The sequence below is a fragment of the Hordeum vulgare genome, chromosome 5H (assembly GCF_904849725.1).
Source record: "Hordeum vulgare subsp. vulgare chromosome 5H, MorexV3_pseudomolecules_assembly, whole genome shotgun sequence".
In the NCBI taxonomy this organism is placed as follows: domain Eukaryota; kingdom Viridiplantae; phylum Streptophyta; class Magnoliopsida; order Poales; family Poaceae; genus Hordeum; species Hordeum vulgare.
The window spans coordinates 290,059,942-290,132,030 of record NC_058522.1 but is presented as its reverse complement, the minus strand read 5'-3'; the positions used below and the strand labels follow the sequence as shown (position 1 = coordinate 290,132,030).

The 72,089-nt window shown below is 45.6% G+C and overlaps 2 protein-coding genes across 2 annotated transcripts; both read left to right on the top strand.

Moving 5' to 3' along the window:
* Positions 1-19,978: 19,978 nt before the first annotated feature.
* Positions 19,979-24,218, top strand: LOC123397617 (rho GTPase-activating protein 4-like). Its single transcript, XM_045092154.1, has 5 exons — positions 19,979-20,952; positions 22,301-22,421; positions 22,521-22,640; positions 23,064-23,294; positions 23,397-24,218. Exons 1-5 carry the CDS (start codon positions 20,537-20,539, stop codon positions 23,976-23,978), a joined length of 1,470 nt encoding a protein of 489 aa, XP_044948089.1. The 5' UTR covers positions 19,979-20,536; the 3' UTR covers positions 23,979-24,218.
* Positions 24,219-27,905: 3,687 nt separating this feature from the next.
* LOC123395704 (protein FAF-like, chloroplastic) lies at positions 27,906-29,070 on the top strand. Its single transcript, XM_045090736.1, has 2 exons — positions 27,906-28,010; positions 28,150-29,070. The coding sequence occupies exon 2, from the start codon at positions 28,201-28,203 to the stop codon at positions 28,951-28,953; it is 753 nt and encodes a 250-aa protein (XP_044946671.1). The 5' UTR covers positions 27,906-28,010; positions 28,150-28,200; the 3' UTR covers positions 28,954-29,070.
* Positions 29,071-72,089: the final 43,019 nt, after the last annotated feature.

Below are 72,089 nucleotides of genomic sequence, written 5' to 3'. Positions count from 1 at the left end.
GTGAGAAACGATATGTTGATGGCAGACTATTCCTAACGATTGTATCAATGGCGCCAAGTTGCCTCGTTGACGGAAATTGTCAGTTCCCGTCAACGACTAGCGAACCAAAATTGTAGCAGGTAGCAGCAGTGTAACGAGTAATAGCAGCGGCAAGGAACAGCAGTAGTGACAGCAGTAGCAAGTAGCAACAAAGCAAGCGATAGTAGTAGCAACAGTAGCAGCAGAGCAAGACAAGTAACAGCAGCAGTAGGACAAACTCGTAGGCAATGGGTCAGTGATTTGTTTGGATGATATTCATCATGCAACAGTTATAACATGGAGAGATATGTGGCTAGCTCTCGTTCGTCAATGTGATGTAGGCATGCATTCCGTGTGTCGTCATACGTGCTTAGGGAAAAGAACTTGCATGACATCTATTGTCCATCCCTCCCGTGGCAGTGGGGTCCAAAAAGAAACTACGGGATATTAAGGTCCTCCTTTTATTAAAGAACCGGACCAACGCATTAGCACTTGGTGAACACATGAACTCCTCAAACTATGGTCATCATCGAGAGTGATTCCGGTTATTGTCACTCCGGGGTTGCCGGATCATAACACATAGTAGGTAACTACAACTTGCAAGATCGGATCTAAAACACACATATATTGGTGACAACATAATAATTTCAGATCTGAAATCATGGCACTCGGGCCCTAGTGACAAGCATTAAGCATGGCAAAGTAGTAGCAACATCAATCTCAGAACATACTGGATACTAGGGATCAATCCCCATCAAAACTAACTCGATTACATGATAGATCTTATCCTACTCATCACCGCCCAGCGAGCCTATGAATAGATTACTCACGAACGACGAAGAGCTTCTTGGAATTGGAGAGGGAAGAAGGTTGATGATAACAATGGCGACGATTTCCCCTCTCCGGAGCCCAAGACGGACTCCAGATCTACCCTCCAGATGAAGAACGGGTTGTGGCGGCGCCTCAGTATCGCAAACGCGACGGAATCTTCTCTTTTTATTTTTTCTGGGACGAAAGGGAACTTATAGAGCTGAGATTGGGGGCGGAAGAGCCGTGTGGGCCCCACAAGCTTGCCCACCGCCACCAAGGGGTGGCGGAGGCAGGGCTTGTGGCCCACTGGCTCACCCCCTCAGGTGGAACTTGGCGCAGGTATTTTTCATATTTTCCAAAAATGCTCCCCGTAAATTTTCAGGACGTTTGGAGAACTTTGATTTCTGCATAAAAATAACACCAAGGCAATTCTGCTGAAAACAACGTCAGTCCAGGTTAGTTCCATTCAAATCATGCAAATTAGAGTCCAAAACAAGGGCAAAAGAGTTTGGAAAAGTAGATACGATGGAGACGTATCAGCGACACGTTGATGGAGATCATGGTGTGTCGCCGGTGTCAAGAAGATCATGGTGGTGCTTTGGTGATGGAGATCAAGAAGCACAAGATGATGGCCATATCATGTCACTTATGAATTGCATGTGATGTTAATCCTTTTATGCACCTTATTTTGCTTAGAACGACGGTAGCATTATGAGGTGATCTCTCACTAAAATTTCAAGACGAAATTGTGTTCTCCCCGACTGTGCACCGTTGCTACAGTTCGTCGTTTCGAGACACCACGTGATGATCGGGTGTGATAGACTCAATGTTCACATACAACGGGTGCAAAATAGTTGCACACACGGAATCAGGTTAAGCTTGTCGAGCCTAGCATGTGCAGACATGGCCTCGGAACACATGAGACTGAAAGGTCGATCATGAATCGTATAGTTGATATGATTAGCATAGAGACGCTTACCACTGAAGTTACTCTCAACTCACGTGATGATCGGACTTGAATTAGTGAATTTGGATCATGTACCACTCAAATGACTAGAGAGATGTACTTTTTGAGTGGGAGTTTAGCAAGTAATTTGATCAGTTAAACTCTAATTATGTTGAACATAGTCTAAGTCCAGTTTGCTAAGGCACATCAGACACATCAAACTTTGACGATGCTTGGTCTTCTTGTGAAACCTTGGTTCCTTTGCTAAGGCAATGGCACCAGTGTTGTCACATAACAGAGTCAATGGATCTAGTGCGCTCGGCACAACTTCAAGATTTGTCATGAACTGCTTCATCCAGACACCCTCCTTTGCGGCCTCCGAGGCAGCCATGTACTCCGCTTCACATGTAGAATCTGCTACGACGCTCTGCTTGGAACTGCACCAGCTTACCACACCCCCATTAAGAATAAATACGTATCCGGTTTGTGACTTAGAGTCATCCGGATCGGTGTCAAAACATGCATCGACGTAACCTTTTACGGCGACCTCTTTGTTACCTCCATACACGAGAAACATTTCCTTAGTCCTTTTCAGGTACTTCAGAATATTCTTGACCGCCGTCTAGTGATCCACTCCTGGATTACTCTGAAACCTGCCTGCCATACTTATGGCCAAGCTGACGTCTGGTCTAGTGCACAGCATGGCATACATGATAGAACCTACAGCTGAAGCGTAGGGGATGGAACTCATTTGTTCTACATCTGCCGAAGTTGCTGGGCACTGAGTCTTACTCAATTTTATACCTTGTAATACTGGCAAGAACCCTTTCTTGGACTGATCCATTTTGAACTTCTTCAAAACTTTATCAATGTATGTGTTTTGTGGAAGTCCTATCAGGCGTTTCGATCTATCCCTATAGATCTTAATGCCTAGAATGCAAGCAGCTTCTCCTAGGTCCTTCATAGAGAAACTTTTATTCAAGTAATCTTTTATGCTCTCCAAAAGCTCCACGTTGTTTCCAATCAGCAATATGTCGTCCACATATAATATTAGAAATGCCATAGAGCTCCCACTCAGTTTCTTGTAAATACAAGATTCTCCAACCACTTGTATAAGCCCAAATGCTTGGATCACCTCATCGAAGCGCTTATTCCAACTCCGAGATGCTTGCACCAGTCCACAAATGGATTGTTGGAGCTTGCATACTTTGTTAGCATTCTTTGGATCGACAAAACCTTTGGGTTGCATCATATACAACTCTTCCTTAATAAAACCGTTAAGGAACGCCGTTTTGACATCCATCTGCCAGATTTAATAATCTTAAAAGGCAGTTATTGCTAACATGATTCGGACAGACTTAAGCATCACTACCGGTGAGAAAGTCTCGTCATAGTCAATTCTTTGAACTTGTGAAAAACCCTTCGCCACAAGTCGAGCTTTATAAACGGTCACATTACCGTCTGCGTCTGTCTTCTTCTTATAGACCCATTTGTTCTGAATAGCCTTGTGACCTTCAGGTAGTACTTCTAAAGTCCATACTTTGTTCTCGTACATGGATCATATCTCGGACTTCATGGCCTCCATCCATTTGTTGGAATACGGGCCCACCATTGCTTCTTCATAATTCGTAGGTTCATTGTTGTCCAACAACATAATCTTTAATACAGGATTATCGTACCACTCAGGAGTAGTACATGATCTTGTCAACCTGCGAGGTCCGATAGTGACTTGATCCGAAGTTTCATGATCATCATCATCAACTTTCTCCTCAACCGGCGTCGCAGCAACAGGGGTTTCCCCTTGCCCTGCGCGACCATCAAGAGGAATTAGAGGTTCGACAACCTCATCAAGTTCTATCTTCCTCCCACTCAATTCTTTCGAGAGAAGCTCCTTCTCAAGAAAAGCTCCATTTTTAGCAACAAATACTTTGCCCTCGGATTTGAGATAGAAGGTATACCCAACTGTCTCTTTTGGGTAACCTATTAAGACGCACTTTTCCGCTTTGGGTTCCAGCTTTTCAGGATGAAGATTTTTGACATAAGCATCACATCCCCAAACTTTAAGAAACGACAACTTTGGTCTTTTGCCATACCACAGTTCGTATGGTGTCGTCTCAACGGATTTTGATGGTGCCCTATTTAAAGTGAATGCAGTTGTCTCTAATGCATAACCCCACAACGATAACGGCAAATCGATAAGAGACATCATAGATCACACCATCTCTAATAAAGTACGATTACGACATTCGGACACACCATTACGTTGTGGTGTTCCAGGTAGTGTCAACTGTGAAACAATTCCACATTGTCTTAAGTGAGCACCAAACTCAAAACTCAGATATTCACCCCCACGATCATACCGTAGGAACTTGATCTTCTTGTTACGATGATTTTCGACTTCACTCTGAAATTCTTGAACTTTTCAAACGTTTCAGACTTGTGCTTCATCAAGTAGACATAACCATATCTACTCAAATCGTCAGTGAAGGTGAGAAAATAACGATATCTGCCGCGCGCCTCCACATTCATCGGACCACATACATCGGTATGTATGATTTCCAACAAATCACTTGCACGCTCCATTGTTCCGGAGAACGGACTCTTAGTCATCTTGCCCATGAGGCATGGTTCGCACGTGTCAAGTGAATTAAAGTCAAGTGACTCCAAAAGTCCATCGGTATGGAGTTTCTTCATGCGCTTTACACCAATATGACCTAAGCGGCAGTGCCATAAAAACATGGCGCTATCATTGTTAACTCTAACTCTTTTGGTCTCAATGTTATGTATATGTGTATTATCGCTGTCAAGATTCAATATGAACAATCCTCTCACATTGGGTGCATGACCATAAAATATATTACTCATAGAAATAGAACAACCATTATTCTCTGACTTAAACGAGTAACCGTCTCGCAATAAACAAGATCCAAATATAATGTTCATGCTTAACGCATGCACTAAATAACATTTATTTAGGTTCATAACTAATCCTGATGGTAAGTGAAGTGATACTGTGTCGACGGCGATTGCATCAACCTTGGAACCATTTCCCACGCGCATCGTCACTTCATCCTTCGCCAGCCTTCGCTTATTCCATAGTTCCTGTTTCGAGTTGCAAACATGAGCAACAGAACCGGTATCGAATACCCAGGCACTACTACGAGAGTTGGTTAAGTACACATCAATAACATGTATATCGAATATACCTGATTTTTCCTTGGCCGCCTTCTTATCAGCCAGATACTTGGCGCAGTTGCGCTTCTAGTGACCCATACCCTAGCAATAATAGCACTCCGTTTCAGGCTTAGGTCCAGCTTTGGGTTTCTTCATCGGATTGGCAACAGGCTTGCCGCTCTTCTTTGAATTACCCTTCTTTCCTTTGTCGTTTCTCTTGGAACTAGTGGTCTTATTCACCATCAACACTTGATGCTCCTTACGGAGTTCTGACTCTGCGACTTTCAGCATCGCGAATAACTCATCGGGTGACTTGTTCATCCCTTGCATGTTATAGTTCAACACAAAGCTCTTGTAGCTTGGTGACAGTGGTTGAAGAATTTTGTCAGTGATAGCCTCTTGCGGGAGTTCAATCCCCAGCTCAGCTAGACGGTTTGAGTACCCAGACATTTTGAGCACATGTTCACTAACAGACGAATTATCCTCCATCTTGCAAGCATAGAATTTATCGGAGGTCTCATACCTCTCGATCTGGGCGTTCTTCTGAAAGATAAACTTCAACTCCTGGAACATATCATATGCTCCATGACGCTCAAAGCGGCGTTGAAGTCCCGGCTCTAAGCCATACAAGACTGCACATTGAACTACTGAGTAGTCATCCTTGCATGCTAACCAAGCGTTCTTAGCATCTTGGTCAGCCGCGGCAGGTGGTTCATATCCTAGCGCAACATTAAGGACATAATCCTTCTTTCCAGCTTGCAGGAGCAACTTAAGATTACGAGCCTAGTCTACAAAGTTGCTTCCATCATCTTTCAACTTAGTTTCTCTAGGAACGTATTAAAATCCAGGGTTACTATCGCGTGAACCATTGATCTACAACACAAATATTTTCAAAGTGGACTTAAACTATGTTCAAGATAATTAGAGTTTAACTAATCAAATAACTTGCTAAAATCCCACTCAAAAAGTACATCTCTCTAGTCATTTGAGTGGTACATGCTCCAATTTCACTAGCTCAAGTCCGATCATCACGTGAGTTAAGGATAGTTTCAGTGGTAAGCATCTCTATGCTAATCATATCAACTATATGATTCATGCTTGACCTTTCGGTCTCATGTGTTCCGAGGCCATGTCTCACATGCTACGCTCATCAAGCTTAACCCGAGTTTTCCGCGTGTGCAACTGTTTTGCACCCGTTGTATGTGAACGTTGAGTCTATCACACCCGATCATCACATGGTGTCTCGAAATGACGAACTGTAGCAACAGTGCACAGTCGGGGAGAACACAATTTCGTCTTGAAATTTTAGTGAGAGATAACCTCACAATGCTACCGTCGTTCTAAGCAAAATAAAGTGCATAAAAGGATTAACATCACATGCAATTCATAAGTGACATGATATGGCCATCATCATGTGCTTCTTGATCGCCATCACCAAAGCATCGGCATGATCTTCTTGTCACCGGCGCCACACCATGATCTCCATCAATGTGTCGCCATCAGGGTTGTCGTGCTACTTATGCTATTACTACTAAAGCTATGTCCTAGCAATATAGTAAACGCATCTACAAACACAAACGTTAGTTTAAAGACAACCCTATGGCTCGTGCCGGTTGCCGTACCATCGATGTGCAAGTCGATATTAACTATTACAACATGATAATCTCATACATCCAATATATCACATCACGTCATTGGCCATATTATATCACAAGCAAACCCTGCAAAAACAAGTTAGACGTCCTCTAATTGTTGTTGCATGTTTTACGTGGCTGGTATGGGTATCTAGTAGATCGCATCTTACTTACGCAAAAACCACAACGGAGATGTGCAAATTGCTATTTAACCTCTCCAAGGACCGCCTCGGTCAAAAGCAATTCAACTAAAGTTGAAGAAGCCAACACCCGCCAGTCATCTTTATGCAACGAGGTTGCATGTCAAGCGATGAAACCAGTCTTTCGTAACCGTACGAATAATGTCGGTCTGGGCCGCTTCAATCCAACAATACCGCCGAATAGAGAAAAGACTAAGGAGGGCAGCAAATCGAACATCGCCGTCCACAAAACCCTTTGTGTTCTACTCGAGATTACATCTATACATGAACCTAGCTCATGATGCCACTGTTGGGGAACGTCACATGGGAAACAAAAAAATTCCTACGTGCACGAAGACCTATCATGGTGATGTCCATCTACGAGATGAGATTTGGATATACGTACCCTTGTAGATCGCATAGCAGGAAGTGTTAAGAAACATAGTTGATGTAGTGGAACGTCCTCATGTCCCTCGATCTGCCCCGCAAACCATCCCACGAACGGTCCCGCGATCCGTCCCACGATCCGCTCCGACATAGTGCCGAACGGATGGCACCTGCGCGTTCAGCACACGTACAGCTCGACGATGATCTCGGCCTTCTTGATCCAGCAAGCAATATGGAGAAGTAGATGAGTTCTCCAGCAGCGTGACGGTGCTTAGGTGGTGGTGAAGGATCAACTCCGGCAGGGCTCCGCCCCAAGCTCTGCAGAAATACGATCTAGAGGTAAAACTATGGTGTCTAGATCTGAGTTGCACGTGGCAAAAGTTGTCTCAAATCAGCCCTAAATCACCACTATATATAGGAGGGAGGGGGAGGAGACTTGCCTTGAGGACCAAGTCCTCAAGGTGCGCCAGCCAAGAGGGAGAGGAGGAGTCCTGCTCCAATCCTAGTCCAACTAGGATTGGAAAGTGGAGTCCTTCTCTTCCTTCCCACCTTTTTTTTCTTTGGTTTTTTCTCTATGGCGCATAGGCCTTCTTGGGCTGTCCCACCAGCCCACTAAGGGCTGGTGCGCCACCCATAAGTCCTTTGGGCTTCCCCCAGGAGGGTTGCCCCCCTCCTGGTGAACTTCCAGAACCCATTCGTCACTCCCGGTACATTACCGGTAATGCCCAAAAACTTTCCGGTAACCAAATGAAGTCATCCTATATATCAATCTTCGTCTCTGGACCATTCTGCAAACCCTCGTGACGTTCGTGATCTCATCCGGTGCTCCGAACAACATTCAATGACCACACATATAACTCAACTATACTAAAACATCGCCGAACCATAAGTGTGCAGACCCTGCGGGTTCGAGAACTATGTAGACATGCCTCAAGGTACTCCTCGGTCAATATCCAATAGTGGGACCTGGATGCCCATATTGGATCCTACATATTCTTCGAAGATCTTATCGGTTGAACCTCAGTGTCAAGGATTCATATAATCTCGTATGTCATTCCCTTTGTCCTTTGGTATCTTACTTGCCCGAGATTCGATCGTAGGTATCCGCATACCTATTTCAATCTCGTTACCAGCAAGTCTCTTTATCATTCTGTAATACAAGATCCCGTGACTTACACTTAGTCACATTGCTTGCAAGGCTTGTGTGTGATGTTGTATTATCGAGTGGGCCCCGAGATACCTCTCCGTCACACGGAGTGACAAATCCCAGTCTTGATCCATACTAACTCAACGGACACCTTCAGAGATGCCTGTAGAGTACCTTTATAGTCACCCAGTTACGTTGTGACATTTGATACACACAAGGCATTCCTCCGATGCTAGTGAGTTATATGATCTCATGGTCATAGGAACAAATACTTGACACGCAGAAAACAATAGCAATAAAACGACACGATCAATATGCTACGTTCATAGTTTGGGTCTAGTCCATCACATGATTCTCCTAATGATGTGATCCAGTTATCATGCAACAACACCTTGCACATAGCTAGAAAACTTTGGCTATCCTTGATCAACTAGCTAGCCAACGAGAGGCTTGCTAGGGACATTGTTGTGTCTATGTATCCACACATGTATCTATGTTTTCATTCAATACAATTATAGCATGGATAATAAACGATTATCTTTAAACAGGAGATATAATAATAACTATTTATCATTGCCTCTATTGCATATTTCCAACACAACTCAGATCTAGACACCATAGTTTTACCTCTAGATCGTATTTCTGCGGAGCTCGGGTGGAGCCCTGCAGGAGTAGATCCTCACCACCACCGGAGCGTCGTCACGCTGCCGGAGAACTCATCTACTTCTCCGTCTTGCTTGCTGGATCAAGAAGGCCAAGATCATCGTCGAGCTGTACGTGTGTTGAACGCGGAGGTGTCGTCCGATCGTGGGACGGATCGCGGGACGGTTCGTGGGACGGTCCGCGGGGCGGATCGAGGGACGTGAGGACGTTACACTACATCAACCACGTTTCTTAACGCTTCCTGCTGTGCGATCTACGAGGGTACATAGATCCAAATCTCCTCTCGTAGATGGACATCACCATGATAGGTATTTGTGTGCATAGGAATTTTTTTGTTTCCCATGCAACGTTCACCAACAATAGACTACTCACACATCATCATGGGAGCAGCAAGGTTGATGTAGAGGCCCTCCACGATCGATCCCCCCTCCAACAGGGCACCGGAATAGGGCTCTAGATGGGAACACCGCAAAACAGAGACTTGCGATGGTGAAAAAAGTGTTTGCGGAACTCCTCTAGGGTTTTCAAAATATATGAGATTTATAAGCGATAGAACGAGGTCGAGAGACGAGGGGGTGTCCCACAAGCTAAAAGAGCACAGTCACCCCCTGGGCACACCCTATTGGCTTGTGGGATCCTCGTGTGGCCCCGGCCTTCTCCCGAAGCTTCCATGTCTTCTTTAGGTCTAGGAAAAATCATCAAAAAGTTTCATGGTATTTGGACTCCGTGTGGTAGTGTAAACGTGAAAAGCCAAAATCACGCAGAAAATAACAACTGACACTTGGAACCAGGTTAATAGGTTAGTACTAGAAAATAATATGAATCCGCAAATAAATGCCCAAAAAGTATCTTAGAATGATAATATTATGCATGGAACAATAACAAATTATAGATATGTTGGGAAACATATCAGCGCCAACCAAGAAGGAGCTAACATCACAACTTTGGGACGTGTAGTCAGCCAAGAGGAAGGAACGGAGGCATGAGTAGGCTGACAAGCTTGAAGCCGCGTCCGCCGCCGTCCTCACGACCGTTGCACAATAAGAGGAAAACAAGGCCCTCCTTGCTGCGGCAATGAGGGAGGCCCTCCCCTATCTTGGATTAACCCCGGGCCAGAACGAGATCATCGTTGTTGTTGTGGCCCTCGCTAGCACGAGCTCTTCCGCCACTGCCAAAGTCACCGTGCTCGCCCACCACGCCACAGATGCCCGACTTCCATGCTACCCGCATGCGTCCTGCTTCTTTGGGGACTGCTCGCTGGAGGTGAGCGTGGTCGCTCCGTCCACCCCCGCGTCCATGGCCAACGACGTCAAGGCCACACTTTTGGAAGGTGGATCATCCTTAGGGGGTGCTACTTCTCAAACAACAGCGCCAGAAATTGACACGTTGATGGAGACTTGCTTGCGTTGGTTTTTCCCTTGAAGAGGAAAGGGTGATGCATCACAGGAGCAGTAAGTATTTCCCTCAGTTTGAGACCCAATGTATCAATCCAGTAGGAGAATCTCGTCAAGTCCAGAGTACCTGCGCAAACACAAACGAGCTTGCACCCAATGCTATAAAGGGGTTGTCAATCCCTTCAAGATTGATTGCAAAGTAAGATCTGAAGGCGGAAAGTGCAACAAAGTAAAAGAGTAAGGCTGAAAATATGGTGTGAAGTAGACCTGGGGGTCATAGTATTCACTAGAGGCTTCTCTCAAAACAGCAAATATTACGTTGGGTGAACAAATTACTGTCGAGCAATTGAGAGAATCGCGCAAAGTCATGACGATATCTAAGGCAATGATCATACATATAGGCATCACGTCCGAGACACGTAGACCGATACTTTCTGTATCTACTACTATTACTCCACACATCGACCGCTATCCAGCATGCATCTAGTGTATTGAGTTCATGACAAACAGAGTAACGCCTTAAGCAAGATGACATGATGTAGAGGGATAAACTCAAACCAATGGTGAAAACCCCATCTTTTTACCCTTGATGGCAACAACATGATGCGTGCCTCGCTACCCCTTCTGTCACTGGGTGAGGTCACCGCACGCTATGAACCCAAAACCAAGCACTTCTCCCATTGCAAGAATCATAGATCAAGTTGGCCGAAAAAAACCACAACTCAAAGAGAATTACAAGGATATTAAATCATGCATATAAGAGATCAGAAGAAACTCAAATAAGATTCATAGATAATCTGATCATAAATCCACAATTCATTGGATCTCGACAAACACACCGCAAAAGAAGATTACAACGGATAGATCTCCATGAAGATCATGGAGAACTTTGTATTGAAGATCCAAGAGAGAGAAGAAGCCATCTAGCTACTAGCTATGGACTCGTAGGTCTATGGTGAAATACTCACGCATCAGCGGAGAGGTCATGGTGTTGATGAAGAAGCCCGCCGTATTCGAATCCCCCTCCGACAGGGCACCAGAACGTGCCCCAGATGGGATCTTGCGGAGACACAAGCTTGTGGCGGCGGAAAAGTACTTTCGATGATCTCCTGATTTTTGCTAGGATTTTAGGGAATATATAGGCGAAAGACCTAGGGCAGAGGAGGCCCAGGGATCCCACAAGCCTGGGAGGCGCGATCCCCCTGGTCGCGCCATGAGGGCTTGTGGGGTCCCTGGTGACCCTCTACCTTGGTTCTCAAGTCTCCCGATCATCTTCTGTTTCGGAAAAATCTTTTTGGAAGTTTTATTCCGTTTGGACTCCGTTCAAAATCCTCCTATGAAAAGGGTCAAAAACACGGAAAAACATTAACTGGCACTTGGCACTGAGTTAATAAGTTAGTCCCAAAAAAGATATAAAAGGCATACAAAACATCCAAAGTTTGACAAGATAATAGCATGAAACCATCAAAAATTATAGATACGTTGGAGATGTATCAAGCATCCCCAAGCTTAACTCGTGCTCGTCCTCGAGCAGGGAAGTGATAAAGACTGGATTTTTGATGTGGAATGCTACCTATCATAGTTGTCCTTTGTAACTTCTTTCATGTGACATGAATGTTCAGATCCGTAAGATTCAAAACAATAGTTTGCTATTGACATGAAAACAATAATACTTCAAGCAAACTAGCAAGGTAATCATGAACTTTCGAAATAACAAGGCCAAAGAAAGTTATCCCTACAAAATCATATAGTCTAGCTATGCTCCATCATCCTCACACAACTAATTTAAATCATGCACAACCCCGGTATTGGCCAAGTAATTGTTTTCGCACTCTTACTTTCTCAAACCTTTTTCAACTATCACGCAATACATGAGCGTGAGCCATGGATATAGCCCTATAGGTGGAACAGAGTGTGGTGGTGGTTGTGAGACAAAAAGGAGAAGATGGTCACATTGACTCGGCGTATCAAAGAGCTATGGAGATGCCCATTAATAGATATCAATGTGAATGAGTAGGCATTGCCATACAAAGGATGCACTAGAGCTATAAGTATGTGAAAGCTCAAAGAGGAAAACTAGTGGGTGTGCATCCAACTTGCTTGCTCACGAAGACCTAGGGCAATTTGAGGAAGCCCATCATTGGAATATACAATCCAAGTTATATAATAAAGATTCCCACTAGTATTTGGTGGTGATGAAACGAGAGGCTCTGAATCATGAAGAACATGGTGCTATTATGAAGCACAAGTGTGGAAAAAGATAGTAGCATTGTCCCTTCTCTCTTTTTCTCTCTTTTATTATTATTATTTTGGGCTCTTTGGCCTCTCTTTTTTATTGTGGGCAACTTTGGCCTCTTTTTTTTATTTCCTCACATGGGACAATGCTCTAATAATGATGATCATCACACTTTTATTTACTCACAGCTCAAAGCTCAGAACGATGATGACTCTATAGGAAATGCCTCCGGCAGTGTACCGGGATGTGCAACGATCTAGCTTGGCGTATGACGTTGAAACATCTCGCTAGATATCTTACGATCATGCAATGGCAATATGAGAGTGACGGCACAAGTCATGAGACGGAAAGGTGGGAGTTGCATGGCAATATATCTCGGAATGGCTATGAAAATGCCATAGTAGGTAGGTATGGTGGCTGTTTTGAGGAAGGCATATGGTGGGTTTGTGTACCAGCGAGAATTGCGCGGTACTAGACAGGATAGCAATGGTGGAAGGTGAAAGTGCATCTATACCATGGACTCACATTAGTCATGAAGAACTCACATACTTGTTGCGAAATTTTTTATTAGTAATTGAAACAAAGTGCTAAACGCATACTCCTAGGGGAAGGGTTGGTAGGTGTTAACCATCGCGCGATCCCGACCGCAACACAAAGGATGACAATCAATAGATCAATTATGCTCCGACTTCCTAACATAGAGGTTCACCATACGTGCATGTTACGGGAATCACTAACTTCAACACAAGTATTTCTAGATTCACAACACCCTACTAACATAACTCTTAATATTACCAAATCCACGTCTCAAAACTAATTGAGAGGAATCAGACTTCTCTTTCTACTCAATGCACATGAAGATGGAAATTTTTGTATCCTCTTTGGGTAACTATAACCTTTGGGACTACTTTCATAGCACAAGCCAACTACCAAGTCACGCACCGCCGTGCTCTAAAAGATCTAAGTGAAGCACATAGAGCAAAATTATCTAGCTCAAAAGATATAAGTGAAGCACGATGAGCATTCTAGCAAAATCACGATGAGTGCATGTCTCTCTCAAAAGGTGTGCAGCAAGGATGATTGTGACACAACAAAAAGAAAAGACTCCTACGATACAAGACGCTCCAAGCAAAACACATATCATGTGGTGAATAAAAATATAGCTCCAAGTAATGTTACCGATGGATTGAAGACGAAAGAGGGGATGCCTTTCCGGGGCATCCCCAAGCTTAGGCTTTTTGGTGTCCTTGAATTTGGCTTGGGATGCCTTGGGAATCCCCAAGCTTGAGCTATTTCCACTCTTTATCCCTTTGTCCATGAGAACATGACCCAAAACTTGAAAACTTCACAACACAAAACTTAAACAGAAACTTGTGATATCATTAGCACAAGAAAACAAACTACCACCCTTTTAGGTACCGTAGCAAACTTGATTTCTATTTATATTGGTGTTAGATTACTATATTCTCACTTTTCCATGGCTAGTACCCCCCGATACTATCCATAGTTTCATCAAAACAAGCAACCAACTCAACAAAAACAGAATCTGTCAAAAACACACCAGTATGTAGCAATCTGTATACATCGTATACTTCTGGTACCTCAAAAATTCTGAAAAATTACGAATGCTTGGGAAAAAGGCATATCAACCAGAAGCAAACAATATCAACTCAAAAGCTCTTTCTTAATAAAAATGAAAAATAATCTCGTGAGCGAAAAGTTTCTGTCTTTTTCCAGCAGGATCAAACAACCATCACCAAGACTAGTCATAAAGGTTTTGCTTGGCTCAAACACAAAAAGAAACACAAAAGACACTATCATAACAGAATTATGATGGTGTGGACGCAACAAAACAGAAAGAAAAAAGATAATTTCATTGGGTTGCCTCCCAACAAGCGTTATTGTTTAACGCCCTTAGCTAGGCATAAAGCGATGGAATCACGTATCGTCGTCTTTGGTGCTCAAACCATAAGTAGCCCTCATCAAGGATTCATAAGTCAATCTTATATTCTTTCTAGGAAATTGCTCCATGCCCTTCTTTAAAGGAAATTTAAATCTAATATTCCCTTCCTTCATAGCGATGATAGCACCGATAGTCCTTAGGAAAGGTCTACCAAGAATAATAGGCCATGTAGGATTGCAATCAATGTCAAGCACAATGAAATCCATGGGTACATAGTTACTATTTGCAATAATAAGAACATCATTGATCCTTCCCATGGGTTTCTTGACAGTAGAATCCGCAAGATGCAAATTAAGAGAAGTCTCCTCAATCTCATTAAAGTCCAGAACATCACATAAAGACTTTGGAATCGCGGAAACACTAGCACCCAAATCACACAAAGCATTGCATTCATAGTTTTTGATTTTGATTTTGATAGTAGGTTCCAACTCATCATGAAGCTTTATAGGGATAGAGACTTCGAATTCAAGTTTCTCTTCAAGAGATTTTATCATAGCTTCGACGATATGATCGGTAAAGGCTTTGTTTTGGCTATAAGCATGTGGAGAGTTTAGCATGGATTGCATCAAGGAAATGCATTCAATCAAGGAGCAACTATCATAATTGAATTCCTTGAAATCCAAAGTAGTAAATTCATAACTACTCAAGGTTTTAATATCTTCTACTCCACTTTCAATGCTTTTAGCATCAAGATAGATGGACTTTGAATCATTGGGGCGTTTTTCAACCAAAGTGGATTCATATCCAGCCCCATCATCATTAGGTTTGACACAAGAAAACAAAGATTCAATGGCAGTCACACCAAGCACTTTAAGATCTTCGTGATTATTATCAGGAGAACACGCCTTTTTAAGCCATTCATGTCTAGCACGAATTTGGGCGGTTCTTTCTTTGCTCTCACTCATGGAAACACGCGTAGCTTTCAAAGTTTCATCCATATTGCTCTTGGGAGGAGCACATCTAACTTTCAAAGCATCAATATCCCTGGACATTCTATCAACGCTCCTAGCCAAATCGTCAATTTTGAGTAGTTTTTCCTCTATGGACGCATTGAAAATCTTTTGTGAGTTAACAAACTCTTTGATATTACTCTCTAGATCAGAGGGTAATCTATTGTAATTTCCACGAGTATTGTTGTAGGAGTTGCCAAAGTTATTAGAGGAGTTACTAGGAAAAGGCCTAGGAACATAGTTCCCTCTAAAAGCATTGTTGTTGCCAAAATTATTCCTACCAACAAAATTAACGTCCAAGCTAGCGTTGCTACTCTCAATCAAGGAAGACAAGGGCATATCATTAGGATCTAAAGGAGCACTTCTACTAGCAACCAAATTCATTAACTCATCCATCTTAGCGCTCAACGAGTTAATTTCTTCTATAGCGTGTACCTTCTTACTAGTAGGTGACCTTTCAGTGTGCCACTGAGAGTAGTTCATCATGATATTGTCTAGGAGTTTTGTGGCTTCTCCTAACGTGATTTCCATGAACGTTCCACCGAAGGCGGAGTCCAAGATATTTCTAGAAGCGAAATTCAAGCCAGCGTAGAAGATTTGTATAATCATCCAAAGAATCAAGCCATGAGCGGGACAATTTCTAATCATCAATTTCATTCTCTCTCAAGATTGTGCAACGTGTTCATGATCAAGTTGCTTAAAATTCATGATATCATTATGGAGAGAGATAATCTTAGCCGGCGGAAAATACTTGGATATATAAGCATCTTTGCACTTGTTCCAAGAATCAATACTATTTTTGGGCAAAGACGAAAACCAAGTTTTTGCTCGATCTCGCAACGAGAAAGGAAAAAGCTTCAATTTAATCACATCATTATCCACATCTTTCTTCTTTTGCATATCGCAAAGCTCAATGAAGGTATTAAGATGGGATGCGGAATCTTCACTAGGAAGGCCGGAGAATTGCTCTTTCATAACAAGATTCAGCAAAGGAGCATTGATTTCGTATGATTCCACACTAGTGGCGGGAGCAATCGGAGTACTAATAAAATCATTATTATTAGTATTCGAGAAGTCACTAAGTTTGGTGTTTTCAGTCATGGTGACTTCAGCAAGTAAGCAAGCACACAAGCGAACAGAAAGCAACCGAGAGAAAAGGGCGAACGAAAAAGGCAAACGAAAAAGGCAAATATTTTTGTAAATTTTTGTTTTTCAGAAGTGGGGGAGAGGAAAACGAGAGGCAAAAAAGTAAATGCAAGAGATGAGTTTGCGATACTTACTTGGATGAGTTCTTGACTTGATCCTACCCCGCCACGGCGCCAGAAATCCTTCTGCTACTTCTCAAACAACAGCGCCAGATTGACACGTTGACGGAGACTTGCTTGCGTTGGTTTTTCCCTTGAAGAGGAAAGGGTGATGCAGCACAAGAGCGGTAAGTATTTCCCTCAGTTTGAGAACCAAGGTATCAATCCAGTAGGAGAATCTCGTCAAGTCGAGAGTACCTGCGCAAACACAAACGAGCTTGCACCCAACGCTATAAAGGGGTTGCCAATCCCTTCAAGATTGATTGCAAAGTAAGATCTGAAGGCGGAAAGTGCAACGAAGTAAAAGAGTAAGGCTGAAAATATGGTGTGAAGTAGACCCGGGGGCCATAGTGTTCACTAGAGGCTTCTCTCAAAATAGCAAATATTACGGTGGGTGAACAAATTACTGTCGAGCAATTGATAGAACCGCACAAAGTCATGACGATATCTAAGGCAATGGTCACACATATAGGCATCACGTCCGAGACAAGTAGACCGATACTTTCTGCATCTACTACTATTACTCCACACATCGACCGCTATCCAGCATGCATCTAGTGTATTGAGTTCATGACGGACAGAGTAATGCCTTAAGCAAGATGACATGATGTAGAGGGATAAACTCAAACCAATGATGAAAACCCCATCTTTTTACCCTTGATGGCAACAACACGATGCGTGCCTCGCTACCCCTTCTGTCACTGGGTGAGGTCACCGCACGGTATGAACCCAAAACCAAGCACTTCTCCCATTGCAAGAATCATAGATCAAGTTGGCCAAAAAAAACACAACTCGAAGAGAATTACAAGGATATGAAATCATGCATATAAGAGATCAGAAGAAACTCAAATAAGATTCATAGATAACCTGATCATAAATCCACAATTCATCGGATCTCGACAAACACACCGCAAAAGAAGATTACAACGGATAGATCTCCATGAAGATCATGGAGAACTTTGTATTGAAGATCCAAGAGAGAGAAGAAGTCATCTAGCTACTAGCTATGGACCCGTAGGTCTATGGTGAACTACTCACGCATCATCGGAGAGGTCATGGTGTTGTTGAAGAAGCCCTCTATATCCGAATCCCCCCTCCGGCAGGGCACCAGAACGTGCCCCAGATGGGATCTTGCAAAGACAGAAGCTTGCGGCGGCGGAAAAGTACTTTCGAAGATCTCCTGATTTTTTCTGGGATTTTAGGGAATATATAGGTGAAAGACCTAGGGCAGAGGAGGCCCAGGGAGCCCACAAGCCTGGGAGGTGCGGGCCCCCCTGGCCGCGCCATGAGGGCTTGTGGGGTCCCTGGTGACCCTCTGCCTTGGTTCTCAAGTCTCCCAATCGTCTTCTGTTTCGGAAAAAATCTTTTTGGAAGTTTTATTCCGTTTGGATTCCGTTCAAAATCCTCCTCTGAAAAGGGTCAAAAACACAAAAAAAACAGGAACTGGCACTTGGCACTGAGTTAATAAGTTAGTCCCAAAAAAGATATAAAAGGCATACAAAACATCCAAAGTTTTACAAGATAATAGCATGAAACCATCAAAAATTATAGATACGTTGGAGACGTATCAGGGGGTAGAGTAAACGCCCGTGGGAGAGCCCAACTGACATGCATACCGAAGTTTGCAACCTGTTCGACGGAATGATGGCCACGGAAGACGATATGGCCAACCAGTTTACCAAGGAGAACATGATCTTCGAAAGCCAAGGACACCTTGTGGGCGGCGCTGTCTTCTACCCCGAAGAGACACAAAGCAATGACAACTGAGGCCCCTTCATGGCAGGCCCGACCGACACCTTTGATCAAGGCCATGAAGGCATGGACGACCTCTTCATGAAAGGTCAAGATGGCATGTGCAGCACTTTCCCGCAAGACCATGAATTCCTGGAAGACTAAGACCAAGAAGAAGAAGATTAAGTGGACATCGATGGAGAGCCTTTGTTTTTCAAAGACAAGCTCTCCACCAAAGCCAATGCAAATAAGAAGCGCCAAAGCATTCATACTAAGGCATACAAAAGGATGAGGACAAGCTCTGTTGTCAGTGTCAGAGGGACATTGGACAAGACCTCAAAGTCGGCGCGAAGCAAAAGCCTTCAACCTTTTGACTATGTGTTCATCACAAATATCATGAGCGCAAAAATTTCACGTCGTACAAGATGGATAGAAAACGAGGGTGCGTGTCTCTTTCGATGCGTTAACGCGTGATACAACAAGAGTGCAACAAGTTTTGTGCCACCGTTCAGAGCACCGAGGGACGTACCGTGAGTGACCTCGACATCAAAGACATGGTATACAAGTGTCCATCTTCATTTTGTTGTTTCATGCCTGCATGTCCATGTGTCCATATGTATGCATGCCCTTCATTGTAGGCATTCCAAGCTTTGGAAGCATCCAAGTCCCCACATGGGAACGAGTCGTTCAACCTCACCCATTGTTGGATGATCATCAACGAGGACGAGAATTTCAAGGCGCAATATGTTGCCTTGAAGGCACGTGAAGGGAAAGATGTCGTCAAGGACCATGGTGAGGGAGAGAAGCCGATGCGAGAGGGAAAGACCAACTCCAAGAAAGAGGACAAGCATGATGCGGCATCAATTGCACTTTGGAAGGCATGATGACCAAGAAGGAGACAAGGAAGGACAAGCGCCGACAAGACAAGGAGGAGCAAATGAAGGCTTTCTTCGAGATACAAAGGAAGAGGCTCGAGATGAAGGAGGAGAAGTAATCGAAGGTGCTCGAGATTGAGGCTCCCAATGCTAAGACCAAAGCAAAAGAAGTGGCACTCGCTTGCATGACGAAGGGGCGGAGATCATGAAGGTGGACTTGAGCTTGGTGTCAATAAGAAAGATGCCTCGTTCGAGAAGATGCATGCTGATATGTTCAAGTTCGATGACGAGTGATCCATGGCGAAGCGCGCCATCTTTTTTGTATCTGCGTCCGTTTGGATCGGCGTGTTGGAGTTGCGGTAAGGCACCGTCATATGTGTTCTACGTGTCCATCGTGAAGATTCAAATTGAGGGTGAGGCGATGATTTTTTTTTAAGGGAATGGGTTTAGTGGACAAAATAAGGCCCTTCAGGCGCTATTTAGTAAAAAAAAGATCTTAGGGCTAGAAATCACCTTTCCCGGGAAGAAACTACTGTACGATGGTAGGCTTGAACAGAGAGGAAATGCGCACGCGTGAACAAGAAGCGAGAAGCATGTTCCTCCGTGCGTGCACATCCTAAAAAGAAGGGGGCAGCAGGAACACTAACAAGAGGAATGATGACGAGCTGGTCCCAACCCCTACCCCTACCTTCAATCCAACTCCAACTCCTCCGAAATCCCATCCTTTCTCGACCAAACATCCCTGCTGATTAGATCAGGTCGCCCCCAGCTCAAACAAATTGCATCTCTTGTGGGCCAAAGACCCCGTCTCGAGCTGAGCACGGAATCCCTTCTTTCCTCGTACATTCACGGCGTTCGGATTGTTTCCCCCATTCAATTGATTCATTGGTTGCGATTTGCGTCGTGGATTTGGATCCTATCTAATCGCAAGCATAGGAAGTTAGGAACACGTCCTGAATAGCGGGCGATCCACCAAGAACTCCACCACAAGAGTTTCCCAATCATTCCTCGTCCCTGCATTTGGCCCACTCCAGGTAATCCCCACTCGGCTCGCCGCCAAGCCGCACCAGATTACAGCTCAAAAGGGCCAGATTTTCAGAGCAGAGCAGGGAAAAGGAGGAAGCAATGACGGAGGTAGCGCTTCTCCGGGGCCCGACCAACCTCGCTTCCCCCGCAAGCCGCGGCCCCTCCACCTCCCTGCGCTATTTAGCCAATGCCGACAGCGACGTGCTCCACAGAGGCGGCAGCGGCGGAGAGAGCCCTACAGGATCCGCGGGACGGACTGAGCGAGAGGTACAAGAATCGGAGGAGGAAGAAGAGCGGTGGTCTTTCTTGGCGCTGCTGCTTGCGCTGCTGCGGAAGTCGTTTCTCGGCTGCAGGGAGGAGGGCGGCCAAGGCGAAGGCGAAGGCGGTGCGATGGAGATCGGGTGGCCGACCGAGGTGCAGCACGTGGCGCATGTCACCTTTGATAGGTTCCATGGATTCCTTGGGCTGCCCGTCGAGTTCGAGCCCGAGGTGCCTCGCCGCGCTCCCAGCGCCAGGTCTGTCTCTCGCCCTCTTCATCAATTCAGCGATCTGTTTTTGTTCTGAATCTGAGGGCATCTGAGCGTTCAGTTTATATTTCCAATCTGAATTTTATATTTTTTTTCCTCAATGATTTCAATTTGAATTTAATGCCTGCTTCGTATAACTCTTGGAATTTAAATCGCAGCACTGGCTTGAATTGGGGTAGTTACACAAATGCAGTAGTCTTAAGCAATAAATGGCTCTGTTTGCATATTTTGATTTTGATTTTGATTTTATCTGGTGTGATTTTCTCCCTCTTTCTGCACCGGTGCTTTTATTTACTAGAGAAGGAATTGTATTCTCCTTTTTCAGGTGGAATGTCAATACCCTTTTTTGCCTTTTTCAGGTGGACTGTTACCCTCTACTCCACTCAATTTGATTTTTGTGCATTATAATTTGAACCCCCCTTTTGTTGGGCAGCCTTAGCTCGGTTTATACTGTGGTAGATCAATTATGTGACTTGTTACTTTTGCGACCTCTCCATGTTCTATTAATTGGTCAATCATTTCACTGCATGTACTCTTACCTGATAGTGTGATGATTTTCATGTAGCTTCTTGCCACATTAAATTGAAACAAAACATGATATAAACATTAAACAAGGCTGTAGATGAACTGTTATTTACTACTACGTATGTATTAAATATTTGCTTATGCGTCGCAGAGTTGACGCCGTAGGGGTACATTATTTGATATGCAAATTTACTACGTATTACTAACATATTTGCTTATGCTTGCTATGGAAGTGCATAGGGGTACATTATTTAGTAAAAAAAATCATTCTTTCTAGAATGTCTAGAAATAATGGAGGAAATGGCTCCATACCCAGTTTCTACTTTATAGAAAGACGGGGCCTAGTGTAGTATCTTCAATAGAAGATAAGTGGCACAAACACCAATAGGTGCTCGTTCAACTGGAGTATTTATGGCAGTTTATTAATACTCCCTCTGTACCTAATTATAGTTGGAGAGAACTAGACTAGTTCTACCCAACCACAGTACAATTATTTAGATACAGAGTGAGTAAAACCGAAGCATATGGTCATGCTCATTCATCTATAAGAAAAATTCTTGAACGGTTAAATTTCCTAAAAAATTCAGAAAATAGTTTCTCAGATAGTTACACCTAAAATATCGAAGCAGCAAATACAGCACCTAAATTAGAATAAATTTGTTTGCATCCTTACATTCATGCCATTGTTGCTATATATTGGTTTGGAACCGTCTAAAATATTAGAATCTGGTTCGTGCATCCTTAACTTTGCAGCACATTTTGTTTACTTTGGTTGTTGCTGTCCTTCAGCTGATTGAAACTTGAAATGCAGTGCAAGTGTCTTTGGAGTTTCAACAGAATCAATGCAGTGTTCCTACGATTCCAGAGGAAACAGTGTTCCGACAATTCTCTTGATGATGCAGAGACGTCTTTATGAACAATGTGGTCTTCGGGTATGGCCTTTCAGTAATGGGTTTGAGTATTACATCCTTTTTGTAAGTGGTTGTAACTTTTTTCTGACAAGTAAATAATATCTTGCTTGTAATGTGCAGGCAGAAGGTATTTTTCGTATAAATGCAGAGAATAGCCAGGAGGAGCTTGTGAGAGACCGGTTAAACAGCGGAATCGTGCCATATGGTATTGATGTCCACTGTTTGTCAGGTCTAATAAAAGTAAGCTTCTTTTTGTCATGTAAGCTATGTGATTCTGTTGAAATCAATAGTTTCTTAAGCACATGTAATTATGTATTGTAATCAGAGAGTTGTTAGTGCCTTAGTGGTCGTGATTATCTTCATCGGTGGTAATTTATATCAACACATATCGGGGAATACAGACATCCTTTCTGAATGGAACCTAATCTTTTATTTTTCTCACAAAGATATTGCCACAGGTTTATTTGTCTATTCTAAATGTACACAAGTTGAGCAATCTTCAGTTGCAGAATATAATCTTGCTTTTGGAACCAGTTATGGCTGGTGTCAACATAGTTGACATCACCTGTTTATTCTCTTGAGCTAGTAAACTTTACCTGCTTGCCGACATATTTGATGACAAAAGGTACGTCATCATCTCATCTGCTTTCCAATCCTTTCCAGGCATGGTTTAGAGAACTGCCAAGCGGGGTGCTGGACCCTATTCCACCTGAACAGGTGATGCAATGCCAATCTGAAGAGGATTGTGCTCGGGTCGCCAAATGCCTTCCAGTAGCTGAAGCGGCCTTACTTGACTGGGCCGTTAATCTGATGGCTGATGTCGTACAAGAAGAAAAGATAAACAAGATGAATGCTCGCAACATTGCTATGGTTTTTGCACCAAATATGACTCAGGTGACGTATCGTCCTAGTAGCAAGCTGGCAATATGTTTACTGCTAAAATCAAATAATCATAAGGTTAGGTGAATGCTTACTGGTGATACCTGTCATATGCAGATGGCAGATCCTTTGACTGCACTCATGTATGCAGTCCAAGTGATGAATTTTCTCAAGATGCTAATAGAGAAGACCCTGAAGGATAGAGAGGAGTCCAATCTGGATGACGTGTCTTTGTCCCAAAAGGACCCATCTGATGAAAATGGGCATCATAACCCTGGCTTCGCGGTCGATTCTCACCGTGCGGAAGGATCGAGGCGTCCTTCTTCCTTCAGCGAGGAGCCCCTTCTGAACAGCCCGGCACACAGCACCGAAGACAAGCCTAACGAGGCTAATCCTGCCGGAGGAGACTCTGCACCTTCTGGCCAGACAGTCATGAATACAGATGGCTCTTGTCGATGGTCTCAATCCCTACCTGCTGCTTCAGCGACCACTGATATTTCCTGTGCTACAACACTGAACTCACTGCATGTGCATGGCAAGGGGAGCCGTAGCCTGAATAGTAGTAGTAGGAGGACAAGGAAGGGCAAGGGGCAGTCCGGAGCACCGGCCGTTGCTCCTCCAACCGAGAAAAAATCACGAGGCGCAAGCATCGTGAGCCGGTTAAACTCCACGGTCGAACGGATCGAAGCGTGGAGATGAATGAGCTCAGATGGTATTATTTTTGTCAACTCTCTTGTATCGTACTAGATGACTGACCCGGTGTGTTCGTGCGTATACGATCGACTGAATTTTGATGCGGTTCTCATTTCCTGCCAGTTCATGATCGCTGTATTTCTTTCTTTGATTTGTTTCCATACCTACGCTAACTTTTGTATCTTGCTTTTCAGTACTTCGCTCTGCTTTGAGTAAATTAAACAGACGCCGTTGCTTTCCGCTGTACAAAACTTTGTTGAAAACTCCTAAATTCCCATTGCATCTTGCACCTTATTTCGGTGGCTATCTTTCACTATTGTGTTATTGGAATGGTCAACTGTTAACCCACTATGATCCTTTCAGAAAGTCCTTTCAGAAAGAATATGAACACGGTTGCTGATATCATCCTTACTTTCGATTTCAAAAGTACTCTCTTCGTTCCTAAATATTTGTCTTTTTAGATATTTTATTATGGACTACATACAAATGTATAAATATATGTATATACATAATTTGAAATATAAATTTATTCATTTTACTTCGTATGTAGTCTATAGTTGAATCTCTAAAAAAATAAATATTTAGAAACAGAGGGAGTAGATGATATACTGTTAAGAAACCATAGAATGAATAAATAAATTTGTCTTGGTCTTAATCTTTACCCTCCACCCCCCTCCCCGCCCTCTCCCCAACGCACACACGCCTACAGGTGGGCCTGCACCACCATCACAGCCCACAGAGGCAACTAATACCAGTCTTTGTCTAAAAAAAACAAGCTAATATCAGGCTAGTCTTCGCCCACGGCATCCTGACTAATGGGTCCATCGTTGTTCGCTGGTCCACCCGTCAGGGAGCTGGAGCCGGTGACTAGATGTACGCCGTTCGTGAGGAAGTTGATCTCACCTAAAGCTTAGATCCTATACTAGTTGCCCCCGAATCTGGCTTTACGTGAGATATTTTCTTAAAAGGATTTGCACGCGTACATCAATGTTTGATGTTTACAACCTCGGAAAAAAAATTAAGGTACTAATTCGACCTACACTTCGAGCATCTACAGCTGGACCACTCGTATCTGTCTCAAATGTCCGGACACGCCGCCTACTCACTGATCGGTCACGAAATTTCGACCCAACCGGGTGTCTCAAACGAACCTGAAGTGTCCGGGCTGACTGGCGCCCCTAATAACCAGCTCAAATATAGGACCCCACGTCGAACCCGACAACATGATCCTGCCGCATATTGCATCAAATCCACCCGATAGAACTGTTGAATTCATTTGCTCTTTCTTCTCGTCTTTCTCCTCAGCTTTGTTTGTCTTGCACTTCCGTCATCGTGCGCGCTCCGCCGCCGTTCCTAGCCTTTGCCTCACCAGCTCCGACAGAGCAGTCTTTTGTCCCGTCCTCACCGCGGAGGACGTCGTCGCCGGCCCGGAAGACACCACTGTGCGTCTGGCAACTATCTGGCTCCGCCTTGCGCTGGATGTGTTCGACACAATGTTTGACCTGATTTTTTGTCAAATTTATGGGGAAAACGATGGATTAAGATGCTTCGTCCGGCGAGGAGTATGGACCGATGGAGCTTGATCAAATGATTCAAGATGAGTTCTTCGATTCATCGGATTCATACGAAGAAGTGGACGTGATCATGCTCATGACTATGCAAGAGGAAATGTACCAACAAGTGGAGAATATTCTCAATTTCAAGAGGAAAGAGTGATCAATCGGGATAGGGTATCCGGAGCAAAGCTACTGCAGAAGGATTACTTTGCTCCGAACCCAACTTTACCGGATGATCCATGGTTTCGTCTCCGTTTTCGCATGTGAAAACCATTGTTTTTGTGCATTATGGACGCAGTGGAGGCACACGCCGACTACTTCAAGCTCACAAGGGATTGCCGCGGTCAACTCTCTTTCTCCGCCAAGCAGAAGTGCACGACTGCTGTGAGAATGCTTGCACTTGGTACTGCGGCAGATGTCGTTGGTAAGATGGTCAAGATGAGGGAGAGCACATGCCTGGAAACTACTGTCATGTTTGGAGCAGAATATCTGAGAAAACCAAAGAGTGGGACATGGAGAAGTTGTTGGCTATTGGAGAGGCCAGAGGGTTTCCAGGAATGCTCAGATCAATTGATTGCATGCATTCACAATGGAAGAACTGCCCGAAAGGTTTGCGAAGAGTGTATCAAGGTCACACGAGAGAGGCCGCCATCATACCGAAAGCGGTGGCATCACTTAACTTAAGGATTTGACATACTTTCTTTGGAATGTCGGGTTCTTACAATGACACCAACGTGCTTTAATGATCTCTGGTGTTCAAGAGGCTTTGCAATAAGGAATCACCTTCGTGCAACTACACCGTCCATGGCCGAGACTACAACATGGGCTATGATCTTGTCGATGACATATCTCCTCACTTGGCTGCATTTGTGAAGACCATATCCAAACCACATGCCAAGAAACAAATGCACTTTGCAACAATGCATGAAGCAGCTAGGAAGGATGTGGAGAGGGCATTCAGAGTGCTGCAAGCTCGTTGAGGAATTGTTTGTGGGGTTGCAATGATGTGAGAATTAGAAACTTTGTGGCAGGTGATGACATATTGTGTTACTTTGTACAATATGATCGTCAAGGATGAGGATGATGGTGTAGCTCAAACCAATGATTTTGAAGCACCTGGAGAACAAGTTGAAATCCCAAAAGATCAAGATGGCTTATGAACTTTCTGCAGATGCATTACAATCTCCGAGATCATCAGATGCACATGCAACTACTCAATGATCTGGTGGAGCATATATGGACCCACAACAGAAATCAAAGAGCAGATGATTGATTATGCACTTTAAATAAATTTTATGTAAACACTATTTAAGTTCGATACCAATATTTCTTATTTACGTGTAACAATGGTTTATGTGATCACGTGATCGACTTTGTATGTATTTAAAAATCCATATATGAGATATGTAGATGCGGGAAGCAAAATATGAGAGGCCGTCTGGATGCATTCACGGATGTGCCCGAACACATTGAGAGACATACAAGGATCCGAATTTGCCCAGTACGATATAGATGCTTTTATACAAACAAAAAAGACAAAATGGAATGTGAATACTGTAAAATACTATTCAACCAAGCTGACATTTCACAGTCGAATTTCTCATTTTTGTATCTCTAATTGTGGATTGAGGTTTAAGCTTATTCTTTTTGTAGTTGTAAACATACATCATACTTCTGTTTCTAAATAATCTCAGATTTTTTGGATTGTTTGAATATGTTCTTTTTAGTTGATCTTATGATCTCACCTATAGGGCAGATTCTATTCTAGTCTACCACACTTTTTATCCTTCTAGTTTGTTGGATCTTGCCAAAAAAATGTTTATTGGACCAACGCCACCGACCTCATAATATTTATGCAAAGAAGCAGAAGAAAATAATTTCCCTACACATGAACTGCCCGAACTGAACTCTCACTCACCGAGCCATGGCAATATGGCATCCATCCATCCATATGTCCCCTCGTCGTAACTATCAGAATCAGATAGCTTTATTCTATTCTGCCTTGTTTTCCTTCACTCTTTTCGTTATTCCCAGTGCACCATTGTCGACGTACCGGTTCTGGCATCACCTGAAATCCCTGGCTGAAATTTTCTCACTGCCACGCACGCGCACACACACACTGAAAGCAGAAGCAGCTGGTGCTAAGTTAGAGATTTCATGGTCCCAAAGGACAGATTCATAGATGTACATCTCACTATCTATCCATGTGACCTGCAGCATTACAGCACCGTATTCTTATTTTACCTGCCTATTTGCTCTCAATCTGCAGTGTTTGATCGATCCACTTGTGTAAAAAGAAGGAAAGATTCCAAATTCCATAGCCACAGAAAATGCATCAAGCTTCTTGGCCTCGCCTTTTCTCTGACTATATATGTGCTGGCCGTTCCTCGCAAGCCAGAAGAGCACAGGAAGAAAGAAATCTCTTCTGCAAATTCTTCAGAAAACTTGTCCGGATTGACAGCCTGCGCAGGTTTTCACTCAGGTGAGCGAAAATTTGCAAGAAAGTTGTGGGATTCTCCATGGCATGCATGGTCACTTCTCACTTGGGCATTAGTGCGTTTACCGAATTTTTTCATACTGAAAACAGTCTCCTAATCAAGTGCAATTTCGTTTCGTTTTAGCTTTTCTCTTTGCAGCACAAAGATTTCATTTCAAGGTCAGGGGAGATAGACATGGCGGCGGACGGCGGGTTGAGGAGGCTGTTCGAGAAGCCTCTGCCGGAGAACCCAACGCTGCTGGAGGCTCTGTCGGCGTGGAACCGCGTCCACCCAAAGAGGCCCGTCGACACGACATCCTTCACCGAGATCTTCGGCGAGCTCCACTTCCAAGAGAAGCAGCAGCAGCAGCAGCAGCCGGACCACGTCGCCCGGGGCGGCGTCCTGCCGCCACCGCGCCCGCCTGCACCCCCTCCTGTTCGCGCGGCCACGGCATCGCCCTCGTCGTGGATCGACGTCACCGAGAAGAGCAAGGACGACTCGTCTCTCGACGCGCTCCTCAGGCCGTCGAAGCCCGCGCCGACGGTGAAGAGGAGCGCGAGCTTCTCCATGAAGAAGAGCCCGTCCGCGTCGTCCCTGCTGCTCTGCACAGAGGGGCTCGGGTCCGAGAGCACCGTGGACGTACTGAGGGACGACGACGACGAGCTAGCCGCCGCGTTCCGCCGCCAGGAGGAATCACGCAACGACACGGACGTCGTCGACGCGAACGAGGACGAGAAGGAGAATCAGCGGGTTCCGCCGTCGTTCCCGCCCCCGATACGGTCGATCAGCGTGCGCGGCGGGAAGCCGAGCGTGTGCTTCCGGTCGTTCCGTGCGGAGGGCAGATTCGTGTTGGTGGAGGTAGTCATCCCCGGGAAGGAGCTCCTGCGGGCGTCGCGCGAGGGCGGTCGGCTCAGGCTGCAGTTCGCCAGCGCCACTGCACACGCCTAAACCAAGACTGGAAACACCGCATCATGCAGTCCATTCATCCAACATATAATTATTGTGCTTACTCCCTTCATTCCTAAATACAGTATAAATCTTTTAAGCGATTTTACTAAGGATCTACGTACGGAGCAAAATGATTCAATATACACTTTAAAATATGTCTATATATATCCGTATGTATTTCATTAGTGAAACCTGTATTTCATTAGTGAAACCTTTCGAAAGACTTATATTCAGGAACGGTATAAGTTTGACTTTTTGAGAGTACAAACAAATTCAGAATCTTTTTGACATCATGCCTTGTTCGATGGCATACCCATTGTTTTGTGAAAGTTAAAACATAGAAAAAAGTTTTTGCTTTATATTATAATAAAGCAATCGCGCCAACATCCGACAACATAAACAGTTCAAAGTTAAAAAACGAATAAAAGAAGGGCAATGCTATCCGTTCGCCGGATGACAAACCTATTAGATCATCCGCCTCGACAGCCGTCGAATGCCGTCCGAAACAGCCGTTCGATTTACTGTCCCACACAACAACTAGCTTGTTGTGCTTATGAGCTTTGCAACAAGGACCTTGTTGCAAAGGTCCATTGCGACATCAACGTTGGCCCGCCATGGCTTGAGCGCCTCGGACATGAAGCGCCGACGGCCGATGGAGTTGTCGTGCCTCCTTCGACTCAGCTGTTGGGGAACGTTGCATGGGAAACAAAAAAAATTCTACGCACACGCAAGACCTATCCATGATGATGATCATCTACGAGAGGGGAGATCGAATCCACATACCTTTGTAGATCGCTAAGCGAGAAGCGTTAAGAAACGCGATTGATGTAGTCGAACGTCTCCGCGATCCAAATCGCAAGTCGTCCCACGAACTCCGTCCCGATCTAGCGCCGAACGGACGGCACCTCCGTGTTCAGCACATGTTCAGCTCAATGACGATCTCCGCTTTCACTATATATAGGAGGGAGGGGAGGGGTGGCGCCCTAGGACAAGGCCCTAAGGTTCGGTCGAACCAAGAGGAGAGGGAGGAGTCCTCCTCCAACACAACTTGGAAGGAGTCCTCCTTCCCCAATTCGGTTTGGTCCCACCCTCCTTTCCTTTCTCCCTTTGGCCGAATAGGCCTTTTTGGGCTGGCCACGAGCCCACTAAGGGCTGGTGCGCCACCCTTGGGCTTCTTTGGTTCTCTCCCGGGTGGGTGGCCCCTCCCGGTAGAACTCCGGAACCCATTTGTCACTCCCGGTACTTTATCGGAAATTCCCAAAAACCTTCCGAAAGCCAAATGGATACTTCCTATATATAAATCTTCGTCTCCAGACCATTTCGGAAACCCGTGTGACGTCCGGGATCTCATCCGGTACTCCGAACTACCTTCGTTTACCAACATCAATAATTCAACTATACCGAAACGTCACCGAACCTTAAGTGTGCAGACCATGCGGGTTCGAGAACTATGTAGACATGACCGAGACACTCTCCGGTCAATATCCAATAGTAGGACCTGGATGCCCATATTGGATCCTACATATTCTACGAAGATCTTATTGGTTGAACCTCTATGTCAAGGATTCAGTTAATCTCGTATAACATTTCCGTTGTCCTTCGGTATGTTACTTGCCCGAGATTCGATCGTCGGTATCTCCATACCTATTTCAATCTCGTTACCGGCAAGTCTCTTTACTCGTTCTGTAATACAAGACCCCGTGGCTAACTCTTTACTCACATTGCTTGCAAGTCTTGTTCGTGATGATGTATTACCGAACTGGCCCTGAGATACCTCTCCGTCATACGGAGTGACAAATCCCAGTCTTGATCCATGCTAAATCAACGGACACCTTCGGAGATACCTGTAGAGCGCCTTTATAGTCACACAGTTACGTTGTGACGTTTGATACACACAAGGCATTCCTCCAGTGTCAGTGAGTTACATGATCTCATGGTCATAGGAATGTATACTTGACACGCAGAAAACAATAGCAATAAAATAACACGATTACATGCTACGTTTATAGTTTGGGTCTTGTCCATCACATCATTCTCCTAATGATTTGATCTCGTTATCAAGTGACAACACTTATCTATAGCTAGGAAACCTTAACCATCTTTTATCAATGATCTAGTCAACTAGAGGCCCACTAGGGACATAGTTTTGTCTATGTATCCACAGATGTATTTGCGTTTCCATTCAATACAATTCTAGCATGGATAATAAACGATTATCTTGAAACAGGAAATATAATAATAACTATTTTATCATTGCCTCTAGGGAATATTTTCAACATCAGCACCCCGAGTAGCTGGCTCTACTCTAGCACAACTACGATGGGCTCTCATGCTGGGCACTCCTCTAGCGATTTCTGCAACCGAGGGTATCCTTCTGAAACATGTGTCATGTTGCAATGTTTGGCCTTGTACGCTCCCACATCGGGAGCTCCTCCGACACTTCCTATAATTGGGGCCATGTTTCCAAAACAAGACCCTATTGCAGCATGTCGTGGAAATCTTCTAAAACTAGCCTATTGCTGAAGAAAAAGCTTCACCACCGAACCCTTTTTTTCTGAAAAAATACCTCACCTGCATAAATCTTCTGAAACAATACGCTTGTTGCATAAAAGGAAACCTGATTGCACGATACTTGTTGTCAGTGGCGAGCGCTCGATTAGATCAAGCCGACCGCTAAGCAAGCAACGGATGGTGTGCATGCATCAGCCAGCTGAACGATAGAGTTTTCCATAAAAAAGAGTGCAACAAGGTATAAATTAGTTTATCCGGGGGCACAATACATTTAACCCTTGTAGAAACATGGGAGCTACTAGCAGCTGGCTAATCTGGTTCGGGCAGTGGCGGAGGAGTCGGTGGAGCAATGGACCGAGCGATCAAGCAAAGTCTCACTATGATCACATCAATGTTGTCTCGATCGCGTCGCTTGCTAAGCGGTCTCTAGTGCTTTAAGAAGCCACACATATTGTAGATAGCATCAACTGTACCTCATGGGATCGCATGCTCAATCACTAGTTTATTGCGCACATTCCATAAATTCCACGCTATAGTTCCCATCACCATCCAAAGGGATGGGCGAACAATGCATGGGAAACTTATCATCTCCCAGAACATGTCCGGGAGATTACTATGGTTGCAGTTCCCTCCCACCCCATCTCGGAATCAACTCCAGAGGAAGATCATTGCCGGCCGCAGGAAGAATATGTGGTTGGAGTCCTCCGGAATTTCACATAGTGGGCAAATCTCATCACTAGGACCGTTCCGTTTAAGCACTTTCATACCTGAAAGTAGGAGGCCACGAACCTATTGCCAAAGAAAGATACGAATCTTCATTGGCACCTTAAGCTCCCATAAGAAAGTTAGTTCTGCTGGGCTTGGAGTGGCCAAGATCGTGTGATATAAGGACTTGGTCAAAAATGTGTAACTCAGTTTCAGATGCCATGAAATGGCATCTTTCTCAAGGGTGGGCGAATGGAGTGCTATGCACTCCAGCAGTTTGACTCACTGATCCCGTTCCAAAGGGCCAAAGGTACGCTGGAAGGATATGCATCCAAGCTCCTCCAAAGCCGCACGCACCGTGAGATGTGGATGGGTAGAAATTCTAAAGAGCAAATAAAACTGCCCCGCAAACGGTCTAGTGCCCAACCAATGATCTAGCCAAAACAATGTTTGGGTGCCTGACTCAAAATAAATTTAATATCCTATCCGCTGAAGCGGCCACAATTGTATGATTGATCGCCAGAATTGGGAGCCGCCTGCTTTAGGGGTGAACACTAGTGGTTGTCCGTGCAAATATTTTGCACGGACAATCTCAAGCCATAGCCCACCCTCACCGACCTCAATACGTTAAAGACGCTTGGATAAGAGGGCGATGTTCATACTGTTGGAGGAGATGACCCCAAGGCCACCCTGGTCTTTGGGTTTGCAAATCTCCGTCCATCTCACCATGTGATGTTTTTGCCGATCGTCCTTCCCCACCCAAAAAACCGTGACTGGTATTTGGCAATGTCCTGATGAAGGAATTCACGCCAGCTATAGAACCCCACCAAATACATCAACATGTTAATCATGGAAGAGTTAATCAAAACGACCCTCACTGCCTTGGAGATCCACCACCCTTGCCATGGTTTGACTAGATGTTGAACCTTGGACACAGTAGGGAGGAGCTCCTCTTCCTAGAGACGTGCATCACTAATCAGCATGCCGAGGTAAGTGGTCGGAAAGGATCCGAGTTGACAATTAAGTCGACTGGCTATACGTAGGGATTACTCCGCGGTGTAGCTCATCACCATTACTTGGAAGCATAGGAGGAGGAACTTAAGATGTTGGATGTCCTCGTCAGAGCCATCTACCATCAGGATTGTGTCGTCTGCGTACTGCAGATGAGTAAGTCTCTCATCGCCAACGAGATGGGAGCAGATACCTCTAATGTGGCCGACCCTTTTTGCTATCTCCATAATAGCCCATAGAGCGTCGATCACAAGGTTAAAAAGGGAAGGGGAGAGGGGATGTCACGCCCAAGATGCGACCCTATCCTCAATTTGGCACGAAGGCCTCGTCAGGGATAGAAGCGCATCTCGTCGTGTCGCAAGAATGGATATCGTTACAAGTACATGTACTGAAAAGAAGATATATATATATATATATATATATATATATATATATATATATAGAATTGGCTTACACTCTCCACAAGCTACATCAGAGTCACAACAGTATATTACATAATCATCATGAAGAAGAGCAGGGTCCGACTACGGACGAAAACAAACGAGAAAAGAAGAACGACGTCCATCCTTGCTATCCCAGGCTGCCGGCCTCGAACCCATCCTAGATCGATGATGAAGAAGAAGAAGAAGCAACTCCAAATGAACAATCAACACGCTCGCGTCAAGTAACCTTTACCTGTACCTGCAATTGGTGTTGTAGTAATCTGTGAGCCACAGGGGACTCAGCAATCTCATTTCCAAAGGTATCAAGACTAGCAAAGCTTAATGGGTGAGGTATGGTTAAGTGGTGAGGTTGCAGCAGCGGCTAAGCATATATTTGGTGGCTAACTTACGAGTACAAGAAATAAGAGGGGGAATATCTACACATAACGGACGTGACTACTGATGATCAAATGAATGATCCTGAACAACTACCTACGTCAGACATAACCCCACCGTGTCCTCGATTGGAGAAAGAACTCATGAAAGAGACAGTCACGGTTACGCACAAAGTTGGCATGTTTTAATTAAGTTAACTCCAAGTTATCTAGAACCAATGTTAAACAAATTTTCCACGTTGCCACATAACCGCGGGCACGACTTTCCGAAAGATTTAACCCTGCAGGGGTGCTCCAACTAGTCCATCACAAATTACCACAAGCCGCATAGAAATCCTCGACCACGACACTCGCGATCTCGTCGGATTCCTTAGTGGAAAACCTCAACTCTGAGATTACCCAAAGCATCACCGGAATCCCGATGCACAAGATATCTCGTCAAAGGTAAAACTAATCCAGCAAGGCCACCCGACATGTCGACAATCCTGATAGGAGCCGCGTATCTCGTTCTCAGGACCCGACGGATAAGCATAGCGTATGGTGGCCTGATAGAAATCTCCCGAGTTGCCCCAGGTTGGCCCCGCAAACGGCTCTAGTTTTGGACCAACACCATCAACACTGCCCCCCTGTATTATGTATAATTACTCCCCGGGTAGCGCTAACTCTGTGACGCCCTCGATTTAATCGTATGCTAAGCATACACGCAAATGCATACGATCAAACCCAAGGACTCACGGGAAGATATCACAACACAACTCTAGACACAAAAAAATATCATCAGCTTCATATTACAAGCCAGGGGCCTCGAGGGATAGAATACGAAAGCTCGATAAACACACGAGTCAGCGGAAGCAACAATATCTGAGTACAGACATAAAACATGGGGTGCCTTAGAGAAGGCTAGCACAAAAGATACAACGATCGAACGAGGCGAGGCCTCCTGCCTGGGAACCTCCTAACTACTCCTGATCATCAGCGGCCTCCACGTAGTAGTAGGCACCGTCGGGGTAGCAGTCGTCGGTGGCGGGGACCTCCATCTCCTGGGCTCCATCATCTGGTCGCAGCAAACGGATCGAGGGGACAAGAGGGGGAGCAAAGCAGCGGTGAGTACTCATCCAAAGTACTCGCAAGTCTTACATCAGAACTATTCTAATTATGCATCAGTATCAAAGAAGGGGGTTATATGTGGACTGACTGCGGCAATGCGAGAATAGAGAGAGAAGGCCTAGTCCTATCGAAGACTAGCATCTTGAGGGTCTTGCAGCAATAGACGAGAGTAGAACAGGGGGTAAAACATTAATAGTCATATTGTTGCAGCAGTATTAAAGTGAGGTCACGCCTAAAGATCCTCCCTCAACTCCCTGCGAGGAAGAAATCCCGAGGCAAACTAATGATCCAGTTAAGTAACAATTGTAGTTGTAAAAGATCGGGGCACAACTCCAAGTCGTCCTGTAACCGTGGACACGGCTATCCGAATAGTTAATTTTCATCCCTGCAAGGGTGCACCACATGTCCCGTCACGCTCGATAACACTCTGGCCGGACATACTTTTCTGGGTCCTGCCCAGCCTCGGAATATCGACACGTCGCAGCCCCACCTAAGACTAATCAGAGAGGCCGGCCCGCCGGTCTAACCCCTAAGCACAAAGGGTCCGTGGGCCCAGTTCCCCTTCACGCTCCTGCACGTGGCGTGGGCAGCCGACGTCAGTCCTAGCATCCCTTATGTGACGCCCTCAATTTAATCGTATGCTAATCATACACGCAAATGCGTACGATCAAACCCAAGGACTCACGGGAAGATATCACAACACAACTCTAGACACAAATAAAATAACATCAGCTTCATATTACAAGCCAGGGGCCTCGAGGGCTAGAATACGAAAGCTTGATAAACACACGAGTCAGCGGAAGCAACAAATATCTGAGTACAGACATAAAACATGGGGTGCCTTAGAGAAGGCTAGCACAAAAGATACAACGATCGAACGAGGCGAGGCCTCCTGCCTGGGAACCTCCTAACTACTCCTGATCATCAGCGGCCTCCACGTAGTAGTAGGCACCGTCGGGGTAGCAGTCGTCGGCGGCGGGGACCTCCATCTCCTGGGCTCCATCATCTGGTCGCAGCAAACGGATCAATGGGACAAGGGGGGAGCAAAGCAGCGGTGAGTACTCATCCAAAGTACTCGCAAGTCTTACATCAGAACTATTCTAATTATGCATCAGTATCAAAGAAGGGGGTTATAGGTGGTCTGACTGCAGCAATGCGAGAATAGAGAGAGGAGGCCTAGTCCTATCGAAGACTAGCATCTTCAGGGTCTTGGAGCAATAGACGAGAGTAGAACAGGGGTAACACATTAATAGTCATATTGTTGCAGCAAAATTAAAGTGAGGTCACGCCTAAAGATCCTCCCTCGACTCCCTGCGAGGAAGCAATCCCGAGGCAAGCTAATTCCAGTTAAGTAACAATTGTAGTTGTAAAAGATCGGGGCACAACTCCAAGTCGTCCTGTAACCGTGGACACGGCTATCCGAATAGTTAATTTTCATCCCTACTGGGGTGCACCACATGTCCCGTCACGCTCGATAACACTCTGGCCGGACATACTTTTCTGGGTCTTGCCCGGCCTCGGAATATCGACACGTCGCCGCCCCACCTAAGACTAATCAGAGAGGCCAGCCCGCCGGTCTAAATCCTAAGCACAAAGGGTTCGTGGGCCCAGTTCCCCTTCACGCTCCTGCACGTGGCATGGGCGGCCGACGTCAGTCCTAGCATCCCTTAATCACAAGCGCGATGCACCTCGGGACCACTCGGGCGCGCGCCGCTACACTGCTGGCATCTGAAAAGCTTCGGCTGATACCGCGACGCCGAGTACCCATAATTCTTCCCGCGTAGCGGGTTAGTGCGAAAAGGTCTCCGACCAACCTAGATCAAATACCCAAATCGATTAGCATTTTAATTAGGCCATCAACACAGTATCACGGGAATCCACCCGTCTTACAACTAATCATCAATGATCCCAGTAACATGGTCAAGTAACTGTGTGGTTGTAACATCGGGGGGAACCCGAGGTATCACCCTCGTTGGATTCCGAATGATGTACCCGTCAAGGTGGGCTTAGAGGAATCACCCTCGGGGGTCCCACACTCGCGGGGTTGCACGACAGAGGCGTCATCGGGAATGGTGAAAGAGGAATCACCCTCGATAACCACGACCGACTAGCTATACTACAGAGATATCATTAGGAGTACTTAGTGAGGTGTCACCCTCGGTACCCGATAGTATCTTTGTAGCGTCGTACAACAAAAGGGGGGTGAACGTGCTGTGTCGGGTCTGGCTCGTCGATCAGAGATCGAGACTTGAAAACAAGCGGGGAAACTGGACTACGGGGTCAGAGGGGAGGCGACTGCTCCACCTATACTAGGCAGATTAAAGGTACAGGACTGAAAGTAGCAGTTCATCAAAAACAGGCTATGCATCAGATATAGGAGCTAACTACAACAGTAGCAAAATACTAATGCAAGCAGTAGGAAGAAATACATAGGCGATATAGGAATGATCAAGGGGAGTTTGCTTGCCTTGCTGCTCTGCGGCAAAGGACTGATCGGCAGGGTCGTAGATGTACCCGGCAGCAGCGTCAGTCTCGGGGTCTACCGGTAAGAAGAGGGGGAAGAAACAATAAATAATAGCACCGATGCAACACAAAGCATGACATGGCAAGATGCAGGCTAGACATGAACTAACGCAGCAACATCCGTCATAGACGGGTCGGAAGGATATCTGACGATATTTTCCGGGTCTCGGGCTACTACCGGTTATACTGGAAACGATGGAAATGTTCCAAGTTTGCTATGCTAGGGACGCGTGACAGACAAACGGTGGGTGTATCCGGGTTCGTCTCGCTTTGCTGATCAACTTTCATGTTGAAAATATTTCGATCTGACTTACGGATTATTTTATATTAATTTTCAAAGTTTTATTAAATATTTAGGAATTAAAAACAGATTTAAATGATTTAATAAAATTCCATTATGACATCATCGCGATGTCAGGCTGACATCAACATTTGACTGGTCAACTGACCAGCGGGTCCCGAACGTCATAGGCACAAGTTTTATTTAAGATTAAATATTATTTAATCAGATTAATTTAATGAGGGACCCACGTGGCATTCTCTCATTATGTTAATTAATTATTCTAATTAGCAGATTAACTTATATAGTTATTTAACTAATTCATTAACTCATTAATTAATTATTATATCTATTTATTTATTTATTTAATAAAAACATATATTGCTATTGTTTATATTTTAATTTCCATTTTCTTCAAAGCGAGTGTGGGGCCTCCCTGTAAGTGGGTGTGGAGGTATGGCCCCACCGGTAAGTGACATAGGCCATATACTCGATTTTTTCCATAGATATAAACATGCAAATATCGTATTCCTCCAATATTTATATACGCAATACATACATAAATACGGGTATCAAATACATACATACATACATACGGAATACAACATTTGTTTTTTTTATTTCTCTCAAAACTCTCATCTCCCTCTCTCTGTTAACAAATAAACACAGAGGTTCTTTGCTAACTCCACCTAGAAGAACCAAAAGTTCAAACCTTCCTACCGGAGTCTACCGTCGACGGATCGAGGCCTCGTTTGCTGGAACGGAACCGGGGCGGCGAGGAGAACGACATGGTGGGAGGAGCCCGAGGAGGGGCTCACCGACGGTGACGAGACGACCCGATGAAGCCGGAGTTCGCACGAAGGTGAAGGTGACGACGGTGACGCGGTTCCGGTGAAGACGGGCGTGCCGGCGAGGAGGAGCCGGCCGGAGGTTCGCCGAGAGGGGCCCCGGTGAGGAGGGGCCCCCGGAGATGGAGCCGGCCGGAGTGGGTGAGGCCGGCAAGAGGGACCTCGAGGAGGCCGGGGCCCCTGCCGGCGGGGTGGAGGTCGAGGGGGGGCGGCTTGCCGGCGGGAAGGAGGAGGCCATGGGGGGGAGGGGGCTCGCCGGCGGGAAGGAGAGGGGGCCGACGGGGGAGAGGCCGCCGGCGGGAGGAGGAGGTCGTGGGGGAGCGGCTCGCCGGCGGGAGGAGGAGGCGGTGGAGAGGAGGGCTCGCCGGCGGGAGGAGGCAGGAGAGGGGCGCCGGCCGAGGTGGGGAGGAGGAGGAATCTGGGGGGGGGGGGCGACGGGAGACTGAGAGGAGGGCTCGATGGGGGGGCGAACGAGAGGTGAGGGGAGGGGTCTGGCGTCGTGGGGTGTCGTGGGCAGGGGTGGATCACGAGAGAGAGAGAGAGAGATGGAGGCGCTGTCGTGGGGGAGGGTGGGGCCCCCACGAGGGGGAGGCTGGCGGCGGCGTGGGAGGCGAGTGGGAGGGAGGCGAGCAAGGCAGGGGGGTTCGCTAGGGTTTTCCCAGCGCGGCGGCTGGAGGCCTGGCCGGCTGGGCCACTAGGCCCAGTTGGGCCAGGTGGGGGGGGGGTCGGTTGTTTGCCCTTTTTTTTCATTTTTTTTTCTTTCTTTTACTTTCTGACATTCTATCATTATTATTTTCTTATTTATTTATTTCTTTCTGTTCTAACTATATAGGACTTTTAATACAATTAAAAATGTTCGATTTGTTTTTATAACATATTAGGGAATTTCAATAACTCTCCCGACATTTTTACTTAACATCACGAAACGTTTCTCGTTCGACTTTATTAGTAAATTTCGAACTCGACTGGTTTTTCGACTAACACGAGATCCACGATAGAATTTATGATGACGTGGCTTCACTAGCGTGGGATTACTGTCGCTTGACAACAGGAGTTACTGTAGCACCAATCCGAGGATGTCACACCTTAATCACAAGCGCGATGCATCTCGGGACCACTCGGGCGCGCGCCGCTACATTGCTGGCATGTGAAAAGCTTCGGCTGATACCGCGACGCCGAGTACCCATAATTCTTCCCGCGTAGCCGGTTAGTGCGAAAAGGTCTCCGACCAACCCAGATCAAATACCCAAATCCATTAGCATTTTAATTAGGCCATCAACACAGTCTCACGGGAATCCACCCGTCTTACAACTAATCACCAAAGATCCCGGTAACATGGTCGAGTAACTGTGTGGTTGTAACATCGGGGGGGAATCCGAGGTATCACCCTCGTTGGATTCCGAACGATGTACCCATCAAGGTGGGCTTAGAGGAATCACCCTCCGGGTCCCACACTTGAGGGGTTGCATGAGAGAGGCGTCTTCGGGAATGGTGAAAGAGGAATCACCGTCGATAACCACGACCGACAAGCTATACTACAGAGATATCATCAGGAGTACTTAGCGAGGTGCCACCCTCGGTACCCGATAGTATCCCTATAGCGTCGTACAACGAAGGGGGTGTATGTGCTGTGTCGGGCCTGGCTCGTTGATCAGAGATCGAGGTTTGAAAACAAGCGGGGCAACTGAACTACGGGGTCAGAGGGGATGACGGCTCCACCTATACTAAGCAGATTAAAGTATAGGACTGAAAGTAACAGTTCATCAAAAATAGGCTATGCATCAGATATAGGAGCTAACTACAACAGTAGCAAAATACTAATGCAAGCAGTAGGAAGAAAGACATAGGCGATATAGGAACGATCAAGGGAGGTTTGCTTGCCTTGCTGCTTTGCGGCAAAGGACTCATCGGCAGGGTCGTAGATGTACCCGGCAGCAGCGTCAGTCTCGGGGTCTACCGGTAAGAAGAGGGGGAAGAAACAATAAATAATAGCACCGATGCAACACAAAGCATGACATGGCAAGATGCAGGCTAGACATGAGCTAACGCAGCAACATCCGTCATAGACGGGTCGGAAGAATATCTGATGATATTTTCCGGGTCTCGGGCTACTACCGGTAATACTGGAAACAATGGAAATATTCCATGTTTGCTATGCTAGGGACGCGTGACAGACGAATGGACCGTGTATCCGGGTTCGTCTCGTTTTGCTGATCAACTTTCATGTTGAAAATATTTCGATCTAACTTACGGATTATTTAATATTAATTTTTAAAGTTTTATTTAATAATTAGGAATTAAAAACAGATTTAATTATTTTAATAAAATCCTATTATGACATCATCGCGATGTCATGCTGACATCAACAGTTGACTGGTTAACTGACCAGCGGGTCCCGAACGTCATAGGCACAAGTTTTAATTAAGACTAAATATTAATTAATCAGATTAATTTAGTGGGGGACCCACGTGTCATTCTCTCATTAGGTTAATTAATTATTCTAATTAACAGATTAACTTATATATCTATTTAACTAATTCATTAACTCATTAATTAATTATTATATCTATTTATTTATTTATTTAATAAAAACATATATTTTTATTATTTATATTATCTATCGCGTGGGGCCTCCCTGTCATAGACAGCGGGTGCATTGGCCCCACCGGTAAGTGACCTTAGGCCAAAATACTCGATTTTATCCATAGATATAAACATGCAAATATCGTATTCCTCCAAATACTTATATACGCAATACATACATCGCACTTCATACATACATACATTCATATACACGGAATACATCATTTGTTTTTATTTTATTTAACTCTCACACTCACATCTCTCTCTATCAACAGACAACAGAGAACACAACTCTCTGCTAACTCAACATAGGAGAACACCTTCTTCAAATCCTCCTACCGGTCACTACCGTCGACGGATCGGGGTCCCGTTTGCCGGAACGGAACCGGGACGGTGAGGGGAACGCGACGGTGGGAGGAGCCCGAGGAGGGGCTCACCAACGTTGATGAGATGGCCCGATGAAGCCGGAGTTCGCGGGAAGCGGAGGTGACGGCGAGGAGGAGGACGAGGCGGTGAAGGTGACGGCGCGGTGACGGTCGTTCCGGCAAGGAGGATCCCGAGGTAGCGGTTGTGTCCCGTTGAGGAGGGGGGCGGCCGAGACGGCGGTGGCCGCGGTGGTGGCCCACCGGGTTGACGCGGGGAGATCCGGAGGCGCCGGTGCGGTTCCTTCACGGGGTCGGTACGGCGCCGGGATGTGGCCACCGGAGGCCAGCGGAGGAAGGCCGCCGATGGTGGTGGGCTCGGGTGCTGGGGGAAGCAGGAGGGGGAACGTCGGAGGGGCCGGCCGACGGGATGGGGAGGGCCCCGACCGCCGGATCTCGAGGGGTGGTGTGCTCCGGCCGGTGGGGAAGCAGGGAACCGGCGGGAGTGGGGGTGGACCTGGGGTAGGCCTCGGTGGGAGGAAAGTGGGAGGAGAAGGAGGCACGGGAGGGAGAGGGGTCTCGTGGGGGGGGGAGAGAAGGGAGACCGAGAGGAGGGGTGGCTCGGTACGTGGGGGTTGGTGGGAGTGGGGGGGGGGGGCGAGAGGGGGGCGTGGGGAGTGGCGGCGCTGCCAGGGGAGGGAGGGAACGAGGCAGGGAAGGGGGCGCTAGGGTTTGGGTGGGAGTGGCCGGCTGGGCCACCTTGGCCGAGTCGGGCCACGGGGGTGGGAGGGTCTTTCCTCTCTCTTTTTTGTTGTTGTTTTGTTTCGTTTTGTTTTATTTTGCCTTTTCCTTTTCTATTATTTCTTTCTTTCTAATTTCTTTTCTTTCTTTTTTTTCATTATTATTTTTAATACTTTCTTTCTCTAATAGTTAATAGGAATTTATAATTATAATTATCTTTTGTTTTCAATTTCTGAATCCAGATAGAAATTCAATGCGGGTCATCGACGGTAATTCTCGATGATGTGGCATCATCTGCGGGTGATCACTATAGCTTAATTACAATATTTACTGTAGCAAAAGTCGAGGATGTCACAATTCTCCCCTACTAACAAGAATTCTCGTCCCGAGAATTAAGAGGTAGAGGGAAAGAGCTCGGGGTATTTATCACAAAGATGATCCTCGCGTTCCCAAGTGGCCTGATCTTCAGAGTGATTTGACCACTGCACCTTAAGGAACTTGGTGACCTTGCGACGAGTCTTACGTTCAGCTTGGTCGAGAATGCGGACCGGATGTTCTGTATAAGAAAGGTCTTGTTGTAGTTCAAGCATATCGTGATCCACTGCTCGAATAGGGTCCTTGAACCAGCGACGGAGCTGAGAAACATGGAAGACATCGTGAACCTGAGAAAGGTTCGCCGGCAGTTCCAATTGATAAGCCACTCTTCCACGCCTTTCGAGAATAGTGAAAGGACCAATATAACGAGGAGCTAACTTGCCCTTGATTCCGAAACGGTGTGCACCTCTCATTGGTGTGACACGAAGATAAGCCTTTTCGCCAGGTTGATAGACCATATCTTGATGATGACGGTCATACTGACTCTTCTGACGAGACTGAGCAGCATTCAGATTCTCATGAATAATGCGGACTTGATCTTCGGCATGTTGAATAATATCCAGACCGAAGAGTGATCGTTCCCCAGTTTCTGACCAATTCAGAGGAGTTCGACACCTTCGCCCATACAATACTTCGAAAGGGGCCATCTTTAGACTAGCTTGATAGCTATTGTTGTAAGAGAACTCGGCATACGGGAGAGATTCCTCCCATTTCTTACCGAAAGAAATGACACAAGCTCGAAGCATGTCCTCGAGAATTTGGTTGACTCATTCAACTTGTCCCTGGGATTGAGGATGAAATGCAGTGCTGAAGGACAGATGAGTTCCCATAGCCTTCTGAAAACTTTCCCAGAAATTTTGAAGTGAACAAGCTGCCACGGTCCGAACTGATTACCAACGGAATACCGTGAAGTGAAACAACTCTTGACATATAAAGATCTGCCAGCTGACTAGCATTAATCGTTTCCTTGACGGCCAGGAAATGTGCAACTTTGGACAGTCGATCAATGACGACCAGAATAGCATCATTACCTTTCTGAGATCTGGGAAAACCAGTGACGAAGTGCATTTCAACATGGTCCCATTTCCACTCGGGAATAGAGATAGGTTGCAGAGTTCCAACAGGCTTTTGGTGTTCTGCTTTGATACGCCGGCATATATCAAATTCTGCCACATAGCGTGCAATGTCTTGTTTCATATTGGGCCACCAGAATCTTTGTCGGATGTCTTGGTACATCTTGGTACTACCCGGGTGAATAGACAGTGGTGTGTCATGAGCTTCTTCCATCACCTTCCCAGTCATCCTTAGATTTTCCTTCTTATTTGGGAGGAATAGGCGACCCTTGAAATACAAGGCGCCACCTTCATCAACAGTGAAAAAGGAGGGCTTACCCTTCGCAATATAGCTCTTAATCCTGTCGACATCATCGTCAAAGTCTTGCAGATTCTTTATGGAGCTCACAAGATCTGGTTCAACCACTAGGTTACTGAGGGAACCCTGATTAACAACACGAAGGTTCATCTTTTGACACTCTTCAGGAGGGGGAACAAGGTAACCCTGAGGAACAATGTGGAGGTTCAGCTTACGGAATTCCTCTTGCAGACGATCGTGAACCTGATGAACCTGGAGGTGGCTGCAGTATGACTTGCGACTTAAGGCCTCAGCCATTACGTTAGCCTTGCCAGGGGTATATGATATACTACAGTCAAAATATGCTATACGCTCCATCCATCTTTGTTGACGCAGCTTCAGCTCCGGTTGGGTGAACAAGTACTTCAGACTTTGATGGTCGGTGTAGATTTCATAGCGATTACCGACAAGGTATTGTCGCCATTCCTTCAATGCATGAATGACTGCGGCAAGCTCGAGATCATGAACTGGGTAGTTCTCTTCATGAGCACGCAGTTGACGTGAGGCATAAGCGATCACCTTGCGATCCTGCATTAGGACACAACCTATTCCTTGACGAGAAGCATCACAGTATATGACGAAATCCCTTTTCGTATCTGGAGGAGCAAGTACTGGAGCGGACGTCAGTTTGTCCTTGAGTGCCTGGAAACTTTCCTGACATTTATCAGTCCATTCATACTTAACACCTTTGTGAAGCAGGTTGGTTAAGGGCTTCGCAATCTTGGAGAAGTTCTCGACGAATCGACGACAATAGCTGGCGAGTCCGAGAAAACTTTTGACTTGCTTGACATTCTTCGGGGGAGTCCAGTCAAGAATAGCTTGAATTCGTTCGGGGTTGACCGCAATACCATCCTTGGAAATCACATGACCAAGGTAAGTCACTTCGTCTAGCCTGAACTCACATTTGGAATACTTCGCATAGAGTTTATGCTCCCGAAGCTTATCCAGTACAAGACGAAGATGTTCAGAATTCTCTTCTTTGTTCTTCGAAAACACCAGAATATCATCCAGATATACCACGAAAAATTTGTCGAGGTAGTCCATGAATATATAATTCATCAATCGAGAGAAGGTTGCCGGTGCATTGGTTAAGCCGAAGGACATGACGGTGTACTCGTATGATCCATATCGAGTAACAAAGACGGTCTTTGGAATATCCTCCTTGCGAACACGGATCTGGTGGTATCCCAATCTCAAGTCGAGCTTAGAGAAAACGGTGGAACCAGCAAGTTGATCATACAAATCATTTATCCGAGGGAGAGGATATTTGTTCTGAATAGTGGCCTGGTTGATAGGACGATAGTCTTGGACCAATCGATTTGTCCCATCCTTCTTCTTAACAAAGAGAGAAGGTGCTCCCCAAGCAGAGGAACTCGGACGGATGAAACCCAGACGGAGCGAGTTGTCAATTTCTTGCTTAAGTTCAAGGAGTTCATGTGGTGGCATTTTATAAGGACGCTTTGCAATAGGAGTGGTACCGGGTACCAAGTCAATGACAAACTCGACAGCTCGAGCAGGGGGAATCCCCGGGAGTTCTTCTGGAAAGACATCTTGAAATTCTCGGACCACTGGTATGTTTTCAATCCCTTCAAGAGGCGATGCATTTAATGCATTCAAAGCATACAACCGTGCCTCAGCATTACAGACGAGATGCGCATGGTAGCTTATTACTTCATCTGAAGGGTGTAGGAGGTGGACGGTCTTGGTGGCACAAACGATCGATGCCGTATGAGCTTTCAACCAGTCCATCCCCAATATGAGATCAATGTTGGATGACTTTAGTAGGATGGGGTTGGCAAGGAATTCTAACCCTTCAATTTCAACTGGAACATGGGGGCAAACCACAGAGGTTCGGCATTCGCCCCCAGGGGTGTTTACCACTATCGGGATGTTCATCTCTTCGCTCCTAATATCATGCATGTATGCAAAAATTTTCGACATAAAGGAATGCGATGCTCCTGTATCAAACAATACAGAAGCAGGTACCGAGTTAATGAGAAGTGTACCCATCACGGTAGCAGGCTGGTCTTGAGCTTGACTCATATCAATGTTGTTGGCCTGACCACGAACATAAGCAGGCTTAGCGTTGAAATTACGGTTCTGGTTGTTGCCACTGCCAGTTGCGGGAAGTGTCAGCTAATTCGGATTCTGCCTGCAGTCTCTAGCACGGTGGCCTGGACGGCCACACTTGAAGCACAACCCGTCCTCAGGGCGGGAAGGAGGAACTCGAGGCGGTGGAGCTGGAAGCCTCGGCTGCCTAGGTGGTGGAGGAGGCAGGCAAGGTGCAGCATAGGACGGCCTCGGAGTAGGAGCACGTGCATGGTACATGTTGTTGGGAATCCAGATCTTCCGCTTCTGTGCAGATGAGCCCGAAGATGAGCCCATGTCACGATTGCGCTTGCTGCTATCTTTGTATTCATGCAGACCAGTCTCAACCTGAATAGCCTTGTTCACCAGGGTGGCGAAATCAGCATAGTCCTGAACGAGGAATGTGAGCTTGATATCAGGGTGGAGGCCTTCACGGAACTTCTCCTGCCTGCGTGCATCAGTCGCAATGTATTCTTCAGCATAACGAGATAATTCCAGAAATTCCCGCTGATAAGCATCCACAGTCTTGTTGCCCTGGACCAAGTTGCGGAACTCACGCTTCTTCCGGTCCATGATTCCCTGGGGAATGTATCGAGCACGGAAAGCAGCCTTGAACTCTGCCCAAGTGATGATAGTTCCATCGGGCTGAGAGCGTCTGTGGCTGTCCCACCATTGAGCAGCGGGACCCTTCAGAAAGTAGGCGGCAAAGTTGACATAGCTCGCCAGGGGCACATTGGCAGACTCCAGCTCATAAGAGATGTCACGGAGCCAGTCATCAGCATCTAGAGGCTGAGTTGAGCTGCGGTAGATCGCAGGGTTGAGACGGCAGAAGTCTTGCAGTGTCACGCCTTGCGGTTGGTTCATGTTCGGCCTTTGGAACTGATCCATGAGCCCTTGCATAAACTGGCGGTTCAGCTCAAACTGTTGGATCATCCCCGCCATATACTCAGGAGGCGGGGGTGGTGCATCGTTCGCAGGGGCACGCGGGCGGCCAGCTGGTCTAACCATCCTGTTAAATATTTAGCAGGGGTAGTTTAGCTTAAGGTAATTGCAAAGGCATCGCGCGCATTCATGAAGTAATTAAGCATAATGGAAGGGAAATGCGATTGATACTCCATAGTAGTTGAGTTCGACATACAGACCCATACATAAGTTCGATTACAGACTAACGATTACAAATTCGAAATTTGGCGATAGCCCGGACGCATTAGACGATACCCTGGACTCACTAGGCGGCGCGCAGGCACGCGATGGAAGAGTGCCACAACGAGATGTAGCGATAAGGCTACCTCAACGTCGGAGAGGACGATCGAATCCTGGTAGCTGGCGGTGATAGAAGGTAGGGACAGGACCCTGTGTCCCGTTGTGACTCTGGTGACGGTACCGCATCCAGTCGAGGAGCTGAGGTCCAAGTGCAGGGGTTCTACCCCCAACATCTGTCCACTCGAGAGCTGATGGTAGCTCTGTCCTGCTCGGCTCGCGGATGCGCATAGGGGGAACCCTCGGGCAGTGTGATGGCTGCAACTCTGTCAATGCGTCGTAAAGACGAGCGCGCGTAGCATACAGCTCCACAGTCAGAGCTCGAAGAGCACGATCCATTGCCTCAGTGTACTGCACCAGAACCCGCGCGTCGTAGCGACGCGTCAGGTAGGGGGCGCAAACAGCGACGTAGGAACAGTCGTTGCGCTCCCGAACGTCAGAAGCGTAGGCAGTGAGATCAGACCCGGTCTCATCCCCAGCAGGAGCATGTGGGATGTATCTGAAAGGGCTCTCCTCCAGGTGAGGGTACGCTCCACGGAGACGGGTGATGGCGATGTAGGCCGCATCATGGACGGCCATCTCGACCGACACTCCAATACCACAGAACACGTGGCGCTCGAGGGTCTCGCCGCCCCTCTGGTCGAAGATGCGAACCTCAGCCTAGTACTGGTACTGGTTGTACTCACGGAAATCCTCGAACACAGTGTACTCGGGGTACCAGCGATATCCCAGCCTGGTCAGGAGATCGAACAAAATGGCCGGGAACCCAGTCGTCTCAGTGGCCTGTGTGAGGCGCACGTGCTGTCTTGCGGGACACATCTGAAAATAAGATTGACGGATGTTAAATGACAGTGTGTGTAATATATATTCAGGAGAAAGAGTAGATAGTCCAGCGCTCCGGATCGATGTGATTCGAGAACCTAATGTTAGAGTTAGTAAAATCTTTGACCCGAAAGAGAAGAGGGAGTAGAGCCCAGAGTATAGGAAAGGAGTAAAAGATACTAATACCACCCAATTGAGATGTGGGCCCGTAAGCCACAACATCAGTGTTAGTAAAGTTTTTCAAACACTAGACTCAACTTCGGCCAAGGAGTTGGAAAGGGGGCTACCTACAGGCAGTTGGCTCTGATACCAACTTGTGACGCCCTCGATATAATCGTACGCTAATCATACACGCAAATGCGTACGATCAAACCCAAGGATTCATGGGAAGATATCCCAACACAACTCTAGACACAAAAAAATATCATCAGCTTCATATTACAAGCCAGGGGCCTCGAGGGCTAGAATACGAAAGCTCGATAAACACACGAGTCAGCGGAAGCAACAATATCTGAGTACGGACATAAAACATGGGGTGCCTTAGAGAAGGCTAGCACAAAAGATACAACGATCGAACGAGGCGAGGCCTCCTGCCTGGGAACCTCCTAACTACTCCTGATCATCAGCGGCCTCCACGTAGTAGTAGGCACCGTCGGGGTAGCAGTCGTCGGTGGCGGGGACCTCCATCTCCTGGGCTCCATCATCTGGTCGCAGCAAACGGATCGAGGGGACAAGAGGGGGAGCAAAGCAGCGGTGAGTACTCATCCAAAGTACTCGCAAGTCTTACATCAGAACTATTCTAATTATGCATCAGTATCAAAGAAGGGGGTTATATGTGAACTGACTGGAGCAATGCGAGAATAGAGAGAGAAGGCCTAGTCCTATCGAAGACTAGCATCTTGAGGGTCTTGCAGCAATAGACGAGAGTAGAACAGGGGGTAAAACATTAATAGTCATATTGTTGCAGCAGTATTAAAGTGAGGTCACGCCTAAAGATCCTCCCTCGACTCCCTGCGAGGAAGCAATCCCAAGGCAATCTAATGATCCAGTTAAGTAACAATTGTAGTTGTAAAATATCGGGGCACAACTCCAAGTCGTCCTGTAACCGTGGACACGGCTATCCGAATAGTTAATTTTCATCCCTACAGGGGTGCACCACATGTCCCGTCACGCTCGATAACACTCTGGCCGGACATACTTTTCTGGGTCCTGCCCGGCCTCGGAATATCGACATGTCGCATCCCCACCTAAGACTAATCAGAGAGGCTAGCCCGCCGGTCTAACTCCTAAGCACAAAGGGTTCGTGGACCAGTTCCCCTTCACGCTCCTGCACGTGGCGTGGGCGGCCGACGTCAGTCCTAGCATCCCTTAATCACAAGCGCGATGCATCTCGGGACCACTCGGGCGCGCGCCGCTACATTGCTGGCATCTGAAAAGCTTCGTCTGATACCGCGACGCCGAGTACCCATAATTCTTCCCGCGTAGCCGGTTAGTGCGAAAAGGTCTCCGACCAACCCTGATCAAATACCCAAATCCATTAGCATTTTAATTAGGCCATCAACACAGTCTCACGGGAATCCACCCGTCTTACAACTAATCACCAAAGATCCCGGTAACATGGTCGAGTAACTGTGTGGTTGTAACATCGGGGGGGGGGGGAATCCGAAGTATCACCCTCGTTGGATTCTGAACGATGTAGCCGTCAAGGTGGGCTTAGAGGAATCACCCTCCGGGTCCCACACTTGAGGGGTTGCACGACAGAGGCGTCTTCGGGAATGGTTAAAGAGGAATCACCCTCGATAACCACGACCGACTAGCTATACTACAGAGATATCATCAGGAGTACTTAGCGAGGTGCCACCCTCGGTACCCGATAGTATCCCTATAGCATCGTACAACGAAGGGGGTGTATGTGCTGTGTCGGGCGTGGCTCGTCGATCAGAGATCGAGGATTGAAAACAAGCGGGGCAACTGAACTACGGGGTCAGTGGGGATGACTGCTCCACCTATACTAAGCAAATTAAAGTATATGACTGAAAGTAACAGTTCATCAAAAATAGGCTATGCATCAGATATAGGAGCTAACTACAACAGTAGCAAAATACTAATGCGAGCAGTAGGAAGAAAGACATAGGCGATATAGGAATGATCAAGGGGGGTTTGCTTGCCTTGCTGCTCTGCGGCAAAGGACTGATCGGCAGGGTCGTAGATGTACCCGGCAGCAGCGTCAGTCTCGGGGTCTACCGGTAAGAAGAGGGGGAAGAAACAATAAATAATAGCACCGATGCAACACAAAGCATGACATGGCAAGATGCAGGCTAGACATGAGCTAACGCAGCAACATCCGTCATAGACGGGGCGGAAGAATATCTGATGATATTTTCCGGGTCTCGGGCTACTACCGGTAATACTGGAAACGATGGAAATGTTCCATGTTTGCTATGCTAGGGACGCGTGACAGACGAATGGACCGTGTATCTGGGTTCGTCTCGTTTTGCTGATCTACTTTCATGTTGAAAATATTTCGATCTGACTTACGGATTATTTAATATTAATTTTTAAATTTTTATTTAATAATTAGGAATTAAAAACAGATTTAATTATTTTAATAAAATCCTATTATGACATCATCGCGATGTCATGCTGACATCAGCAGTTGACTGGTCAACTGACCAGCGGGTCCCGAACGTCATAGGCACAAGTTTTAATTAAGACTAAATATTAATTAATCAGATTAATTTAGTGGGGGACCCACGTGTCATTCTCTCATTAGGTTAATTAATTATTCTAATTAACAGATTAACTTATATATCTATTTAACTAATTCATTAACTCATTAATTAATTATTATATCTATTTATTTATTTATTTAATAAAAACATATATTTTTATTATTTATATTATCTATCGCGTGGGGCCTCCCTGTCATAGACAACGGGTGCGTTGGCCCCACCGGTAAGTGACCTTAGGCCAAAATACTCGATTTTATCCATAGATATAAACATGCAAATATCGTATTCCTCCAAATACCTATATACGCAATACATACATCGCACTTCATACATACATACATTCATATACACGGAATACATCATTTGTTTTTATTTTATTTAACTCTCACACTCACATCTCTTTCTGTCATCAGACAACAGAGAACACAACTGTGTGCTAACTCAACATAGGAGAACACCTTCTTCAAATCCTCCTACCGGTCACTACCGTCGACGGATCGGGGTCCCGTTTCCCGGAACGGAACAGGGACGGTGAGGGGAACACGACGGTGGGAGGAGCCCGAGGAGGGGCTTACCAACGTTGATGAGACGGCCCGATGAAGCCGGAGTTCGCGGGGAAGCGGAGGTGACGGCGAGGAGGAGGACGAGGCGGTGAAGGTGACGGTGCGGTGACGGTCGTTCCGGCAAGGAGGATCCCGAGGTAGCGGTAGTGTCCCGTTGAGGAGGGGGGCGGCCGAGACGGCGGTGGTCGCGGTGGTGGCCGACCGGGTTGACGCGGGGAGATCCGGAGGCGCCGGTGCGGTTCCTTCACGGGGCCGGTACGACGCCGGGATGTGGCTACCGGAGGCCAGCGGAGGAAGGCCGCCGATGGTGGGGGGCTTGGGTGCCGGGGGGAGCAGGAGGGGGAACGCCGGAGGGGCCGGCCGACGGGATGGGGAGGGCCCCAGCCGTCGGATCCGGAAGGGTGGTGTGCTCCGGTCGGTGGGGAAGCAGGGAACCGGCGGGAGTGGGGGTAGACCTGGGGTAGGCCTCGGTGGGAGGATAGCGGGAGGAGAAGGAGGCATGGGAGGGAGAGGGGTCTCGTGGGGGGGGGAGAGAAGTGAGACCGAGAGGAGGGGTGGCTCGGTACGTGGGGGTTGGTGGGAGTGGGGGGGCCGAGAGGGGGGCGTGGGGAGTGGCGGCGCTGCCAGGGGAGGGAGGGAACGAGGCAGGGGAGGGGGCGCTAGGGTTTGGGTGGGAGTGGCCGGCTGGGCCACCTTGGCCCAGTCGGGCCAGGGGGGTGGGAGGGTCTTTCCTCTCCCTTTTTTTGTTGTTGTTGTTGTTGTTTTGTTTTGTTTTATTTTGCTTTTTCCTTTTCTATTATTTCTTTCTTTCTAATTTCTTTTTTTTCATTATTATTTTTAATACTTTCTTTCTCTAATAGTTAATAGGAATTTATAATTATAATTATCTTTTGTTTTCAATTTCTGAATCCAGATAGAAATTCAATGCGGGTCATCGACGGTAATTCTCGATGATGTGGCATCATCTGCGGGTGATCATTGTAGCTTAATTACAATATTTACTGTAGCAAAATTCGAGGATGTCACAAACTCCCTATGCATTTCAGTGTTGTCAAATTATTATGTTGGGCAAATATAGTACCAATGTTGGGCCTTGCCAGACCAGCTTTAATCTAAAACGAATTATCAAGGGGGTTCCCATAACAACGCCGATCGTGTTAGGAGCGCTCAATTATGGAACATAACACCAGTAGCCGAAACTAAGGGGCAAAGGTGGAACAAAACACCAGGCTAGAAAGGCCAAGCCTTCCACCTTTTACCAAGTATATAGGTGCATTAAATTAAATAACATTTAATAGGGTGATAAGACAAGGAATCCATGTTATCACATGGAAGCAACTGCACCTGCAACTAGCAACGCTAACACAGGGTTAAGCAAGCGGTAACATAGCCAATCAGTGGTTTGCTAGGTTGAACAGGTTGAATGTTTTCATGGCATTGTTGAGAGGCTGATACTTAACATGTGGTATGCAACGAGACATAATCTTTAGAAGCGGTAAACTAGAATGGCAAAGATAGTAATGATATCTGGGGAAATGGTCATCTTGCGTGAGATCCTTCTTGGAAGAAGAACGACTCCGTGAAGCAGACGAACCAATGTAGTCGAACGGGTCCTCACAATCCGACACGCTTGTGGAACGCTATCGAGACAAATCAAACCGGAAACAAGAATCAACACACGATATACACCACACGATGCACAACACAAATGATGCATGAGCAGCTGAACACATGCAAGTCACGACATGACAATTCACGACAAACAAACACTACACATTAAGTGAAGTTCAATATGCAACGAGTTGCATATTGACGAAACTCCACATACGAGTTATTTAGTTCTATCCCGATTAGATACACGGCAATATTAAATGTGGTTAAACATGGCAAGAGGTGAAGCGCAATTAATCTACCTATCTAGGCATTTTATATGAGGTCGGAAATGACATATAGCATCTCCGAAACGACCTCACATGTTAATTTACAATTCTGTCCAGATCTGAACTAATACATTTAATTAGTTGTTAAACAGCAAAACAAATAGGTTCACGTGATTCTACGCGGCATTACAAGCAATTTACACATAGAGAACATCTCCAACGGAGTTACGGCTCAAAAGATACAATCATCGCAAGATATGATGGCATGAATGCAATATGTGTGCAACGACGTTCACGAGCACTTCAAAACATACAACCAGCAAGATAAAATGAAACTACACGTGATTTTAAGAAAGTTTCATATAGGACACGATCAAATCGGAGCTACGGATCAAAAGATACAAGCAAAACAAGAAATCACTACAATCTGCCAAAATCAGCAACATAACATTTTCTACACCCCACAACTACGAGCTACAAAACTCCGATAAACTCAAACAAGGCATGACACGGAAGAAGGCAAGAAACACTACAACGAACAACTAACAACAACTAGCATGGCATCATGGATCACTAGGAAAAGAAGTCACAAAATGGCTTCTCACACACAGCGTTAGACTTAGTGAAAATTACACTTATTGAAAGTGCAGTTTTCGATCTGAAGCCATATTGACAGCAGCAAAAGCAATACCTACAGGACTCCAAATGGCATGAAAATTCTCAGCATGCTAGATAAACATAAAGTCTACAACTAACTCCATTGTACCAACCTCAAAGGAGCTACAGATCAAAAGATAGAAGCAAGACAAGACAACAACAAAATATAACAGATCTCAGACTTAGAAATATTTCAGCACCTCCAAATCAGCACTACTTCTAGCAACTTGAGAGCAATCAAACGACACCTAAACATGCATTTCTATTGCAACCAAAAATACCAGGGGCTAGAGTAAACATTAAAGAACAACTCCCTAGTTGACAACTTAATCAAACAAAGCACGGAATAAATCCTACGAAAAAGACAAGAGGGCAACATGGCAAAATATTGCGCGAACTAACTTGCTCAAAAACTAAAACTAAATACACAGAAAAATCCCACACAGAAAAATACCCCGAAAACATATAAAATATATGGGGTTGCACAACAAAAATAATGCCACACGTAAATGCGGGATACTGTCCTAAGCACGGGAAATAAACTAGCGGCAAATCCCTACACGCAAAAATACCAACGACTACTGTAAAATACATGGCAAAAGGGTTCCTAAACCATGAACATTTTATCTACGGGGTTGTAGCAATCCGGACACGTGCGAAAATAAATGCGGGGCACTTACCCTATTGAGACAGCATGCAAAACTAGGCATAAGGCAAGCCAAACTACGTCAAACATTTATGCAAGTTGCAAATTCGTGATCTACGCGAAAAACTATACCAAAACCATATATTACACGTCTCGATTCGACTAACGGTTAAAAAGTTACGGACAAAAGAATATACGCTTATTTTCTGGAATTTATAATAATTCCAAAATCATCTATATTATCTAACGGGCCGAATCTGCCTAATTGGGCCTAAAGTGGCATGGGCGCTACATAATTAAAACTGCACGCACGCGAGAAGTAGGGATAGGGGCGGGGCTTACCACCTTGGGCCGCCCTGGAGGGTGCTGTGGAGTGGAGGTGGCCGACCTGGGCTTGGGCCGGCCTGGTCGGGCGGCCTATGCTAGGCCTGGCTGCGAGGCCCGGGGGGGGGGGGGGGGGGGAGCGCTGCGCTCGGCGTCGTGTCGTCCCCGTCCTCCTGCACGGGACCGAGCCCCATGCCGGCTGCCGGCGGCGGCTCTTGGCGGCGAACGGCTCCAGCCAAGGCGGAGGGACTGGAGGTTGCAGATCCGGGCAGGTCTAAGGCGACCCTTCTCATTCCCACCGGCGGCGGCACGTGGTGGAGGCCGGGCGAGGAGGTCGGGATCGGGAGCACGACTACCATGGCTCCTGCGGGGAAGAGAACAGGAGGTGAGAGAAGGAAGGCAGGAGAGGAAGGGAGGAGAGGAGGTCCGGCGGGCTCTGCTCCGGCGAGCTATGCTCCGGCGAGCTCCTGCCGGCGACGACGAGGAGCCAGGGGAGGCGCTCGGGGCGGCGCGAGCAGGAGGCTGCATCGCTCGGGAGGCAGAACGTGGGCGGTGGCGGCTCGGGCCCGGGCGGGCCTCGGATGGGCTCGGCGGGCCCGCGAGGCTGGTGGGAGGGTGAGGGGAGAGAGAGATGGTTAGGGTTTGGCACATGTTTCGAGGTGGAAGAAGAGGTTGTCTAAAAATAATACCCGGGGGGTCTCTTTATAGACAAATGGGGGGCTAGGTTAACCGGAATTCCGTTTCGGATCCAACCGTGCGGTCGGATTCGGATCATTCTGAATGCGGGAACGGTTACGAGGCCGTGTAGAGGGGATATCCGGAGACGAGAGGGAGAACGGGCGGCGCGACAACGATTTTTAAAACACCGACAACCGTTCGATGGTAGAGCGAATACGGTGCCGCTACGGTCGACCGTTCGGGTACCAGACGGACTCCGATCGCGACGAAATTCGACAGGCGCCCTAGCTATAACTAATTACGACCGCATGTCAAGTTTCACCCCGAGGAGAGAAAGTTTTCAACACACTTTTAAAACAGGGTTTGACGATGCCGCGGGCGTGTGCGTGTGCGGTCAGGCTCAGAACGGACAACGACGAGAACCGACAACTAACAACGGATGCAACTTCTGAAAACTGGCGGCAACGGAACACCGATGCAATGCTGATGATGCGACAAAAGAAAATAGACACACGACGAAAATGGAATAGAAGGGGAATCTTTTGGAACGTCGGCATCGGGCTGTCACAACTCTCCTATACTACAAGAGGATCTCGCCCCGAGATTCAAGAATGAAAGGGGGAAAGGATGAGAAAGAACAAGAGGTAAAACTTAATCGTTTCTTGACAAACGAGTGAAACCAACGATCCTTGAAGGTTGCAAAGAGATGAGGAATGATATGAGAAAGAAGCAAGAATTCAGGGAAAATTTCGGCAGCACTTCGGTAGGAAAATGGGACAAATTTTTTTGATAAGAAGAGAGAATTAGACAATATTCATAACAAACAACTAAATAGAACAACAAAACACCATGATCTTGTCAGAACAAGCTGATAGACCCAAAAGAGCAACATCACAATGCCTCCGAAACAATAGAATATGAACTAGCTCATACGGAAGAAGAGAATGAAGAGAGAATGACAACTACTAACTCCAATGAACTTGGCAAGTATCCTTGCAAGAAGAATTGAACGGAGTTGTTGGAAAAACAACAACGAAAAGAACCAGATAGTAGTGGGCTTATGGAAACCTTTTCAAACTAATGAAGTGACAACCAGCCACTAAAAGAAACAAGGATTGTTTGGGAGAAACAAGATATGGACAATTTCTTACACCAAGAGGATACATTGAGAACTTGGATTAATGACAAGCACCATGATATCAACCATCCATAGGAAAAGCTTTAGGTGAAATCCAAACCAAGATAGCTCAATGAAGAAATCATGGGTTGAAAATATCTCATGATCATAGAATTGGTGGGTTTAATTATCTCATTCTTGAAAGGAAATCTCTTCGAGACTCTTGCACTAACAAGAATGCTATAATACCACCTCAAAGGATAAAGGAAGAACAATTACACATATAAATGCAAGAGAAAGGATACTTGAGGTTCCTCAAAAAGAATCTTGAAGAACACTTGAGAATGGATTGAAACCTTGAAGAACCACCATGAAGGACCTCCGTATACAAATGAACGATGCGAAGATATGAAGGTAGAAAAGAATAAGATTATGACCTTGCCAAGATTTAGATGAAGCAACACGAAGAGATACTTGAGAAAACTTGGAACTCCGGAAAAGAAAGATAAGAACACTAGAGAAAAGGAATTGATATCGTGAGCCACTCTAGAAGAAGAATTGAAATCATTTGATGAAATAAGAATAAGATTTATGTTATGCTTATCCTTCATCAAGTTTAATTGAAGATAAACAACGGATTTAGCATACCACTTATTCTTCTTGAAAGAATCTTGGAGAGACAGAGAGAAAAACACCACTTGAAGCATAATTGAAGGAAGCACCGGTAAATTCACAATTGAAAGGGAACACCACGAATTAATGGGGATACAAGAGAATGAAGAGAGCATGAGCCACCTAACAGAAAACTTGAACAAGGCACCGGAATAACCGAGAGACGAACCAGGAGGCAACAATTGAGAAGATTTGAGGATGAAAGCTGAAAGCTGAGAATGAAGTATCTTCTGAAATGATGGCCTTCGGAGGAACGAGAATGAAAACAACTCAGAAAAGCACCGGATAGCAAGAAATAGATTACTCACGAAAGAAACAATTGAGAGGATAACACGAAGCTGAGATGACAATCTTCACAAGAATGGAGCAAGATTTGAGAGAAACACTCCTTCGAATTTGCAAGCTGAGAATGATGACGAGAAACAGCACCAAGGATAATGAGACACTCCGGAATAAAGAAGAATGGAAGGTTGAGCCAAATATGAGAAACAATTCAAATTGATCTTCAAGAAGGAATATGACTGATGAAATTCGTACTTACGTCACATTGAAAAGAATTAATGATCTCCGGGAAAAGATTAAAAGAGCCAGGAAAGATCCTGGGAAAGAACCTGTGGGTTATGGACCCACTCACAGAAACCACCGTTGAAAGGATTGCTTAGAAAGATAGATACTGAACGAGTACAAATGAAAACTTGATGAGATTAGCACCCCGAAATAACTGAAGGATTGAAAACCAGAACTTCTGAAATATCTTCAACACTCCGGATAGAAAAGAGAGGACTGAATAAACAACATAGGCTGATAAGAATTCCCAACATAGGAAAGAATTACAAGGATGAATAGGATATGATGAACATGGATAACTGCATTCAATTCACCGGAAAAGATAACAAGACTGAATAAAGATGAACACGAAGCTCCTGAGAATCTTCACAAGAATCACCGGATAGGACACGGAAGAAAGATAACAGAGGCTATAAAGAAATGAAATGCACTTGGATGAAATCCAATCACTGAAGAAAAGGGAGGGAGGGCGGGGAAAAACAAAGACAACTCGGACACATGAGATTTATCTTGCAATATTGGAAAGGATTGAATTCACTGAAGAGAAGCACACCGGTTGAAAAAGAATTAACAAGACGACTCCGGTGGACAAGGATTAATAAGACAATTGATTTGAGCAAAAGAATTTGCATTCTCACATGAAAATATGGGAACACCTCTTAGGAAAGATCTAAAATCACCACTTGACATCGAAGCAACGTGAATTACCATATTCCAACAAAACAAGGATGCGGCTTGCAATTAGCCAGAACAAACTCATGAGAAAGATTCCGTTCAATATTTTCGTGGACAGGATCGCACGGGCTCGAACCTTACAGTAGCCATCAAGTGCAAGGCAGTGCACCCGACATACGAAGCGTCCTCGAGTCGTAGCAAGCTACAAGGACTCTTTAAGAAACAACGAGAACCACTGTAAGTCGACCGTCAACAAACGAATCCACTAGATGTCAAACCCCAACCTAACATCATGTATTTGTTGGAAGATTGTCCTATAAGTAACTACTTGAATTCCCACCTAAGAATTCCCGAAATATCTGGTCATGCAATCTGGTACACGGATACAAGGTGTAATAATCACACAGATCCTATACTAACCTGTCACGTGTATCAGATCCGTCAACACACGAACAGAATCTCGGACCTTCATCTACTACAGACCCTCGTGATCACAACGATACAAAGTATAGCAGTACTCCCGAACAATCTGCACCAGTACCGGGGACATCGGGGTTATCTCGCCACTACTAGTATTGAAGAAATTATGAACATTCTTCATTCCGAGATACTAAGAAACCTGAATGATAATGGTGTGCTCGAGAATCCCCTGGAGCTCAACTCCCCGGAAGAAAATCAAGTCAGACAAGAGGCACCAAGACAGAACTCCGTCACATCGGCATCATATAGATTCCAAAAATATACGCGTGATCCTAAATTTTTTTTGAGTGAGAAGAGGAGTAGAATAAATGATTACATAAAGATTCCTCACCAGAGCATAGAAGAGGAGAAAAAAGAATCCTACTCTCCGATATATAACTAGACTCAAATCAGTTTTTCACTAGACTCGACTCGGCCAAGTTCGATCAATCAAGGGGGCTCCTAGGTCGGTACTGCTCTGATACCAACTTGTCACGCCCAAGATGCGACTCTATCGTCAATTAGGGATAGAAGCGCATCTCGTCGTGTCGCAAGAATGGATATCGTTACAAGTACATGTACTGAAAAGAAAAGATGTATATATATATATATATATATATATAGAATTGGCTTACACTCGCCACAAGCTACATTAGATTCACTTCAGTATATTGCATAATCATCATGAAGAAGAGCAGGGTCCGACTACGGAGGAAAACAAGCGAGAAGAGAAGAACGACGTCCATCCTTGCTATCCCAGGCTGCCGGCCTGGAACCCATCCTAGATCGATGATGAAGAAGAAGAAGAAGCAACTCCAAATGAACAATCAACACGCTCACGTCAAGTAACCTTTACCTGTACCTGCAACTGGTGTTGTAGTAATCTGTGAGCCACAGGGGACTCAGCAATCTCATTTCCAAAGGTATCAAGGCTAGCAAAGCTTAATGGGTGAGGTATGGTTAAGTGGTGAGGTTGCAGCAGCGGCTAAGCATATATTTGGTGGCTAACTTACGAGTACAAGAAATAAGAGGGGGAAGATCTACGCATAACGGACGTGACTACTGATGATCAAATGAATGATCCTGAACACCTACCTACGTCAGACATAACCCCACCGTGTCCTCGATCGGAGAAAGAACTCATGAAAGAGACAGTCACGGTTACACACACAGTTGGCATGTTTTAATTAAGTTAACTTCAAGTTATCTCGAACCAGTGTTAAACAAAGTTTCCACGTCGCCACATAACCGCGAGCACGACTTTCCGAAAGATTTAACCCTGCAGGGGTGCTCCAACTAGTCCATCACAAATTACCACAAGCCGCATAGAAATCCTCGATCACGACACTCGCGATCTCGTCGGATTCCTTAGTGGAAAACTTCAACTCTGAGATACCCAAAGCATCACCGGAATCCCGATGCACAAGATATCTCGTCAAAGGTAAAACTAATCCAGCAAGGTCGCCCGACGTGTCGACGATCCCGATACAAGCTGCGTATCTCGTTCTTAGGACACGACGGATAAGCACAGCGTACGGTGGCCTGATAGAAATCTCCCGAGTTGCCCCGGGTTGGCCCCGCAAACGGCTCTAGTTTTGGACCAGCACCATCAGCACTGGCCCCCCTGTATTATGTAGAATTACTCCTCCGGTAGCGCTAACTCCCTATGCATTTCAGTGTTATCAAATTATTATGTTGGGCAAATGTATTATCAATGTTGGGCCTTGCCAGACCAGCTTTAATCTAAAACGAATTATCAAGGGGGTCCCCATAACAACCCCGATCGTGTTAGGAGCGCTCAATTATGGAACATACCATCGGTAGCCGAAACTAAGGGGGCAAAGGTGGAACAAAACACCAAGCAAGAAAGGCCAAGCCTTCCACCTTTTACCAAGTATATAGGTGCATTAAATTAAATAACATTTAATAGGGTGATAAGACAAGGAACCCATGTTATCACATGGAAGCAACTGCACCTGCAACTAGCAACGCTAACACAGGGCTAAGCAAGCGGTAACATAGCCAATCAGTGGTTTGCCAGGTTGAACATGTTGAAGGTTTTCATGACATTATTGAGAGGCTGATATTTAACATGTGGTAGGCAACGAGACATAATCGATAGAAGCGGTAAACTAGCATGGCAAAGATAGTAATGGTATTTGGGGAAATGGTCATCTTGCCTGAGATCCCGCTTGGAAGAAGAACGACTCCGTGAAGCAGACGAACCGATGTAGTCGAACGGGTCCTCACAATCCGACACGCTTGCGGAACTCTATCGAGACGAATCAAACCGGAAACAAGAATCAACACACGATATACACCACACGATGCACAACACAAATGATGCATGAGCAGCTGAACACATGCAAGTCACGGCATGACAATTCACGGCAAACAAACACTACACATTAAGTGAAGTTCAATATGCAACGAGTTGCATATTGACGAAACTCCACATACGAGTTATTTAGTTCTATCCCGATTAGATACACGGCAATATTAAATGTGGTTAAACATGGCAAGAGGTGAAGCGCAATTAATCTACCTATCTAGGCATTTTATATGAGGTCGGAAATGACATATAGCATCTCCGAAACGACCTCACATGTTAATTTACAATTCTGTCCAGATCTGAACTAATACATTTAATTAGTTGTTAAACAGCAAAACAAATAGGTTCACGTGATTCTACGCGGCATTACAAGCAATTTACACATAGAGAACATCTCCAACGGAGTTACGGCTCAAAAGATACAATCATCGCAAGATATGATGGCATGAATGCAATATGTGTGCAACGACGTTCACGAGCACTTCAAAACATACAACCAACAAGATAAAATGAAACTACACGTGATTTTAAGAAAGTTTCATATAGGACACGATCAAATCGGAGCTACGGATCAAAAGATACAAGCAAAACAAGAAATCACTACAATCTGCCAAAATCAGCAACATAACATTTTCTACACCCCACAACTACGAGCTACAAAACTCCGATAAACTCAAACAAGGCATGACACGGAAGAAGGCAAGAAACACTACAACGAACAACTAACAACAACTAGCATGGCATCATGGATCACTAGGAAAAGAAGTCACAAAATGGCTTCTCACACACAGCGTTAGACTTAGTGAAAATTACACTTAATGAAAGTGCAGTTTTCGATCTGAAGCCATATTGACAGCAGCAAAAGCAATACCTACAGGACTCCAAATGGCATGAAAATTCTCAGCATGCTAGATAAACATAAAGTCTACAACTAACTCCATTGTACCAACCTCAAAGGAGCTACAGATCAAAAGATAGAAGCAAGACAAGACAACAACAAAATATAACAGATCTCAGACTTAGAAATATTTCAGCACCTCCAAATCAGCACTACTTCTAGCAACTTGAGAGCAATCAAACCACACCTAAACATGCATTTCTATTGCAACCAAAAATACCAGGGGCTAGAGTAAACATTAAAGAACAACTCCCTAGTTGACAACTTAATCAAACAAAGCACGGAATAAATCCTACGAAAAAGACAAGAGGGCAACATGGCAAAATATTGCGCGAACTAACTTGCTCAAAAACTAAAACTAAATACACAGAAAAATCCCACACAGAAAAATACCCCGAAAACATATAAAATATATGGGGTTGCACAACAAAAATAATGCCACACGTAAATGCGGGATACTGTCCTAAGCACGGGAAATAAACTAGCGGCAAATCCCTACACGCAAAAATACCAACGACTACTGTAAAATACATGGCAAAAGGGTTCCTAAACCATGAACATTTTATCTACGGGGTTGTAGCAATCCGGACACGCGCGAAAATAAATGCGGGGCACTTACCCTATTGAGACAGCATGCAAAACTAGGCATAAGGCAAGCCAAACTACGTCAAACATTTATGCAAGTTGCAAATTCGTGATCTACGCGAAAAACTATACCAAAACCATATATTACACGTCTCGATTCGACTAACGGTTAAAAAGTTACGGACAAAAGAATATACGCTTATTTTCTGGAATTTATAATAATTCCAAAATCATCTATATTATCTAACGGGCCGAATCTGCCTAATTGGGCCTAAAGTGGCATGGGCGCTACATAATTAAAACTGCACGCACGCGAGAAGTAGGGATAGGGGCGGGGCTTACCACCTTGGGCCGCCCTGGAGGGTGCTGTGGAGTGGAGGTGGCCGACCTGGGCTTGGGCCGGCCTGGTCGGGCGGCCTATGCTAGGCCTGGCTGCGAGGCCCGGGGGGGGGGGGGGAGCGCTGCGCTCGGCGTCGTGTCGTCCCCGTCCTCCTGCACGGGACCGAGCCCCATGCCGGCTGCCGGCGGCGGCTCTTGGCGGCGAACGGCTCCAGCCAAGGCGGAGGGACCGGAGGTTGCAGATCCGGGCAGGTCTAAGGCGACCCTTCTCATTCCCACCGGCGGCGGCACGTGGTGGAGGCCGGGCGAGGAGGTCGGGATCGGGAGCACGACTACCATGGCTCCTGCGGGGAAGAGAACAGGAGGTGAGAGAAGGAAGGCAGGAGAGGAAGGGAGGAGAGGAGGTCCGGCGGGCTCTGCTCCGGCGAGCTATGCTCCGGCGAGCTCCTGCCGGCGACGACGAGGAGCCAGGGGAGGCGCTCGGGGCGGCGCGAGCAGGAGGCTGCAGCGCTCGGGAGGCAGAACGTGGGCGGTGGCGGCTCGGGCCCGGGCGGGCCTCGGATGGGCTCGGCGGGCCCGCGAGGCTGGTGGGAGGGTGAGGGGAGAGAGAGATGGTTAGGGTTTGGCACATGTTTCGAGGTGGAAGAAGAGGTTGTCTAAAAATAATACCCGGGGGGTCTCTTTATAGACAAATGGGGGGCTAGGTTAACCGGAATTCCGTTTCGGATCCAACCGTGCGGTCGGATTCGGATCATTCTGAATGCGGGAACGGTTACGAGGCCGTGTAGAGGGGATATCCGGAGACGAGAGGGAGAACGGGCGGCGCGACAACGATTTTTAAAACACCGACAACCGTTCGATGGTAGAGCGAATACGGTGCCGCTACGGTCGACCGTTCGGGTACCAGACGGACTCCGATCGCGACGAAATTCGACAGGCGCCCTAGCTATAACTAATTACGACCGCATGTCAAGTTTCACCCCGAGGAGAGAAAGTTTTCAACACACTTTTAAAACAGGGTTTGACGATGCCGCGGGCGTGTGCGTGTGCGGTCAGGCTCAGAACGGACAACGACGAGAACCGACAACTAACAACGGATGCAACTTCTGAAAACTGGCGGCAACGGAACACCGATGCAATGCTGATGATGCGACAAAAGAAAATAGACACACGACGAAAATGGAATAGAAGGGGAATCTTTTGGAACGTCGGCATCGGGCTGTCACAACTCTCCTATACTACAAGAGGATCTCGCCCCGAGATTCAAGAATGAAAGGGGGAAAGGATGAGAAAGAACAAGAGGTAAAACTTAATCGTTTCTTGACAAACGAGTGAAACCAACGATCCTTGAAGGTTGCAAAGAGATGAGGAATGATATGAGAAAGAAGCAAGAATTCAGGGAAAATTTCGGCAGCACTTCGGTAGGAAAATGGGACAAATTTTTTTGATAAGAAGAGAGAATTAGACAATATTCATAACAAACAACTAAATAGAACAACAAAACACCATGATCTTGTCAGAACAAGCTGATAGACCCAAAAGAGCAACATCACAATGCCTCCGAAACAATAGAATATGAACTAGCTCATACGGAAGAAGAGAATGAAGAGAGAATGACAACTACTAACTCCAATGAACTTGGCAAGTATCCTTGCAAGAAGAATTGAACGGAGTTGTTGGAAAAACAACAACGAAAAGAACCAGATAGTAGTGGGCTTATGGAAACCTTTTCAAACTAATGAAGTGACAACCAGCCACTAAAAGAAACAAGGATTGTTTGGGAGAAACAAGATATGGACAATTTCTTACACCAAGAGGATACATTGAGAACTTGGATTAATGACAAGCACCATGATATCAACCATCCATAGGAAAAGCTTTAGGTGAAATCCAAACCAAGATAGCTCAATGAAGAAATCATGGGTTGAAAATATCTCATGATCATAGAATTGGTGGGTTTAATTATCTCATTCTTGAAAGGAAATCTCTTCGAGACTCTTGCACTAACAAGAATGCTATAATACCACCTCAAAGGATAAAGGAAGAACAATTACACATATAAATGCAAGAGAAAGGATACTTGAGGTTCCTCAAAAAGAATCTTGAAGAACACTTGAGAATGGATTGAAACCTTGAAGAACCACCATGAAGGACCTCCGTATACAAATGAACGATGCGAAGATATGAAGGTAGAAAAGAATAAGATTATGACCTTGCCAAGATTTAGATGAAGCAACACGAAGAGATACTTGAGAAAACTTGGAACTCCGGAAAAGAAAGATAAGAACACTAGAGAAAAGGAATTGATATCGTGAGCCACTCTAGAAGAAGAATTGAAATCATTTGATGAAATAAGAATAAGATTTATGTTATGCTTATCCTTCATCAAGTTTAATTGAAGATAAACAACGGATTTAGCATACCACTTATTCTTCTTGAAAGAATCTTGGAGAGACAGAGAGAAAAACACCACTTGAAGCATAATTGAAGGAAGCACCGGTAAATTCACAATTGAAAGGGAACACCACGAATTAATGGGGATACAAGAGAATGAAGAGAGCATGAGCCACCTAACAGAAAACTTGAACAAGGCACCGGAATAACCGAGAGACGAACCAGGAGGCAACAATTGAGAAGATTTGAGGATGAAAGCTGAAAGCTGAGAATGAAGTATCTTCTGAAATGATGGCCTTCGGAGGAACGAGAATGAAAACAACTCAGAAAAGCACCGGATAGCAAGAAATAGATTACTCACGAAAGAAACAATTGAGAGGATAACACGAAGCTGAGATGACAATCTTCACAAGAATGGAGCAAGATTTGAGAGAAACACTCCTTCGAATTTGCAAGCTGAGAATGATGACGAGAAACAGCACCAAGGATAATGAGACACTCCGGAATAAAGAAGAATGGAAGGTTGAGCCAAATATGAGAAACAATTCAAATTGATCTTCAAGAAGGAATATGACTGATGAAATTCGTACTTACGTCACATTGAAAAGAATTAATGATCTCCGGGAAAAGATTAAAAGAGCCAGGAAAGATCCTGGGAAAGAACCTGTGGGTTATGGACCCACTCACAGAAACCACCGTTGAAAGGATTGCTTAGAAAGATAGATACTGAACGAGTACAAATGAAAACTTGATGAGATTAGCACCCCGAAATAACTGAAGGATTGAAAACCAGAACTTCTGAAATATCTTCAACACTCCGGATAGAAAAGAGAGGACTGAATAAACAACATAGGCTGATAAGAATTCCCAACATAGGAAAGAATTACAAGGATGAATAGGATATGATGAACATGGATAACTGCATTCAATTCACCGGAAAAGATAACAAGACTGAATAAAGATGAACACGAAGCTCCTGAGAATCTTCACAAGAATCACCGGATAGGACACGGAAGAAAGATAACAGAGGCTATAAAGAAATGAAATGCACTTGGATGAAATCCAATCACTGAAGAAAAGGGAGGGAGGGCGGGGAAAAACAAAGACAACTCGGACACATGAGATTTATCTTGCAATATTGGAAAGGATTGAATTCACTGAAGAGAAGCACACCGGTTGAAAAAGAATTAACAAGACGACTCCGGTGGACAAGGATTAATAAGACAATTGATTTGAGCAAAAGAATTTGCATTCTCACATGAAAATATGGGAACACCTCTTAGGAAAGATCTAAAATCACCACTTGACATCGAAGCAACGTGAATTACCATATTCCAACAAAACAAGGATGCGGCTTGCAATTAGCCAGAACAAACTCATGAGAAAGATTCCGTTCAATATTTTCGTGGACAGGATCGCACGGGCTCGAACCTTACAGTAGCCATCAAGTGCAAGGCAGTGCACCCGACATACGAAGCGTCCTCGAGTCGTAGCAAGCTACAAGGACTCTTTAAGAAACAACGAGAACCACTGTAAGTCGACCGTCAACAAACGAATCCACTAGATGTCAAACCCCAACCTAACATCATGTATTTGTTGGAAGATTGTCCTATAAGTAACTACTTGAATTCCCACCTAAGAATTCCCGAAATATCTGGTCATGCAATCTGGTACACGGATACAAGGTGTAATAATCACACAGATCCTATACTAACCTGTCACGTGTATCAGATCCGTCAACACACGAACAGAATCTCGGACCTTCATCTACTACAGACCCTCGTGATCACAACGATACAAAGTATAGCAGTACTCCCGAACAATCTGCACCAGTACCGGGGACATCGGGGTTATCTCGCCACTACTAGTATTGAAGAAATTATGAACATCCTTCATTCCGAGATACTAAGAAACCTGAATGATAATGGTGTGCTCGAGAATCCCCTGGAGCTCAACTCCCCGGAAGAAAATCAAGTCAGACAAGAGGCACCAAGACAGAACTCCGTCACATCGGCATCATATAGATTCCAAAAATATACGCGTGATCCTAAATTTTTTTTGAGTGAGAAGAGGAGTAGAATAAATGATTACATAAAGATTCCTCACCAGAGCATAGAAGAGGAGAAAAAAGAATCCTACTCTCCGATATATAACTAGACTCAAATCAGTTTTTCACTAGACTCGACTCGGCCAAGTTCGATCAATCAAGGGGGCTCCTAGGTCGGTACTGCTCTGATACCAACTTGTCACGCCCAAGATGCGACTCTATCGTCAATTAGGGATAGAAGCGCATCTCGTCGTGTCGCAAGAATGGATATCGTTACAAGTACATGTACTGAAAAGAAAAGATGTATATATATATATATATATATATATAGAATTGGCTTACACTCGCCACAAGCTACATTAGATTCACTTCAGTATATTGCATAATCATCATGAAGAAGAGCAGGGTCCGACTACGGAGGAAAACAAGCGAGAAGAGAAGAACGACGTCCATCCTTGCTATCCCAGGCTGCCGGCCTGGAACCCATCCTAGATCGATGATGAAGAAGAAGAAGAAGCAACTCCAAATGAACAATCAACACGCTCACGTCAAGTAACCTTTACCTGTACCTGCAACTGGTGTTGTAGTAATCTGTGAGCCACAGGGGACTCAGCAATCTCATTTCCAAAGGTATCAAGGCTAGCAAAGCTTAATGGGTGAGGTATGGTTAAGTGGTGAGGTTGCAGCAGCGGCTAAGCATATATTTGGTGGCTAACTTACGAGTACAAGAAATAAGAGGGGGAAGATCTACGCATAACGGACGTGACTACTGATGATCAAATGAATGATCCTGAACACCTACCTACGTCAGACATAACCCCACCGTGTCCTCGATCGGAGAAAGAACTCATGAAAGAGACAGTCACGGTTACACACACAGTTGGCATGTTTTAATTAAGTTAACTTCAAGTTATCTCGAACCAGTGTTAAACAAAGTTTCCACGTCGCCACATAACCGCGAGCACGACTTTCCGAAAGATTTAACCCTGCAGGGGTGCTCCAACTAGTCCATCACAAATTACCACAAGCCGCATAGAAATCCTCGATCACGACACTCGCGATCTCGTCGGATTCCTTAGTGGAAAACTTCAACTCTGAGATACCCAAAGCATCACCGGAATCCCGATGCACAAGATATCTCGTCAAAGGTAAAACTAATCCAGCAAGGTCGCCCGACGTGTCGACGATCCCGATACAAGCTGCGTATCTCGTTCTTAGGACACGACGGATAAGCACAGCGTACGGTGGCCTGATAGAAATCTCCCGAGTTGCCCCGGGTTGGCCCCGCAAACGGCTCTAGTTTTGGACCAGCACCATCAGCACTGGCCCCCCTGTATTATGTAGAATTACTCCTCCGGTAGCGCTAACTCCCTATGCATTTCAGTGTTATCAAATTATTATGTTGGGCAAATGTATTATCAATGTTGGGCCTTGCCAGACCAGCTTTAATCTAAAACGAATTATCAAGGGGGTCCCCATAACAACCCCGATCGTGTTAGGAGCGCTCAATTATGGAACATACCATCGGTAGCCGAAACTAAGGGGGCAAAGGTGGAACAAAACACCAAGCAAGAAAGGCCAAGCCTTCCACCTTTTACCAAGTATATAGGTGCATTAAATTAAATAACATTTAATAGGGTGATAAGACAAGGAACCCATGTTATCACATGGAAGCAACTGCACCTGCAACTAGCAACGCTAACACAGGGCTAAGCAAGCGGTAACATAGCCAATCAGTGGTTTGCCAGGTTGAACATGTTGAAGGTTTTCATGACATTATTGAGAGGCTGATATTTAACATGTGGTAGGCAACGAGACATAATCGATAGAAGCGGTAAACTAGCATGGCAAAGATAGTAATGGTATTTGGGGAAATGGTCATCTTGCCTGAGATCCCGCTTGGAAGAAGAACGACTCCGTGAAGCAGACGAACCGATGTAGTCGAACGGGTCCTCACAATCCGACACGCTTGCGGAACTCTATCGAGACGAATCAAACCGGAAACAAGAATCAACACACGATATACACCACACGATGCACAACACAAATGATGCATGAGCAGCTGAACACATGCAAGTCACGGCATGACAATTCACGGCAAACAAACACTACACATTAAGTGAAGTTCAATATGCAACGAGTTGCATATTGACGAAACTCCACATACGAGTTATTTAGTTCTATCCCGATTAGATACACGGCAATATTAAATGTGGTTAAACATGGCAAGAGGTGAAGCGCAATTAATCTACCTATCTAGGCATTTTATATGAGGTCGGAAATGACATATAGCATCTCCGAAACGACCTCACATGTTAATTTACAATTCTGTCCAGATCTGAACTAATACATTTAATTAGTTGTTAAACAGCAAAACAAATAGGTTCACGTGATTCTACGCGGCATTACAAGCAATTTACACATAGAGAACATCTCCAACGGAGTTACGGCTCAAAAGATACAATCATCGCAAGATATGATGGCATGAATGCAATATGTGTGCAACGACGTTCACGAGCACTTCAAAACATACAACCAACAAGATAAAATGAAACTACACGTGATTTTAAGAAAGTTTCATATAGGACACGATCAAATCGGAGCTACGGATCAAAAGATACAAGCAAAACAAGAAATCACTACAATCTGCCAAAATCAGCAACATAACATTTTCTACACCCCACAACTACGAGCTACAAAACTCCGATAAACTCAAACAAGGCATGACACGGAAGAAGGCAAGAAACACTACAACGAACAACTAACAACAACTAGCATGGCATCATGGATCACTAGGAAAAGAAGTCACAAAATGGCTTCTCACACACAGCGTTAGACTTAGTGAAAATTACACTTAATGAAAGTGCAGTTTTCGATCTGAAGCCATATTGACAGCAGCAAAAGCAATACCTACAGGACTCCAAATGGCATGAAAATTCTCAGCATGCTAGATAAACATAAAGTCTACAACTAACTCCATTGTACCAACCTCAAAGGAGCTACAGATCAAAAGATAGAAGCAAGACAAGACAACAACAAAATATAACAGATCTCAGACTTAGAAATATTTCAGCACCTCCAAATCAGCACTACTTCTAGCAACTTGAGAGCAATCAAACCACACCTAAACATGCATTTCTATTGCAACCAAAAATACCAGGGGCTAGAGTAAACATTAAAGAACAACTCCCTAGTTGACAACTTAATCAAACGAAGCTCGTAATAAATCCTACGAAAAAGACAAGAGGGCAACATGGCAAAATATCGCGCGAACTAACTTGCTCAAAAGCTAAAACTAAATACACAGAAAAATCCCATGGATTTTTCTACCCCAAAAAAATATAAAATATATGGGGTTGCATGACAAAAATAATGCCACACGTAAATGCGGGATAATGTCCTAAGCACGGGAAATAAACTAGCGCAAATCCCTACACGCAAAAATACCAACGACTACTCTAAAATACATGGCAAAAGGGTTCCTAAAACATGAACATTTTATCTACGGGGTTCTAGCAATCCGGACACGCGCGAAAATAAATGCGGGGCACTTACCCTATTGAGACAACATGCAAAACTAGGCATAAGGCAAGCCAATCTACGTCAAACATTTATGCAAAATGCAAATTCGTGATCTACGTGAAAAACTACACCAAAACCATATATTACACGTCTCGATCCGACTAACGGTTAAAATGTTACGGACAAAAGAATATACGCTTATTTTCTGGAATTTATAATAATTCCAAAATCATCTATATTATCTAACGGGCGGAATCTAGCTAATTGGGACTACAGTGGCATGGGCGCTACATAATTAAAACTGCACGCGGGCGAGAAGTAGGGATAGGGGCCGGGCTTACCACCTTGGGCCGGCCGTGAGGGTGCTGTGGAGTGGAGGTGGACGACCTAGGCTTTGGCCGGCCTGATCGGGTGGCCTATGCTGCGCCTGGCTGCGAGGCCCAGGGGGAGCTTTGCGCTCGGCGTCGTGTCGTTCCCGTCTTCCCGCACGGGACCAAGCCCCATGGCGGCTGCCGGCGGCGGCTCCTGGCGGCGAACGACTCCGGGCAAGGCGAGGGACCGGAGGTTGCAGATCCGGGTGGGTCTGAGGCGGCCCTTCTCAATCCC

Bases quoted from the DNA above. Each gene is read 5' to 3' on its own strand.
- LOC123397617 (XM_045092154.1), top strand. From the start codon at position 20,537: ATGACGGAGGTAGCGCTTCTCCGGGGCCCGACCAACCTCGCTTCCCCC. The intron at 20,953-22,300 runs GTCTGTCTCTCG...CTTGAAATGCAG, and splicing joins CGCCGCGCTCCCAGCGCCAG to TGCAAGTGTCTTTGGAGTTT. The intron at 22,641-23,063 runs GTAAGCTTCTTT...AATCCTTTCCAG, and splicing joins GTTTGTCAGGTCTAATAAAA to GCATGGTTTAGAGAACTGCC.
- LOC123395704 (XM_045090736.1), top strand. From the start codon at position 28,201: ATGGCGGCGGACGGCGGGTTGAGGAGGCTGTTCGAGAAGCCTCTGCCG.